General features: G+C 32.0%; 1 protein-coding gene across 1 annotated transcript; it reads left to right on the plus strand.

Moving 5' to 3' along the window:
• The first annotated feature begins 3,361 nt into the window (after positions 1-3,361).
• Positions 3,362-53,395, plus strand: LOC139526889 (VWFA and cache domain-containing protein 1-like). The gene is made up of 24 exons (XM_071322036.1): positions 3,362-3,453; positions 11,582-11,771; positions 14,411-14,473; positions 15,900-16,064; positions 18,789-18,997; positions 20,277-20,442; positions 20,876-21,089; positions 22,778-22,903; positions 24,378-24,457; positions 28,484-28,616; positions 30,807-31,080; positions 35,114-35,225; positions 36,452-36,632; positions 37,266-37,402; positions 39,852-40,018; positions 43,110-43,220; positions 44,164-44,262; positions 45,612-45,714; positions 47,940-48,035; positions 48,658-48,792; positions 49,650-49,747; positions 50,281-50,400; positions 51,367-51,503; positions 52,853-53,395. Exons 2-24 carry the CDS (start codon positions 11,646-11,648, stop codon positions 53,203-53,205), a joined length of 3,405 nt encoding a protein of 1,134 aa, XP_071178137.1. The 5' UTR covers positions 3,362-3,453; positions 11,582-11,645; the 3' UTR covers positions 53,206-53,395.
• The last annotated feature ends 1,082 nt before the right edge of the window (positions 53,396-54,477 follow it).

The following is a 54,477-nucleotide window of genomic DNA, read 5'->3' on the forward strand; positions in this document are numbered from 1 at the left end:
TCTGACATTGGAAAGAGAGAAAATACCGTGTTCTTGAAAAAAGAATCGCGTTGTTGCCTTTAATCAATGAATTGGATAAGCAAATATAAACTCTCTTTCATCTTGTAACAGTATTAAAACATTTGACTTTTCTACTCTTTACACAAGTATTCCACATTCCAAACTAAGAAACAAATTGAAAGAGTTGGCATTGCTTTGCTTAATCAAAAAGAATGGCCAACGTAGATACAAGTATCTTGTCTTAGGGAGGGATAAATCTTACTTTGTAAAGGATCACTCTGATTCAAAAAAAAAATTCTCTGAAACTGATATTATCAAGATGCTTGATTTCTTGATTGACAACATATTTGTTACGTTCGGAGGACGTGTTTTTCAACAGACTGTCGGCATTCCAATGGGAACAAACTGTGCCCCTCTACTTGCCGACTTGTTTCTTTATTATTATGAGGCTGACTTCATGCAGGAACTTCTTAGGAAGAAAGATAAGAAGTTAGCAATATCCTTTGACTCTACTTTTCGCTATATAGATGATGTTCTTTCACTAAATAATTCAAAATTTTGTGACTATGTGGAACACATCTATTCCATCGAGCTAGAGATAAAGGATACTACAGATACAGTTAAGTCGGCCTCATATCTTGACGTACATCTAGAAATTGATAATTAAGGTCGGTTGAATACAAAACTTTACGACAAAAGAGATGATTTCAGCTTTCCAATTGTGAACTTTCCATTTCAATTTCTAAGTAGCAATATTCCAGCAGGACCTGCATACGGGGTATATATCGCCCAATTGATACGATATTCCCGTGCTTGCATTTTCTATTATGATTTTCTGTTGCTGCTCACAAGGAAGCTATTAAACCAAGAGTTCCAAATGGTGAAGTTGAAATCTTCCCTTCGTAAATTTTACGGACGCCATCACAAGTTGGTTGACCGTTATGGAATAACCGTTTCACAAATGATATTGGATATGTTCCTTACGTCGTAACTACAATCCCCTTTCCTTTCATGAATGTGGGTGCTATAAACAGTTTCGTATAAAAAAAACTAGGGGTTATTCCCCAACTAAAAATAGACATGGAGGGAAGTCCCTTTTTATCAACATAATTGGTGAAAAAAGTATCATGTTTTTTGTATTTGGTTGTAAAAATATGTTGATTAACTTCAATTAAAGCAGGTTGAATGATTAAAATAATTTAAAAAAAATAGATTAAATATACATGTTTTGAGGGGAGACAACACTGCAAAGTGCAAACAGTCTGTTTTTTGGGCAGTGAAAATTGAAAACTTATTTGCAGCCACTGAAGCTCTTTTCGGAGCAGGCGAACGTACCCTGAAGCATGAATATTTTGAAAGACCAGGTAAAAATCTATGAAATTCATACAATTTTGATAATGCAAAATATGCAGGTATCATGTCTTCAGGGGTGTGCACATGACCTGATTTCAGGTTTTTTAAGCTTAAATTAGGCAATGTTTTCCCAGTTTCTCTGGATAAAACTTTTTTATACTATTAAAAGTACACCTTTTTTATTCCATTATAAACTCTGAACACTCTGATTCCAGTGATATCTAGTTTTATACAAGTATCTTTATTAATCAGTCCACCACTAAGGGTCACTTATACATGGTGCCTCAAAATATGACTTCATAGAAAAAAAACTGTTGATTGCACCCTGTGACCTACCGAATTAGACTATTTATCGGATTTGTTATCACATAAGCAACACGATGGATGCCACATGTGGAGCAGGATCTGCTTACCCTTCCGGAGCACCTGAGATCACCCCTAGGTTTTTTGTTGGGTTCGTGTTGTTTATTCTTTAGTTTTCTATGTTATGTCATGTGTGCTGTTGTTTGTTTGTCTTTTTTTCATTTTTACCAATGGCGTTGTCAGTTTGTTTTATATTTATGAGTTTGACTGTCCCTTTGGTACCTTCCGTCCCTCTCTTCTAGTATTATCCCCAGTTTTGATTCAATGAGTAAAGACAACAAATTTGATTTTGTATTTTCTTGTGAAGAATGTGATATTTTACTTATCAATGTTATCAATTCAAATATTTATTGTCATATAAACTCTGAACAATAAGTTTGTGACAAATAATATAAACAAACACAAAATACATTTAACAAACAAAACCATAAAAAACAAAAAAAGCGAAAAAACAATGATCTATCTATATGACGTATACAATTATTTTATAATATAATTAAATGTATAATGAGAGAACCAATTATAATGCTAATATGTGAATTTTGTGTGATTGCTGGTTTAAAGGGGCACTAGCTACAAGATATATAAAAAATCTAAAGTTTGGTTTTTGTTTTGTTCAATCAATAATGAAAGTGAAATAGTGCAATAACAATTCGCTTTTTGCAGCCAAAAAGGTTCAATTTTGTCAAATTACGCTACATTGTAAGAAACATTGATAATTAGTTATTCACTTGCAAGTGAATGAGTCGACCTCTTTAAATCCGTATTCATGTGAACTTCAATTTAACCCCTAGCTAGAGATTGACAACGCATGCATTGTACGTGTACTGGTTATTTAAAGAAAAAGTATGTCAACAATGAAAGTGAAACTACGGTAAACATGGTAAATCATTTGATTACTAAATTGATGCACATAAAATCATTCTTATACGGTTAAAAATAATGAGAAACATCTATTTTTTATCTATAAAATAAAATCAAACAGACCTATAAAAATCCAATTGCACGTGTTGGTTTAATCTATTTATCTATTTAGTTATGTTTACATCGCTTATATGGTCATCTAAGGTCAAATCGATAGTTAATGAGATGGCGTCTGAACTAAAATACGCACGAAACGAACCTCTATATTATCTACCTCATGCTCTGTTATACGCTGTTTATTTTATACTTCTGATAGTTTGGATAAATGTTTTACATTGCTATAAATCATATATGAGAATTTGAGTCAAATCGATGACCATGAATTTGACAGCTAGTGCCCCTTTAAAAGAATATTAAGCTTCTCAATGTTCAACATTAGTAGTTATCAAACTGCTAGATATCCAAAGAATTTTTCAAAGAAAGTGACTGTGTGGTTCACATTTTTTGAAATTTTTATATTTTTGTCAAAGGGTCGGATTAAATATTTTGTAAAAATTTTATGAAAATTAATGAGCCAAATTAAGTTTAGTCAAGGTGTTTGGTATCACCTTAATATTAGTAGTTTTTAATTTTTTAGTTTAGTTAAATGCGATTTATTTTAAATTTACTAATGGATAGGATAATTAAGTACTTGAAAAAAAATACCCCTAAAGCAGTGCAGACGTGTATGATTTTAAATATACTTTATATATATTTACTTAAATGTATTTTCCGATTGAATGCATTGAATTCAACGACCTCGGAATAATACGTATCCTGTTACTGAACAAAAACGGTCACGCATACAATGGAAACTTTATTATAAAAATACAGGTATGATGTTACAATTTTTATAATTAGTAATACATATTTTATCAAAAACCATACGATTATTAAAAGGTTTTTTTTTTTTATCATAGTAAAAAACGTGTATCTAACTACAAAATTAAATTTTTCTATCAGCAAGCTGTGAAATTGTTTGGCTACTTTCGCTTTTGAACTTAAGACAGGGGCACTTGAGGTCAATTGTTATGTCGTGTGTTCAATAATGTCATAATTATATTGTTGCTACATCTACATGTAAATGTAAAGCTTGTTGTTACATGTACATGTAATAATGTAATACTTATTGCTATATGTAAAGTAATAATGTAATACTTATTGTTATATGTACATGTAATATTGTAATACTTATTGTTATATGTACATGTAATAATGTAATGCTTACTGTTATATGTACATGTAATGATGTAATAGTTATTGTTATATGTACACGTAATAATGTAATACTTATTGTTATATGTACATGTAATAATGTAATGCTTACTGTTATATGTACATGTAATAATGTAATAGTTATTGTTATATGTACATGTAATAATGTAATACTTATTGTTATATGTACATGTAATAATGTAATACTTATTGTTCTATGTACATGTAATAATGTAATACTTATTGTTACATGTACATGTAATAATGTAATACTTATTGTTATATGTACATGAAATTATGTAATACTTATTGTTATATTTACATGTAATAATGTAATACTTATTGTTATATGTACATGTAATAATGTAATGCTTACTGTTATATGTACATGTAATAATGTAATACTTATTGCTATATGTACATGTAAGAATGTAATACTTATTGTTATATGTACATGTAATAATGTAATACTTATTGTTATATGTACATGTAATAATGTAATGGTTACTGTTATATGTACATGTAATAATTCAATACTTATTACTTATTGTTATATGTACATTTATATGTACATGTAATAATGTAATGCTTGTTGTGATATGTACATGTAATAATTCAATACTTATTACTTATTGTTATATGTACATGTAATAATGTAATACTTCTTGTTATATGTACATGTAATAATGTAATGCTTACTGTTATATGTACATGTAATAATGTAATAGTTATTGTTATATGTACATGTAATAATGTAATACTTATTGTTATATGTACATGTAATAATGTAATACTTATTGTTCTATGTACATGTAATAATGTAATACTTATTGTTACATGTACATGTAATAATGTAATACTTATTGTTATATGTACATGAAATTATGTAATACTTATTGTTATATTTACATGTAATAATGTGATACTTATTGTTATATGTACATGTAATAATGTAATGCTTACTGTTATATGTACATGTAATAATGTAATACTTATTGCTATATGTACATGTAAGAATGTAATACTTATTGTTATATGTACATGTAATAATGTAATACTTATTGTTATATGTACATGTAATAATGTAATGGTTACTGTTATATGTACATGTAATAATTCAATACTTATTACTTATTGTTATATGTACATTTATATGTACATGTAATAATGTAATGCTTGTTGTGATATGTACATGTAATAATTCAATACTTATTACTTATTGTTATATGCACATGTAATAATGTAATACTTCTTGTTATATGTACATGTAATAATGTAATGCTTACTGTTATATGTACATGTAATAATGTAATTATACTTATTGCTATATGTAAAGTAATAATGAAATACTTATTGTTATATGTACATGTAATAATGTAATACTTATTGTTATATGTACATGTAATAATGTAATGCTTACTGTTATATGTACATGTAATAATGTAATACTTATTGCTATATGTACATGTAAGAATGTAATACTTATTGTTATATGTACATGTAATAATGTAATACTTATTTTTATATGTACATGTAATAATGTAATGGTTACTGTTATATGTACATGTAATAATGTAATACTAATTGTTATATGTACATTTATATGTACATGTAATAATGTAATGCTTGTTGTTATATGTACATGTAATAATTCAATACTTATTACTTATTGTTATATGTACATGTAATAATGTAATACTTCTTGTTATATGTACATGTAATAATGTAATACTTCTTGTTATATGTACATGTAATAATGTAATGCTTGTTGAAATATGTACATGTAATAATGTAATACTAATTGTTATATGTACATGTAATAATGTAATGCTTGTTGTAACGTGTACATGTAATAATGTAATGCTTGTTGTAACGTGTACATGTAATAATGTAATACTAATTGTTATATGTACATGTAATAATGTAATGCTTGTTGTTATATGTGTATCTACAATGTACATGTGATTGTAATGCTAGTTGTTACATGTACATGTAATAATGTAATGCTTTTAGTTACATGTACAAATGTACGTGTATTTGTAATTGCTATCATGCATTTCATTCTCTTTGTGTTTAGTAGAGTATGTCATTCTAAAATTTCAATGCAGAATAAGTGATAGATTGATTGATTGTTGTTTATTAAAGTTCATTGGTAAATATAACATGCATATTCAGACGAAACAAGTGAACAATAATTATACAAAATAAGGTCAATTTCAGAAAAAAATATAAACTTTTTGTATAAGGCTGAGAAACTTGGGAAAGGCGAGGTTCTACTATGCACTTTCCCAGTTTTGTGCCGAATACTGCAACTCAATTTATTATATTGATAGCTTTTTAAATCGTAACACAAATGTCAAACTAATTTTCATCCCTTAATGAACCCCTAATTGTGGAGAAAGTGTTCCACGATAAAATTGACATTGCACAAAATATAGCTGTGTTACTATATTGATGAAATAAACACAACTAGTTGCAGTATAAATAAAATATGTCGGTTATGTAATAGAAACAGTCCTTGAGAAAGGTAGCAGGAACCCTTAATATAAAATAATGTTACATGGGAAAGGGACATCACATGTTTTTTACAATATCCACATTAAATTTGTCTTACAACGAGCCACTGTTGGAATTGAATGTCCACATTAAATTTGTCTTACAACGAGCCATCGTTGGACTTTAATGTCCACATTAAATTTGTCTAACAACGAGCTACCATTGGACTTTAATGTCCACATTAAATTTGTCTTGCAACGAGCCACCATTGGACCTTTATGTCCGAATTCTGATTGGACGTGGCTGATTACTTGTACATCCCACACAGCAAAACGGACAGCCTTCTTTTGGGCAGCGCCGGCGGGATACTGAAACCTGCGACATCAAAATATCAAAGTTAACAGTAGTAAAACATGTCATTAGACGGATACAAATATTTAAATGTCTAATAACTACATTGACGCTTAAATATCATAATGCAATAGTGCTCTCATAAAAGTACTTTGCTATATCAAGTTCATATTTATATAGTTTACGAAACCTGTTAGTCATTAATTATAGGAGACATAAAATTAAACTCAAACTTAAAAAAAAAAAACTTATACAAATTTTTGCACGCAGTTTATGAGATTATTTTGAAAGTTTACCATTTGTAAGAGACAACGGACACCTGTTATGACATCGGAAAGGGGCGCGAATCGCCCTTACTAAGTCATGATTATGTGAAAATAATTACATTAGATGTATGTTTCATTATAATACTTTATTCTGATTGGCTAACTGCACATCACGTGTTATTCCGTAAGCAGTTGCATTGCTCAATACAACTTTTCATTCATGATAACACGTTGTCCAACAATAAAGTGCACAGGTGAATTAAATAAAAAAATATATAAAATTCGTGTTTTCATGAACATAGCTAAAAAATGTAATTATAAGTATTGAATGCTTCTTTTTGTAACTTTATAGGGTTGTAAAAGCGTTGACCGTGCGCACATTTTTAGAATGAAGCGCTTCCGCGCTTCATACAAAATGTACTTCGGTCAACGCTTTTACACCCCAATAAATTTACAAAAAGAAGCATTCAATTCTTAAATACTAAGCCGATCGATGTGCTAAGACGGCTGTGATCAGTAACTTAAAATGGCGGACTATATACCCTTGTGTATATAGTTGATATAAAATCTACTTTTGAGAAGTTTTTCATGTTATATGTAAATATTTATAGTATTCTTTTAACATATATCTTTTTTGCATTTTTAAGTTCACTTTAGAGCAAAGGCTCGCTTTTAAAATGCATACGATACGATATTCGTCCGTAACTGCTAGGTCAAAACTAATCAAACTGTCCGTAACTTTATATTCAAACTTGTGAGATTCAATTGGTAACGACAATTTAAGAACAATAAACACTATTATATTAACATTTTTCCTACTGTATACAATAAACATCTGTGTTGAAAATAACCACGAGAAAAGAGAACAAAGCTATCAATAATCAGACTAGTGTTTCCCGTTTGAATGGGTTTACACTAGTAATATTTTCGGGCCCTTTAAAGTGTTAGCCAAGGCTCCGTGTTAAAGATCGTACTTTAACCGATTTTTGTTTACTATTTTAGATTGTTAATTGGATGGGGAGTTGTCTCATTGGCACTCATACCACATCTCCCTATATCTAGAGTTTTACGGATTAACCAGTAAATGTTATTTAAATCAAATTTGACATAACATGGCATTGTATTTCTTATTTTCAGATACATTATGTACTATACATTGCATATTGATAAAAAAAAATCCTGTAAACCTGGTTTAGCAGCATCAACAGTTTGTTATACATAGTGTTCACATTAAGCAGGATCTGATGGTACCGCGGCGCCAAATCTATCTTATAATAATATATATTTTTCTGGCTTTATAGATTGTTCAATGTAGAGTCGTGTCCCATACAAATACATACACTAGCAATTTACCTTTTCGCTATTTGTCCACCATTACTTGACATTACAAAGTTTCCCATAAAATGTGGAGGTTACAATGAAACTATTTTACGCCACAATGTAAAAGTAGTTGTTGTATTACGTCAAAAAAATCAAGAGGTACCAGGTCCGAGACCACAATTATTTCGTAGTGTATTTCTTTCAGAACATAAATGAAAATAAAAAAAAATCCAACCTACGCTTTCTCACAGAAACTTTTACAGTGTATTGTACTACTTTTGGGACAAATTATATCAAAATTATAGAAAAATTCATCGGCTCTAACTCAAAATATAGACAATTGTATGTTTAGGGCGTCTTGAAATCTTTTGACAGCTTCCGAAGTGCTAATTTCAAACCTTTTTCAGCTGGACCAAATCACTACTTTCCTTTAAATTTTGGACTAATTTTGTTTACAGTGTAATTTCATCCCCCTACTTGCAATTTGAGGCATAACACATGGAGAAATAAATTTGGAAGGGGTATAAAAATTAATGACAAATAACCCACTGTCAACACTAGGGACTATATTTGTCAAAGGACGACAATTGTGGTCTCGGACCACCATTTATCCAGGCGGCTCCATTTGAGCTATCACTCTCGTTGAAGCATAGTGCTAAGAGTCAAATGGGAGGGGAGAATTCTGGAACTTTTTTTTTTAATTCCCTGTCTTTATAAATGACTGCTGACATATACTTTAATTCGATGTTGCATAATCTAATGCAGTGTGGGTAATATATTCGAAAGTTTAGACTAAATCGTCATTAACAACGGAAATTCAACGATGACGACACGTTATTTTAGTTTTGTGGTACCAACAATAAAATTACCTATATTCCATTAAATTCTGATACGGCTAATTGAATAAACTTATATCAAATCTTCTTAAATGAGACTTATTTCCTTTTTTAGCTCACCTGGTCAGAAGGGCCACGTGAGCTTTTCTTATCACTTTGCGTCCGTCGTTCGTCGTCGTCTGTTAACTTTTACAAAAATCTTCTCCTCTGAAACTACTTGGCTAAATTTAACCAAATTTGGCCACAATCATCATTGGGATATCTAGTTAAAAAAATGTGTCCGGTGACCCGGCCAGCTAACCAAGATGGCCACCATGGCTAAAAATAGAACATATGGGTAAAATGTAGATTTTGGCTTATAACTCTGAAACCAAAGCATTGAGACCAAATCTGACAAAGGGGTTAACTTGTGTATCAAGTCAAGATCTATCTGCCTTGAAATTTGCAGATGAATCTGACAACCAGAATTGGGTTGCTGACCCTGAATTGGTAATTTTCAGGAAATTTTATAAAAAAGAAGATGTGGTATGATTGCCAATGAGACAACTGTCCACAGGAGACCAAAATGACACAGACATTAACAACTATAGGTCACCGTACGGCCTTTAACAATGAGCAAAGCCCATACCGCATAGTCAGCTATAAAAGGCCCCGATAAGACAATGTAAAACAATTCAAACGAGATACCTAACGGCCTTATTTATATATAAAAAAAAGAAACATAGGGGTAAAATGTAGATTTTGGCTTTTAACTCTACCCAAAGCATTTAGAGCAAATCTGACATGGGGTAAAATTGATAATCTAGTTAAGATCTATCTGTCCTGAAATTTTCAGATGAATCGGACAACTGGTTGTTTGCTTGCTGCCCCTAAATTGGTAATTTTAGGAAATTTTTCCGTTTTTGGTTATTAGCTTAAATTTTATTATAGATAGAGATAAACTGTAATCAGCAATACTATACAGCAAAGTAACACCTACAAATAAGTTATGATGAGCAAAATGGTCAATTGACCCCTTAAGGAGTTATTGTCCTTTATAGTCAATTTTTAATAATTTTTAATAATTTTGTAAATTTTGGTAAATGTTTACAAAATGTTTTTCACTGTAAATACTGGACAAAGTGCATTGTAGATAGATAAATTGTTAACAGCAAGAGTGTCCAGTAAAATAATATCTACAATCACATCAACATCACCAAAACACAATTTTGTCATGAATCCATCTGTGTCTTTTGTTTAATATGCACATAGACCAAGATGAGCGACACAGGCTCTTTAGAGCCTCTAGTTTTTAATTTCCGCAAATACCCTTTTCTAAAAATTTTAAAATCGTCAAAAAAAAAAATTTCAAATCTATCAACGGAATAACACAATAATTAGTTCAAGCCTTTTTCAAAAAGCAGACACCATAATCTATGTTTTGTTTATTATTCTTTTATATCTAAAGACCGCACCCTGCACTACTTGGATATCAATTATTTTAGTTGATGCGTTTAATCTTTCAAATAGCATTGTAATTTTAAAGTCCTCATCTGTTACAAACTATTTTTGGTTTTTATGATTAAACAAGTCGTGAATCTTTACTTTTCCTTCGCGTTGATAATAAATCTAGAATAATCATATTTAATGATTACACGATATCTGTATGTATACAAACGGTAGGTGTTGAGATGTCAAAAATCAAATTGCCTAGCTAGGAATAGAATCAAACAAATATTCCGTCCAGAAACCCTTCCACCCCCCCCCCCCCCCCCCACCCCCCAAAAAAATGAATTGATCGCCAATGCAGCACTTAGGCATGCGTTGTACTTAGCAACCATAGTTTCATTATTTGGATACAATTTTTCAGAATGATGTCCAGAACATTTTGTTTAAAAACTATACACAAACTTAAAATAATAAATGTAGAAAATAACGAGAATGTAATTCGTATAAGATTTTAGATTTGTTTGAAATAATGATAATGATGAATATCGTATAGCATGAACGATTGTTCACTTTTAAATGTTTTCTTCAGCTGAATGTATGAACAAGGAAAAAATATACCTTACTACGCATTATGTAAAATAATGTATTACATTAGGTCAATTACAATGTATATTATGTTTTATATTCTAAAGGAAAACTTTATTTTTTTATACTTAAGTTTTCATATTTACAAACAAATCCCTTGCAGTGCAACGTTAAACTGCAAATCTCATTTCTACAGAAAGAAATCATTTTGAAGAATCGACGTGGAAAATACGTATTATGTAAAATAATATGTTACATTAGGTAAATTACATTGACTTTATGTATATTATGTTTCATATAAGGAAAACTTATTTTTTTCATACTTAAGTTTTTATATTTACAAACAAATTCCTTGCAGTGCAACTTTAAACTCATTTCTAAAGAAAGGAAATATTTGAAGAATCGGCGTGGAAAAAACATGAAATATTTCTAATAATACTGAACAAAAAAATATTTTGATTTTAGGACGGGTTCAAGATTCACATAATGTGAAGACAATAGTAAAATTCGATTTAACATTGGCGCCAAAATGAAGTTTTTAGTGTTGATGACCTTTTTTCACACCGCCATTGGCGTAGATGAAATTTTGAATGGACAACAGTTATCAAACAGATTAAAAGAGATAAAGAGAGGCGTTGGCGTCGATCATATGCAGGTAGTATAATTGAATGTACTTCATATGCACGACGTAAATTTCTACATGTAAATAAACTTTTCCCTTTTTACGGATAAGTTGTTTACCGTGCCTATAAATTAAGAAATGATCCTGGTAAACTTATTGATCCTTTCAATAAACTTATTCAGAATGGTAACTAATTCAATACTGTAATTGAAACTGAATATTCTTCTAATTTGTATTATTAATGATTTTGTTATCAGTTAATTAAAATCAAAATAAATATAATTGAATAATACATATATGTATATGCTTGGCTCTACAATTGATCACAATTGGTAAATACTTGTTTCTTGACACTGCAAATGGTCATGTTTTTGTTATTGATTCTTTGATCCAATATGTTAATAACTCAGTCTTAAATGCATGATTTTTTTATTAACTGTTATTGACTTTTTGTCAATCTTGAGTTAATAAAAAAAGAAGATGTGGTATGATTGCCATGAGATAACTCTCCACAAGAGACCAAATGACACAAAACTTAATAAATATAGGCTACAATAAGTTTAGAACAATGAGCAAAGCCCATACCACATTGTCAGCTATAAAAGGCCTCGAAAGCCTTTATCAACTGATTTGTATAGTTTGTTCGTTATAAGTTGTACTGTTACACCAATGTCCCAGGTTAAGCAATAATTGAGCGCCAACTAACTTTTTGTACCCCACCATATTCGATTTATTGTAAGACAAGAGCTTGTAACTCAGTGGTTGTCGTTTGTACATATGTAGCTGTGTTGCATATTTTCTTTTTTTTCATTATTTGTACATGCATTAGGCCATTACTATTTTCGTTTGAATTTTATAACTCACTGTGAGGTATGTAATTTCTCATAGTTGAAGGCCATATGGTGACATAAACTTGTTTATTTGTGTGTCGTTTGGCTTCTTGTGAAGATTTGTCTCATTGGAAATCATACCACCCTGTCATAATAATATACAAACACACAGTATAATGGGAATTATAAACCTACTATTCGTGTCTTCACGAAATTAAATAAGGATCAGGACAAAAGATGAAATACTTTGACATATAAATTCAACTTTCATTCCTATGAAAATTTTCCTTGTGTCAACACAGTTTCAAAAGATCCTTTCATCAGGTATAATTATCGGAGACACATATTTAAAGTTTTAATTTCTTTTGTCGTGAACGATTTGTTTAATATAATATAGTCAAAATAACATGCAAACTTTAATTGTTAGTTTAATTATATAGCAGGAAAAAAATTTGGGACAAAAGCAAATTTAACCACAACATTTTTTCGACCTAAAAGTATGTGTCACTTTTGTTGTGCCGACTACAACCTAATCACTACATAGTAAAATTCAATTTGGCAAATTAAAATGTTATATCTTAGACAGTAACTATATTAAAGATCGGCGAAAGATACATGTGTAGCAGAGGGTGATTCAAACTCATAAGTCGAAAATAAACTAATAACGTAATGGCTAAAACAAAACAAAAAAGAAAAACATAAAGTACACAAAATACGACATAGAAAACTAAAAACTGAGCAATAGGTACCACAACAAAAAAATTAGATGATTTCAGGTACCAATTCATGATAAAACTAAATTAGAAAATGGACTACTTAAATAACAATGCAAAAAGTCCATACAGATTGTTCGAAATAGTTTCAACAGCATAGATTACAGAGTCGGGAAATATCAACTAATTCATTTAAAAAAAGTACTACTAATTGAGACGATTATGAGATGCCGGCGTCACACATTGACGTATAGACCGGGGTGCACCAAACGTACAGTGTAAACTGACAAAGTCGGTATAGTTACGTTAGTTGCACACCAGAGGAACGCTAAGCAATCGTTAAACGCGCGTTGTATAAGTTTGAAGTACGTCGAAATACAAAGGTATACGCTTAGTGACCGCTACAACTCGAGGAAATTTTTATGCAGCTTAAACCATTTCATCCAGCTTACGCACGTGTCTGTACGCGACACGCACGTTATACATACGCTTCAAGCGCGTTTAACGAGCTACAGATAAATGTGAGACAAGTTTAGGGCACGTTGTATATGCTTCGAGATCGTTCGACTAAAACGTATACGGGTGTGTTTGTTACCGGATGTGTTTGTAACAAACACCCCATAATAGAACGTTCAAGATACGACCGGAACGCGTCTCAAATACGTTCAAGAAACTTTTTTCCTTCGTAGCGTACATTCCATCTACGTTAGACAAACGCCAGGCATACGCAACCATACGTTTCTTGAACGCCCGATAAACGCTTAGGTATGCTTCTCTTACGCCCAATACACAATTAAAGCTCGTTGTGCACACGTTACAGATATGATTGACAGGATGAATGCATCCACAATTACTAGCGAATTGGCAGCGTACATGGTTTTTTTAACACGCTCGGGCTACGTCATGAGACACATTTTTCAATGTGAGACAGATAATGTGAGACATTTTTTTTTAAATTATTAGCTGCTTTCTAATGTATACTGCCGTTTGTGTGTGGTCTTCTAATTTGTATCCCAAAACAGTCGGCGGGGATTGGGATTGACATTTGCTGCCTAACATCGCAGCTCCTACGATTCCAATCATTTAATTTTAAAGTTTATCCTACACTTTGTCACGTCATTTCTTGTAGGAAGTTTACAATAACATTACTTTTAACCCGAAGACAGACGACGGAAATATATTACTTCAAAAAGTAAGTATAACTATAATATATGTATTATCATTTCTCTTTTAGTTCTACGTCTCTATTCAGCTATAATCAATTCCTTATGATAAAATTAAGAATGAAAATGGGGAATGTGTCAAAGAGACAATAACCCGACTAAAGAACAGACAACTGCCGAAGGCCATCAAAAATGGCTCTTCAATGCAGCGAGAACTATAGTTCTGAAAATGTTAACACACACGTATTTTCCATTCCCAAACGAACATTGACGAAAGGTGACGCGAAATGAAATCAACGCTGCACGAAGTATATATACCTTAGTGACTTTATTATGCAGAAGAAAACAAAAGGAAATATCCGTGATGCAGTACAAACACATATTTTATTATAATACAGTAATACAGTGTAATCTGGCTAAACCGAATCCTGCATAAACCGAAAACCTGTCTAAACCAAACAGGTTCGTAAGCACCGTCATAACAAATTATGTGCGTTGTGAACCTGATAAAACCGAACAAAATCCTAAGTCCCGATGAGGTTCGGTCGAAATAGGTTTCAATGTATATGTTTTTATCACCTTGATCAAGGACATATTTGTGTTTTTTTTAGTATAATGGTTAAATACACTGCAGCACTCTATGATATTATTTTCTATTATTTGTCTATTAAACCTACACGCACTATTTAAGATGGTTTGGATAAGGGGGTATTTCATTTCTGTATTCTGAACGTTTTTCGCTTGTCATTCTTTGTCTTTAAAAACAATTACTGTTCTGTTTTTAAAAAGTAAAATCACAAAAATACTGAACTCCAAGGAAAATTCAAAAAGGAAAGTCCCCAATCAAATGGCAAAATCAAAAGTTCAAACACATCAAAAGAATGAATAACAACTGTCATATTCCTGACTTGGTACAGACATTTTCTAATGTAGAAAATGGTGGATTGAACCTGGTTTTATAGCTAGCTAAACGTCTCACTTGTATGACAGTCTCAATCAAATTCTAATGTAGAAAATGGTGGATTGAACCTGGTTTTATAGCTAGCTAAACCTCTCACTTGTATGACAGTCGCATCAAATTCCATTATATTTTCACCTATGCGTGGACAAAACAAACAGACACAATAGGTAAAAATGTCAAAATAGGGGTACAGCAGTCAACATTGTGTTATCATATTAATCACAATAAAAACAACTATAATTGATAACTGTATCTGCACAAATTGTTTGTTTTCTGTAATCGGTACATCCCATTATTCTCTTTTCTTTTGCTTTTTCTGTCAATTGGTCTTAATCCTTTAATTTGTTTACCCATCATTCTCTATTTTATTTTGGTCAATTATTCCCTTTTCTTTATTTTGTTTACCCATTATTTTTTATATTTTTCGTATTATCTGCAAGTGAAATTGAAAATCATTTTGGTTTAAACAAAGTACTATTTACATTTATATTTAGATACGTTCAAGTATATCCTCGAGTTTGAGTGAACTAAAAAAAAGCTTGGACATAGTCGCTGAAAAGGTCCTTGATAAGGAACATTCGTTCTTCAAAACATCGTCTTTACCTCCATGTTGTCGGAGCAGTCCTTCCTATCAATATGATCCAAAGTTCAGAAAGGAGGTATTTATATACTTTAAACTTTACAGACAGTCAATGACCTAATATGGTATATATACGGTCAGTAAACAGAGACCGACTTGGGAAAACAGGAGGCCATGGCCTTAAATAATTTAGTTACAAATACGGTATAATCATGCTTCTACAGTATCAAAGACCTTTCGTTGGATTTTTTATGGCGCATGTTTTTTTCAAAATCCTGGATCCTCATTTGGTGAAGAGAGACGAAAGATATCAAATAGACATTCACTCACGAATTGAAAACAGACTGACAATGCCATGTAAACAAAATCATGAAAAGACCATCAGACACACAACAGTACCAAAAATGTCCAACGTTGATTAATGTTATATTGTGGATTAACATTCATTTTGTCCCAATAAGTTGAGTTTATTGATTGTTGTGTGCTTAACAACCATTTGCAATATTTCATGCATTGTCAGAAGGAGAATTTGTAGGGGTTGAAAAAAATGTAAAATCACAAAAATACTGAACCCCGAAGATAATTCAATCGTAAAATCCCTAATCAAATGGTAAAATAAAATGACAAAGCACATCAAACTAATGGACAACAACTGTCATATTCCTGACTTGGTACAGGCATTTTCAAATGTAGAAACTGGTTTTATAGCGCTAAACCTCTCACTTATATGACAGTCGCATTACCTTCCGTTATATTTATAACGATGCGTGAACAAAACAGACATAATAATTAAAAGTTAAAATATGGGTACAGCAGTCATCACTGTGTTACAATCTCAAAACAAACAATCATTTACAAAAAAGCACAAAAGCATCTATAAAATTGAAAAGAAAAACACATTCATTGACCGGGATTATGGCCTGGAAATTTAAAATACAGTTAAAGGATGAGGGCATATTTGAAAAGGACAGAAATAGTCGCCTTTTAGCAGTATAAAACCCTGTAAAAGTGGTTGCAGTTAATGTACAGCGCGCACTCTTTCTATATAAGATTGAACATCCCCAGGAAGTTCCAATCGGACGTATACGTAGCTACTTGTTTATAATCAAACTCGTCAATTCAACTTTGAAATACTCTAAGCGGTATATTTTTGGTAACAAAAATGCACAATTGAGGTCTAGTTGGTATTTTATATTCAGTATACATTCTTTAGTAAAACTAGTTACTTATGCCTCGTTCACACGTACCTTCAATTCGAATTGAATTCAAATCGAATGCGAATCGAATTCGATAATCGCGTTCACACACTCTTCTTTTTTAATTCGAATTGATTCGAATTGGCTAATTCGAATTACATAATTCGTATTAGAAATACGTTTTCGTTAATCCGAATTAAAAGTTAACGTCGTAAGGACAATAAAGCGAATTTGACGCGCATACCAATTCGAATTGGAATTGACGTTAGGACGTTAAAGGTTTCGAATGCGAATTAAACTAATTCGAATTAGTTAATTTGAATCGAATTCGAATTACATGTGAACTCAGCAATAAATATAACACTACGTGGAAAACTAAATAAAAATTGCATTAAACTACTGAATGTTTTAAGTGAAGATCCGGGTAGCTTAAAATATAATACACTCAGGTAATAAAGTTAAGTCGTTAACTTTAATCTGATATAACATTTGAGTTTCAAATATACATAAGAAATGAGATTGAGACTTTCTTTTTATAACACTGATTTTGAATGTGATTTAAAGTATCACGGGAATCCCTTTAATTTTTTTTTAATTCAGATAAATGTTAAATAACAGGTTAAACGTTAAGACGCAAATTATTTCTTTAATTTCTAAAGTTTAATAATATTTACTGAACTATGTTAATAAAGCAACACAATTGAGAGCTGTTTTTCATATAGACCTTTAACTATCATCGAAATGGAAACATCTGAACTTTGTGAAATGATAATTGCCGTTTACACTGTAAGGAATTGAATGTACTATTATGAGCGATAATCATTTAATTAAAAATAAACAGTTCAAGGATAGCAAATACTTATTTTATTGAGAAATGATTTTTGGGGGGTGTAAAAGCGACCAAAGGATATTTCTTCCGCGCGTCATACTAAAAATGATTCACGATCAAAACTTTTATATCCCGATAAAATTACAAACAAACTTTTTTTGTCCATCTGATGAGTTAAGCCTTTTTCAACTGATTTTTATAGATCGTTCTTATGTTGTACTGTTATACCACTGTCCCAGGTTAGGGGAAGGGTTGGGATCCCGCTAACATGTTTAACCCCGCCACATTATTTATGTATGTGCCTGTCCCAAGTCATGAGCCTGTAATTCAGTGGTTGTCGTTTGTTTATGTGTTACATATTTGTTTTTCGTTCATTTATTTTACATAAATAAGGCGGTTAGTTTTCTTGTTTGAATTGTTTTACATTGTCTTATCGGGGCCTATTATAGCTGACTATGCGGTATTGGCTTTGCTCATTGTTGAAGGCCGTACGGTGACCTATAGTTGTTAATGTCTGTGTCATTTTGGTTTTTTGTGGATAGTTGTCTCATTGGCAATCATACCACATCTTCTTTTTTATATCATTCATTTCTTAATCCATAAATTGGGCATAAAAAGAACTTGAATATAAAATACTTTGAATTCCATTGAAACCTATATGATAATGTTGATTTTGATTTTACACAATTCAACGCATATGATTGTTAACTAACTAAGATAAAATACTATAACTATATTTTATATCATATCATACATTTTTTCTTCTCATTGTTCATAGGTGGATTTTAATACAGCATGCGTTATAAAGTCTTCCCTTGCTGATAATGAGGCATTATTCCCACCAGCCGACATTGGTGTGACGATGAAAAACAAATACGAAAATAACAAAAACATTCTATGGCAACATTACAGTACAACTGAGGGGACTTCAATAATATACCCCGCCACAAACTGGACCAGATGTAGCGATTTTGATCCCAGATGGAGGTACAGAAATACTAATCCCAAAAAAGCAGTTAGAATATCCTACAACTTCCTAAGTTCAGTGAGAAAGTTTAACTTAATACCGTCTTAGTTTTAAGGGTACATGTAAAAACTCGTCGCCATTTTGCATTGGGGGTTCGCCAATTGTTTTTATTTCACATTGTATGTGGCTAGTAAAGAAGTTGCTAGACAAAAAATGTCAAGGTTGGACCTTATTGCAATACATTTCATGGCCTACTTCGATTCGTGCAACTCGGATTGACTCGAGTTAAAAGGTCAATGCTAATGCACATGTACACAACCTTTCCGAATCGAAATCAGGACTCTTTCTTCGAATTGACTAACATGAGGGGAATAAAGAATAAATGTGTCAGCTGAGCAAAAAAAAATAAAATAAAAAAAATAAAAAAAACAAACATCATGTTTCAAATATCTAATATTTAATAAGATAAACCATATATCCCTGTAAAATTGGGCGGCAGATATATAGTATGTATTGAAAACTAAAGTAGGTAAATTGAAGAAAAGATTACAACGTCATGGAAAAAAACCACATAAACCAACTATGCCTGATGTTCATATGATGAAATCATAATCTTTCAGTCAGTTTAATTGAAGTCTGGAGCTGGCATGTCAGTTAACTGCTAGTAGTCTGTTGTTATTTATGTAATATTGTCATTTTGTTTTTTTTCTTTGGTTACATCTTCTGACATCAGACTCGGACTTCTCTTGAACTGAATTTTAATGTGCGTATTGTTATGCGTTTACTTTTCTACATTGGCTAGAGGTATAGGAGGAGGGTTGAGATCTCACAAACATGTTTAACCCCGCCGCATTTTTGCGCCTGTCCTAAGTCAGGAGCCTCTGGCCTTTGTTAGTCTTGTATTATTTTAATTTTAGTTTCTTGTGTACAATTTGGAATTTAGTATGGCGTTCATTATCACTGAACTAGTATATATTTGTTTAAGGGCCAGCTGAAGGACGCCTCCGGGTGCGGGAATTTTTCTTACATTGAAGACCTGTTGGTGACCTTCTGCTGTTGTTGTTTTCTATGCTCGGGTTGTTGTCTCTTTGGCACATTCCCCATTTCCATTCTCAATTTTAAAACACAAAAAATAACTAGAAACAGTACAAGACGAACCAAACCTTTATATCATCATGGTTTAATGTTATTTTTCAATTACTGCATCGAAGACATATGCAACACATTTTAATGAGTTAAAACAAACAAAGTATTGTACTTGTAGGTTGTTGAAATTGTTTTTCATTTTATGTTTTCCAGGCCAGAATTTTCTGCAACAGCATCACCGAGACCTAAAGACATTGTCATAGTAATTGCATCAACTCTGTCTATGAAGGCCCCGTCTGTTATTCCAAACAAACACAAGTTAGTTGTTGCTAAAGAAGCTGCACATGCAGTCATTAACACATTAAATCCTAATGATCGGGTACGTGTATTATGTACTATGTATTGTGTGTGTGAAAAATTTATAAGAATAACACTTCATAAATTGATGTGTATGAAACGCTGATGTTACATGTCTTAGCAAATAATTGTGACTTGGATGGAGAGTTGTATCAGATGCACTCATACCACATTTCTACTTCTATTAACAACACGAATAACTTAAATAAAAAAACAGAAAACAATGACCATAAAAAGCAAACTGAGTAAAAAAAGACAATATCACGGCAGAGCAATGCATAACGCATCATACACTGTATTGGTATGTTTGTGTTCCCAAAGGAGAGTAAGCTTTTACACTTTTAAGTTACACAAGTCTGTGCTTAGCGTAATTTCTGGGATGTAAGCATGGCTATTTTAGCCAAATGTTATAAGTAACATATAACAAGCTAGTAAATATCAATTATTTTTTCAAGGTTACGGCTATTTCCTTCAATTCGGATGTCAGGCGTGAACCCGGTTGCTATAGTGATATGTTGGCCTTTGCAACAAAGCAAAATATGAAGACAGTAAAGGAATTCGTTAGTCTTATACCAGATTCTATTATAAATGATCAGAATTTTGAAAAAGCACTTACGGTCGCTTTTTCATATTTCAAATCCTCAAGCAACGACAGTGTCTCAGAGAGAGGTAAATGTAGAAAAGTGTATGTTCACTCGTGCTATCCCTTTTAAGGAAGCTGGCTTGTCATGGTTTGGATTTTTTTGTCAGATTTCCGGAATCCTCTGGTTTTATCCATTTGAACATTGTTGAATGCCTTGAAAAAAATTGCCCAGTGACCCCCATTTTTCTTTTAATGAATCTTAAACATGTATTATGATAAGCCATCTGTTGAAGTCTTATAAAATAAAATTTTAATTACATTTTAACAATTTTTGAGAACTTCAACTTTTCAATGATAAAGCTATGAAAAGTCAAGAGAGAATTTTTTCCCGCCAAAATTTCAATGGCTCATATCTCGAAAACAAGCACGGTGACCTATATATTTCTTTTGATCTTTGGATTCTTTTATCAATTCCCTATCAATATAAACTAGTGCTTTGAAAAGTTAATAAATCTGAAACTGAGAAGCGAACTCCCTTAATATGTCTTTTTATAGAGTTAATTCATATCAATTAATGTCTTATAGTGTGTATTTCTTTGTTGTGATATTATGCTATTGTTACTGCAGGTTACAGTGAGGGTTGGCGCTTAATAAAACGTTTAAACCTACTGCATTTGTATGCACCTGTTCTAAGTCAGGAACTTGCTGTTCAGTGGTTGTCGTTTGGTGATGTGGTTTTATTGTATTTCTCGTTTTAGTTTTTAATATAGATAAAGTAGTTGGCTTTCCTGTTTGGATGGTATTACAAATTATAGTAATTTTGGAGCCCTTTATAGCTTGATTTTAGGTGTGAGCCAGGGATCCGTAGTGTAAACCGTACTTTGACCTATAAAGGTTTACTTTTACAAATTGTAACTAGGATGTAGAGTTGTCTCATGGCACTCATGCCACATCTTTGTTATCTAATGACATGGTTTCATTTATGATCATTTTCTACTTGTACGTTTTACAAATGGATGGTTTTATTAACACCAAGCAGTATATGTATGTATAAAAACCCAACAAGGATGTTGATATAATACGATTAAGACACTTACTATGTACAACAGTCAAACAAGTGAAAGGTTCCTTTGACAGGAAACAGAGTATATTCGTCGAGAAAAATCTGTAAACACTATGTTTGTAATAACATTCAACATATCTGTTAATATTTAGTTTTCCGAAGCCATTGCTCTATTTTTTAGGTTTAATTTTGATTGAGATCTGTACAGATTTGTCGCAAAAATCTGAACTTGTGTCAATTTTGGAAGTGAAAGATGTACCGCTTGTGAATAAAACTTTGACAAAAATAGTTTAATTTGACTTTATAACGTAACTTTTCATCGTTTAAAAACTTTGTGAAAAATTTAATTTAATAAATGTGACCAAATAAATAACTCTTACAGACACGAAATATCTTGCTTTTGATATTATATCATTATACACATCCTTAGATTGTGTAAATGTTTATTAACATGCGCTCAGTCGTTTATGAATAAAATGCAATTACGTATTCCATTGACAGACAAAGGGATAAAAAATATGGAATGTTTCATGATGTGGAAATAATGCCATTTGTTTTTAAGACACAAAGCTTCGTAGCTCAACATATTTACATTATATGGCAATTAACCGATTTTAATTTAAATTTAATCATCGAATCATTTAGTTCATTTACTGATCCACATCTAGAAAAAAATGTTCCTTTTTCATTTATAAGTTTTTCTAATCTTAGATCAGATAATTTTATTCGTTACTGCTGGTGAAAAAACTGAGGGCAAGGATCCAGTGGAAGTTATTAGAGATGAAAATATGAAACTTCAGAATAGAGTTGTTGTGTTTACCTATCTTCTTGGTCCCGGTATGTACCTTTTTTATATTGATTGAATTAAAGATTATCGTTTGTTATCTCAACGAGATTGATTTTCTCGCGTGAACCGGTTAATCGAAAGTGAGAAAAGCAATCGAGTTAAGATGACAAATGATAAATGATAATGTTTCAGTCGTTGTTTTACTTAAGCCGAAGTTATTAATTCCATTGACAACGGACACGTGCACCCTTAGTTTCTAGCGATAATTTTGTATTCACTCAATTCAGCTAAGAAAAAAAATTATTAGTCAACAAGATCTAAGGAAATTGTCGTAAAATAGCGATAATCAACAATACTAAAACATTTTAATTGTATAAAAAACAAATTTAAGCTTAACAACTATTGATGTGTTTTGTATTATCTTTTTGAAAGTCATATACAAATGTAACTTGTATTTTTTAATAAATTTATCTCCATAAAATATTGCAAAGGACAAAAGGTATAGTTGCGGTTGTTTAACTTATCACACGATCACTCCTTATTTTGTTTTGGGTTCGTGTTTCACAGTTTTTTTCAGTTCTATTATACTAACTAATGTTTATCTTTCATCATATTAATCGTTTGTCGTTTTAATTCTTAAATGGAATTGTTACGTATCTTACGCCTTTTTTTATTATTTTGAGGGAATAATCACTTCGCTGGAGTTAAAGTTGGCTCGTTTCATAAATTCATAAAACATATATAAACATATTTGAAATACGACCTAAATGATACGTGTATACTGATATATATTATCATAAGAACTCAAGCTGGTGTTTCAGGACAAACATATGTATATTTTTTTTTACCTTTGAACACTCAGCAGTAATATGCAAACGTGTCTTGTAATTTTTAGATATTTACTTTTATTCTCATTTTGGCAGGAAACTAAATTAAAAAGAAAAACAATCTCCGTTTGGCCTACAAAAGATAAATCAGCTATGCTCGAACGAAATGATAAAACAGAATCTAAATAAAGGCAACAGTAGTATACCGCTGTTCAAAACTCCGTGGACAAAAACAAAATCGGGGTAACAAACTGAAACTGAGGGAAACGCATTAAACATAAGAGAACAACGACACAACATTAAAATGTAACACACACACACACACACACACACACACAGAGAAACGGACTAAGCATGAGACAAAATCCTTTGAGAATAACAAATATAACATCAAAATCAAATACATGAATTTGGGATAGACAAGTACCGTGACACGTCTTACAGTAATGTGAATTCACACTAAAAAAATAAGAGAAAACAAACGACACAACGGAAACACAACGTGAAAATGTAACTCACACAGAAACGAACTATAATGTAACAATGGCCACATTCCATCTTGATATAAAAGATTCCATTTTGAGAGTTGAAAATTCGAGTTTGTTCGAAAAAAATTTAAATTTAAAAGCAGGCATATCAATTATAATTCATGTCAACACAGTCAAATCTTTTTTTTTACTTGACATAATTCTTTCAGGGTCCAAAGATAATCCAAAGAAACAGTTACGTGAAATGGCTGAACAAATACAGTCCAATACGTCATACGGGTCCGTTCGGGTATGTCAGAATTCTATATTTTTGTAAACAAAATAGTACAGTAAACACATTATATTTGCATCTAACAGTCAAACCTGATGATTCTTAAACATTTACGTTTTCAATGACGTCGGTATATATTGTACATACAATTAATTCTTTATTCACACATCATAATCAGTCAATATAAAGAAATTGTATCCTATAGTCAAACAAGTGAGAGGTTAAGCTAGATATTAAACCAGTTTTAATCCATCATTTTCTGCATAAGGAAATGCCTGTACCAAGTCAGGAATATGACAATTGTTATGTATTCGCTTGAAGTGTTTAAACTTTTGACTTTGCCATTTTATAACTGACTTTCTGTTTTGAATTTTCTTCGGAGTTTGGTATTTTAGTTTTTTTTACTTCTCAATTTTTTTTTATATAGTTCGTTCTTATGTTGTACTGTTATACCACTGTCCCAAGTTAGGGGAGGGTTGGGATCCCGCTAACATGTTTAACCCCGCCACATTATTTATGTATGTACCTGTCCCAAGTCAGAAGCCTGTAATTCAGTGGTTGTCGTTTGTTTATGTGTTACATATTTGTGTTCCATTCATTTTTTGCACATAAACAAGGCCGTTATTTTTCTCTTGAATTGTTATACATTGTCGGGGCCTTTTATCGCTGACTATGCGGTATGGGCTTTGCTCATTGTTGTGGCCGCACGGTAACCTATAGTTGTTAATGTCTGTTTCATGTTGGTCGTTTGTGGATAGTTGTCTCTTTGGCAATCGTACCACATTTTCTTTTCTATATTGTGGTATTTATGAATATATGATTTAAAATGCATGTATATTTGACGATTCTGATTGAATAACATACACAGTATCTTTTTGGGGCACTAGATTCAGTTTCATATTACAATCATGTAGTCACGATATCTTAAGTGGATTTGTATACTAATTACATCAACAGTGACGATCGCTAACACGAGTTATAATTAAGATTTCGCGACGTTAGTAACAGTTTCGAAAATGAAACGTATAATCAAATTAAAGCACGAACGAAAAATAAATCAATGGACAAAAAACAAAATCGGGGTAACAGACTAAAACTGACGGAAACGCATAAATATAAGAGGAGAACAACGACACAACACTACAATGTAACTAACACACACAGAACGGACCAAACATCAGACAAAATCCCACGAAAATAACGCGAAACATAGATGATCCGAAATTCAATACTTGTACGATGTACAAATTGTGGTGGGAACATGAATCAGTACGAACAGATAAAACAATTAAGTCAACACTCACCGTTGATATAATAAGTATGTACTCATATACAGTCTAAAAAGGGTTGTAAATGCCCTTTGAGGATTTTTGTGGTAAATCAATTACTCTAAAGATTAAAATGTTAATATCGAAGAAATCTCATCAACTTTTAAAGAACATTAAAATCTAATCCGACAACAATATCTCTGATGCATGATTTTTTATTATTCATTGGTTTTGGCTTTTAACTAGCTTTCAGTAACTGCGAGTACTCTCAAATGGTATTTTCTTGTTAATTCGACCTGTTGATACTGTTTATAATGCTTTTTTGTTATTTTTTATTTATATGGATCTTGTCTGTACACCAGCTTTGATTATTTGTAATATCTTCAATTTTTCACTTATTCTTACAACATTTGTATAAACTTCAAGATTATAAAAAAACCGGTTTTTTTCTAAAGTTAACATTGATTGGTTAAATATTTCTCAGTCATGTCCTGTGTTTGAATTTGTTTGTTAGCTTTTTGGTCATGAATGTTTGTCTCTAATATTTAATTAACTGTGCATTTGTATTCAGATATCGCAGATCAAATTTATTCGTTCATTGTTTAATCATACGTTTTTTGATTGAGTTAAGTCTGCCAATTGATATTTTATCGTATGTTTTTCTTTGTTGTGATGTTATGCTATTGTTTCAGAAAAAGGGAGAAGGTTTGGATCCATTAAAACGTTTAATCCCGCTGCAAATGTTTGCACCTGTCCTAAGTCAGGAATCTGATGTACAGTAGTTGTCGTTTGTTTATGTAATATATACGTGTTTCTTGTTTCTCGTTTTGTTTATATAGATTAGACCGTTGGTTTTCCCGTTTAAATGGTTTTACACTAGTAATTTGGGGGCCCTTTATAGCTTGTTGTTCGGTGTGAGCCAAGGCTCCGTGTTGAAGGCCGTACTTTAACCTATATTGGTTTACTTTTTAGATTGTTATTTGTATGGAGAGTTGTCTCATTGGCACTCACACCACATCTTCCTATATCTACTAAAAGAATTGCTTAAACACAAAAGGTTATTCAACCCGAGTTAGGTGTATCGGACTATTCAACTTCGCATAATTTCACGCATGGATTACCATACGCACGAAAAGTTTATGTCGTTAATTTATTATCATATTTTTTAATATTTTGATTGATTTATAATGTTTAATTATTGTTCTTTTGTCAATTAACAAATTATTATCGTTATTATGTGTATCTTCGAAAGACTCAAAATGACATTTCACCCAATTTGCTCATTTTCCAGCCAAAATCTGAGGTTTAAGGCCAAATATGTTTTTTTTCCTTTATCGGTGACCTATGTTTCTTATTTGCTCATTATTTGAAGCAATATTTCAACTTTTTTATATTACAGTTTTGGACCAAGTGTCATATAAGATTTTTTATGTTCCGTTAAAAATATGCCGACACCTCTATAATCATTCTACCATTTCATTGAAAAACGACCCCTTTTACATACTTCTTTAAAAGTAATATTTTAAGATTAAATTAAGAAATAATTCGTGGAAGCCATAGAATGTTGGAAATTTACACATGACATGGGCCGTGATATTCGAATTTTATCCAGAGCGTAAGCGTTAGGATAAAATCAACAAATATCACGGCCCAGGCCATATGTTAATTTCCAACAATCTATGGCTTCCATGAATTATTTTGATTCTAATAGGACAAATACGATCCTTAAACAAACTGAAGCGAAGGTGGTTATGCTGTATATGTGGCTGTACTTTTGTACTCCCTGTAAGTTAAAGCTCAAACATTCTAATAAATCTGTAGCTTTCATTGAATATTTCGTGAACAACTATTAGAAAAAAATGTGTTTCATTCTTTTAATTCTCAAAACCAACAATTCCCATTTTATTATACATTTTTTCTCGTAAGCTACCGTAAAATCCACAGTTGACCTTTCGTTACTAAGGAACCGCCATGTTGACTTGCTGAAATCAGTAAATATGCATGAGAATAGAAAATTAAACAAAACCTACCTTGAAAATCAATTTCAATACAAGTTTACGACATGTCGATGGTTCACGTATAAACAAAAAAACTTTCAGCTCTAGCGTTTTCATTTGTATGAAGTTCATATTTTGAAATGACTTACCAGCGCAAAAACATTAAATTTCATTCTATTTTATTTTGTTGGTTTCTCCGAATACTTGTGCATATTTTTTTATGCATCTGAATAAGAATTGAAGTTATTTTGTCTTCTTTTAATTGCATTTGTAAAACAATAAAATCGGCAAAGGGTTCGCAAATGTAAATCTCTGAGTCTGCGCTAAGTATAGATATATCGAGAATTTTATCACAGTGCTGTTTACAAAGGGAAAGAAGCACGTCATATTAGAATGGCTATTTTATTTACCAATTTGATTCACTATCTATAAAGATTAAAATAACAAAAAAATATGGCACTCTGATAGAAATTTCGAAAAGGCCATAGCCACCTTAAGTGTTCATGCTATGGATGCCCGAATTGTTAATTCTTATGACCCTATTAATGATTTGTCGAGTCAATCCGGACACCAATACAAGATATACTTTGATAATACGACGTTATACGACTGTGGCATCTACTTAAAATGTCTCACAAAATCACGATATATATATCAAGCAAATACACTTTTTGTACTTCTATACACTATTATGCATTAGGACAATTCCATTCAGTTGGAAAATATTAATTGTATGTTACATTGAAACAAAAGCTCTTCACCTGTATATTATTTTGTAGAAAGGACAATACAAAAATTTGGATAATCTGCAAACACTTGCTATTGACATGTCCACATTTTACCTTCATCTTCGGAAACCTTCAGTTGATCCGATTTATACCGTTCCATATGTAGATCCATTTTCCGGAATAGGTAAGTTATGGATTATTTTGCTTCTTATCAATCTATATGAGGATCCTTTCTCTGGAAAAATGTCTATGATTTGCCCCTGTTATTTTTCCCATAGCTACATATGTGGTGCAATCACCTTGTCATAGCAGGAAGCATATTGACGAAAAATTCAAAATAAAATAGAACCGGTACCATTATTAAACTTCTCTGAATTTCTTAAAAGTACATTACCAATAATATTCTTACAGTAGGTTAGGTTAAAGGGGCACTAGCTACGAGATATATAAAAAATGTAAAGTTTGATTTTTTTCTGTTCAATCAATAATGAAAGTAAAATAGTGAAAAAAACAATTCTCTTTTTGCAGTTCAATTTTGTCAAATTACGCTAAGAAACATTGATAATTAGTAATTCACTTGCAAGTGAATGAGTCCACCTTTTTAAATCCGTATTCATGTGAACTTCAATTTAACCCCTAGCTAGAGATTGACAACGCATGCATTGTACGTGTACTGGTTATTTAAAGAAAAAGAATGTCAACAATGAAAGTGAAACTACGGTATATCATTTGATTACTAATTCGATGCACATAGAATCATTCTTATACGCTCAAACACAATGAGAAACATCTATTTTTAATCTATAAAATAAATCAAACAGCCCTATAAAAATCCAATTGCACGTATTGGTTTAATCTATTCATATCTTTATTTATGTTTACATCACATACATGGTCATCTGAGGTCAGTCGATAGGTAATTAGATGGCGTCTGGACTAAAATACACACGAAACGAATCTTTATATTATCTACTCCATGCTCTGTAAACTGTTTATGTTAGACTTTTGATAGTTTGGATAAATGTTTTACATTTTTATAAATCGAATATGAGAATTTGAGTCAAATCGGTGACTATAAATTTGACAGCTAGTGCCCCTTTAATGACGTATTTGATTGTCTTTCCATTTGATTAAACATAGCCGTTATGATGTTGATGATGTATATATTTTGCTAAAATATTCTACTCCTAGTGTAAACAATGATGAGTGTTTATTTTAAATTAATTGATGCATTTCGTTCTGATTTTAAAAACATTTCATCTGATTTTTTTGCGTTTTTTATCTTTCTTTTCATCTTAATGCCATATTACATACATTTTTTTTTTCTATTCTTGAATTTTGTTTTAATCTATGATATAATTACTAGCCAGTGAAATTGATTTTCACGAGCTACAAACTTTTTTATTTCACCCCTTTTTTAAAGTCAAGCTTTTTGGTATATACTCACCTTTGGTTTTGTTATCAAAGACAATCTCATTAATATATTCAACCCATTACTTATTGTGTTGTTCAAAGACAATCCCCTTAGAACAAGATATGTTCTTACCTTTGATCTCAAAATCCCCGTGATATATTCTTACAACGTATCTGATTATCGAAAACAAGTCACTTGATATATATATATATATATATATATATATATATTTTATTTCGTTATCAAAGCTTGATAGGTATATTTTTATCTTTTAAATAAATCATTTGAAATCTTGACGGCATCATAAAGTCCTCACCAATTGACCTACAAAGCATCAAAAATATCTTTATCATGCTTTTTTAATAAATTCGTATCTTTAATCTCGTTTTCATAGACAAGCCCATTACACATTCTCATCACCTTTCATCAATTATCAATGCCAGGCCCATTGTTATGTATTACCTTTTATATTCGTTATAAAAGACCATCAATTTGATATATTTTATTTTCTTATTGCTATCAAAGACAATCACATTGTGATATTATTGCATACATATCTCGTTATACTTTTGTATAATATAATCTCTTTTTATTGTGTTATCAAAGACAAATCCATTGTTAAATTTTCGTAAACATTTTAAATACAAGCCACTTAAATATCATATATGGGAGTAGGATTTTATCATCATGTTTTTGACTTATATTGTATTATTGTAAACCAACTTTTTTTCGCGGATACTTTATTTCGCGTTCTACCCTTTCTTGGCCACTTCGCGGCTATTTTATTTCGCGCTTTTCTTATTTACTTGAAGGAACGATCTAAGTTTTAAATGTTCGCGACGATTTATATTCGCGTTATTTTTCTACTCGCGAAAGTCACGAAAATAAATAGCTCGCGAAAATAAGTTGGTTTACAGTATTCTATTACTCCCGAACGTTTGGATTTATTATTTAAACTAGGGTTAATGACGTCAATGTGTCGACAAGTCAGCATTACACAAGGATTTAACGGTGTTGCATGTACGGATGTTAAAGTCAGTGAACTTTTAAAGGATGTTGAATATTTTGAAGAAGGAAATTCGTCATATGCTTTCATGATTGATAAGACAGGTCGGACAATTGTTCATCCTTTACTGCCGGACCCTACATATTTGCAAACTGACCCTGTACTAGTTGACATCACAACATTGGAGAGGTCTCCTGGATCAGACAATATAATGTCTAGTATTAAAAGGTAGATGTTACAGCACACTTATGTAACAATCATATGTAGGTAATATAATAGTATACTAGTAAGAGTTGTTTGATGAAGAAAGTCCAATAATATAATTTATCAATGAGAAACAAATAGTTCCTCAATAAACAGATACAAAATGTGCTACTTCGGATATAAATCGACCGTATGCAATTATTTATCAAAGGTACCAGGATTATAATTTAGTTCCGAACACACACGTTTCGTCTACGTAAGACTCGTAAAACTCGATCAGTGACGGTCATGTCAAAATAGTTATAACGTCAAACAAGTACAAATGAATATCAAAACATGTCTTAGCCTATTTAGAGTATAAAAAAATCACAATACAAAGTCTGTATCTGTTTTAAAATTGAGTTGGTATAAGAACACTACATATTGGAAATGAATCCATCTTTTGATGTGTTTGTGAATGTCCCAAAATCAATCAAAGTATTATACATGTATAAGTTATATCGAGTCACAAATTTTATAGTTTTATTGTTAATATTCATCCCTGTAACAAGTTTGAGAATAGATTGATTGATATACAAGAAATGTCTTGGTATTCCTAAACGGAGGATTATATAGACAGAAGAAGAAGTATACTAAACAACAAAATCATTTTTATTTACCAGTGTATAAAATGACGTAATTTGTTTCTCACGTTGATGCTTTCTGAAATTGTTTAGCATTTCACAGCGGTATAATATACTTTACTTTAATAATTCATCCCTTATTTTTATTACCTTTGTATTAACATTTTTGATTGAGTTAAGCCATTCCAATTGATAAGTTATAGTGTGCCGTTCTATATTTTTGATGTAACACTATTTTTTCAGATAAAGAAGAATATTTGGTACCATTAAAACGTTTAATCCCGCTGCAATTGTTTGCACCTGTCCTAAGTCAGGAATCTGATGTTCAGTAGTTGTTGATGTGGTTTATAAATGTTTCTCGTTTCTCGTTTTGTTATATAGATTAGACCGTTGTTTTTCCCGGTTGGAATGGTTTTACACCAGTAATTGTTTAAGGCTCTTTATAGCTTGCTGTTCGTTGTGAGCCAAGGCTCCATGTTGAAGACGTACCTTTACCTATAATGTTTTACTTTTTTAATAAATGTGACTTAGAGAGAGACTGGTCTCATTTGCGGTCATACCACATCTTTCTATATCTAACAACTTTATTTGCATTCGAATAAGGTCGATTTTTATCCGACGCAACTCAAAATACAGCTAGAATTACCTTTGCAAGCTACAGCTGATGTCACCCGTCCCTAAACATGCTAAAGCCGCTAAGCGGAAGCCTTTAAAAAAATACAATCAGTGAATGCACATATATGCTTGGCTAAATATTTTTCAGTAAATTTACAGAACAATTGCAGCATTTTGAAATTTTACACATACATGCCATATATGCTGTTTCAATAGCAACGACGGCCACTCCGGAATTTTTCAAAGTCAAAAGTGCCATCTACATTTGCCAGTCAACATACTTTTCAGTAGCTTTGGAGCATTTTGAAATTTTTGACATTTTTGCTCTCTTTATAGAAACGCTAACCAATTTCAAAATTGTAATGACAGGTACTCAATAGCTACATGGAATAGAGCATACCATCAAAGTTTCAATGAATTTTACTTGCCATGATTAGAGGGGAAAAAGTAAAATAACAAAAACTACTGAACTCAGAGGAAAATCTAATCGGAAAGTCCATAATCACATGGCAAAATCAAATGACAAAACACATCAAAAACAAATAGACAAGAACTGTCATATTCCTGACTTGGTACAGGCATTTTCAAATGTAGGAAATGTTGGATTAAACCTGAGTTTAAAGCGCTAAACATATCACGTTGATGACAGTCTCCTTAAATTCCGTTATATTTACAATGATGCGTGAATTAAACAAACATAATAAATAAAATAGTCAAAATATGGGTACAGCAGTCATCATCGTGTAACAATTTCTAAAGGAACAATTTAAAAGAACACAAAAAACATCCATCTACAAACACATTCATTGATTCGTTAAAGCTACTTTAAGGTTTTTGGCGTATTTTTACATGTTTTGCTTTGTTAACATGGCAACGGCAGTCAGTTTTGAAATTCCAACCCCAAAATGCCACATCTACAATTGTTGCTCATCATGACTGAACTATTTTCAAGTTTGAAGCTTTTTTAATTTTTTGCTGCAGTTTTCATGGCAACATAGTAGTTGAAATGATTGTCAAAATCATCCAAAACCTGTATATAGTGGACACCTACATTACATTTAAATTGAATGATTTTTAGTTAAAGCATAGCCAAAAGAAATGTTTTGATGTAGAACTTGCTTCCGAATTGATATTTCCAATATCTGATAGGAAGGCTCACTTGCATTAGACATTCAAACTATTTTAAATTATTGTTTCTAATACTGTGATCTTTTATTTAGGTCTACGTAGTATCTTTGTTTTAACAATGGAAATGTTTGTAATCATGGTAATGAACAGCTTTGCATTTACGTGTTTTACCATATAGACAGAACGCAGGTCCTACATACCAAATTATCATAAAAAAGGAGTTAAAAGTATGATTTCGAGTGGGATAACTATCCACAATAAACAAATTCTAGTAAATTTCCTGTTGTTAAAACCTTTAATTTTTAGTAAAACGAAGGATTTTCTTATCCCAGGAATATATCACCTTGGGCCCCAGTCCCACTAGACCACGATCGCACCACGCTCACCGCGATCTAAAATAAATTCAGGTCGTGGTGAGGTCGTGGTATGAGCGCATAAAAATGTAAATTGTCGGTTCAACCACGTTGCTACTACGTCCTCATAACGCTTCTACAACAATCCCGCTACGATTATACCACGGTCTTACCACGCTTATTCTACGACCATACAACGATTTATCCGATGGCAACACGATCTAATGACGCCTCTACTGCAATTATAGCACGCTCTTACCACGACCAAACTTCGATCAAAACACGTTCATACCGCGATCTTACTACGCTTCCAGCAATAACGTCAAAATCGTGTTCCATATAAATACTGTATCATTCCTTCTTTTTTTCATTGAAATGTAGAGTTTCTCGGAAACAACGCAGTCATGCTACCACAATCTAAGTGATAGTAAGGGTAAAGGAAGAGGTAGACGGAGATCTGATAGTAAAGAATCTTGATCCAGAAGAAATATGTCAGACCGACCAATCCAACCTAAATCAAAACTTATTGCTGGTCCATCAAGATCAAATGACGATGCGTTAGTGTAGGATTGTAGGGATGTTATAGAAGTGTCAAAAATGATTGAGCTGTTGGCAATAAAGGACAAGAGGTCCAAATTACATACAGACAAACAAAAGCTGGAGAGCTTTTATAAATTTTAAATGACAATGACAATAGGCATGATGATCGTAGTATGAACGTAAGAACATCGTGATGAGGACGGCATGGAAGTACTAAAATCGTACTATGGTCTTGAACATCGTGGTATAAGTGTGGTGTAAACTTGATATAGTCGTCGTGGAAGCGTGTTTGGGTTGCGGTAAGAACGTAATGATCGTAGTGAGGTAGTAGTGAAGTCGCTGTGAGATCGTAGCACAGTCTCCCAGACTAGAATATCACTTTCGCTACGCTGTTGCTGCAATGGTATAGCTTAGCGCTCTCACTATGCTTCTACTACGACCTGATGTCGCCACGACTGCACAACGATTGTTTTGAACATGTTCAAAGTTGGCCACGCTCATCACGATCATTAAGACCTCAACACGACCATACTACGACATTACTGCAATCGTCAAAAACTTTTTTTCACAGATCGTAGTTCGATCGTGGCCTACTGGGATTGCGGTATTAGCCGTATTTGGCACAATTCCTTGGAATTTTGGGTCCTCAATGGTCTTCAACTTTGTACTTGTTTGGCTTTATAACTATTTAGATCTAACCGTCACTAATGAGTCTTATGAAGACGTTATGCGCGTCTTGCGTATTTAATTATAATACTGGTACCTTTGATAATTATTGAATGCGTTCTTTTGTTGTAGTGGACTGTCCGGTAATAAGACACTTCTTACCTATTTTACAATACCACGAGGTAATTTGATAAATGATGGTACCAGTTTCCGGATTGTAAATGCAACGTTTTATTGGAGTCCGGTAAGTGTAAGAATGTCATGCCTTTTTTTAACCATTTGAACACGTTGCAATACAATCTATAGTATGTATCAAATCGCAAACACTATTTGTCCTTTAAAATATAAATCAATTGTAAACTTACTATTACAATGATAAATGCAACACTTATGCATTGTGAGATGATATCCTATTGTGATATTATCAAGAAACCTTGTATCTTCAAGAAACAGAATTTACGGAATTTTCATAGCATTCACATGAACATGTCCAAAACAATCGTTTTGCAGTCGTGGCGACATTCAGGTCGTAGTAGACGCGTAGTGAGAGCGCTACGCTGTACCATTGCAGCGACAGCGTAGCGAAAGTGCGGTTCTAGTCGGGGACACTGTGCTACGATCTCAGTGTAACTTTCAAAAGTTAGACATTTTTAATTATGTATCTGATCCAGAGTACCCAAACTAGACTGAAACCGTACAATAAAAACTAAGCATATTGAGACGTATAAAAAATTTGAGAGCATAACATGCTCATCGACAAGTAACATAATTCTGACATGAAAGGCATCGGAAATGTGAAATTTTACTTTTATTACACATACTTACATGTTGGCAATAATGTAAAGCTAATTTAAAGGAATTCAATACGGTTTCAAAATGTCATACCGAATTGCAATATTGAAACAGTAACAATTTAAACATTCATGGGTAAAGTAAACCGTAAAAGTGTCAAACATTTTACACAAGATGAACAGTTTTTAAATTATTGAGAAACATTGTGTTAATGGTTCACTTATTCTTGTTAAAATTATATGGTAGCATTATATCATAAAGCTTTATGAAATAAAAATATTTGATAAATGTTGTATTAAACCGTACGGAATCATACTTCTTAATTACTGTGTCACTTTGTGGAGAGTTGTCTCTTTGGCAATCATACATAATCTGATTATTTTATAGGTAATAGGTATGCTAAATCTTATTAAAAATAATTGGAAACTGTATGTATTTACGCATTAACAATGTAATTTGTATCGGAAAGAAACACATTTATTCTGATGTAGTACACAGTTTGTTTTGATGCTACCTGAAGCCCGCTTCCGGGTGCGGGATTAACTTTCTGTTTTCTGCTCTTTTGTCGGGTTGTTGTCTCTTTGACATATTCCCGATTTCCATTCTCAATTTCATGAATTAACAGGTTTCATTCCCTACATTTGTGACAACTCTATCAGGTAATATACTCATTTTCAGGTAGAGAATACAGACTTCTCCATATGCATTGTACTTGGGAATGAAATACATTCTGAAATTTCTGAAAGTAATTTTCCAATATCAAGTGAGGACTTAAAGAATTGTTTTATGTACCACAATAGAAGTCTTTCAGTGGACAATTTTCGTGACTGTAGGTTCAACTCAAGGAGGGTAACATTAGGTTTGTAACTTAAATGTTTTCTCTGCGTTCATATTCAGAGCAATGAATTTATGATCAAAGCATGTGCACTATAGTGATAAGTCATGATATTGAGACAGTTAAGTAATGACGATGACAATCTATTAGGACAAGTATTGACTAAGTACAAGTACATGTAACATGTGTAACCAGTTGGTTTTTTTTGGAATATTGACATGAAGTAGTTGTATTGTATGCATTATTGCGACAATAATCTGACAATACAAACATATTCCTTTATATGTAATTCATATGAAAATGATAATCAAAGAAAACTTTTCTTATATATATTTATAATATATTTATAGATATTGGATTATTGTTTAAATATAATCTGTTTTTAGGATTATGATTTTGCTCGAATTCTCAGACAAAACTTACTAGTGCAGTTTCATCCTGTATAGTATTGGTAAACGTCAAATCCAATAGTTTCTATTTGAAATATCACATCCGGTATATTATTATTAAAAAGACGTATAGCATATGTAAACAAGACAAATAACCTACAAGAACATTTGAAAATGAATTAAAAAAAATACAGAGAGGTCCGAAACATAAACAAGCAATCAGGTTTATACGCGAGAAATTGACTTTCAACATATATATACTTTTTAGACAGAACCAGCATCAAGTTTACCCCATCGGCATTCGTGTATCCGTTTCAGTACACTGATAAAGAAGAAACAGCTGTAGATATAGGAAACTATAAACGATTCTTCACCTCAAATTCCGGAGACAATCCAGGATTCCAGGTAAGTTTGTAATACAGTACGTTATGCAATAATCCTCTAACGATATTGCAAACAACATTGCGCTCATAAATCAGAACCATTTTGATGTCAGTCCAATAATATTCTGAAAATGTCCTTTCTTTTAATCGGATCGGTAGAAGAATCGAAGTGCAAAACTGACATTTGGGATTGAGATTCTGTATAGGTATATATATAAGGAATCTTGTCGTTGTGATCTATATAATTGTTATATCTGGCATTCAAATTAAAACAAATCTCTTACAATTGAAAGAGAATTAACAACAACATAAAACATCAAATCATGCCGTATATGGCATATGCGATATACATGTAAGACTTCGGGTTTATAAACATCAGTGCTTCGAATATTTCTGCATTCAATTAAAAAAGGAACCTACAGAAAATACCGTACTCTTGATACTTTATGTCAAAAGTGCTGACTAGTTATGCAAGTAGGCCGGTGTCACAATGTTTACAGTCAATTGCTTGTAACATTGCCTGCAATAAGTACATACTCCTTGGGAAGTTTACTATATAAAGGCACCAGTAGGATACCGCTGTTCGAAATTCCAAAATCGATTGAGAAAATTCAAATCTAAAAATTAAAGAAACACATCAAATATAAGAGGAGAACTACGACACAACAGAAACACAACGCTAAAATGTTACACACACAAAAACGAATTCAATTTAACAATGGCCATTTTCCGGACTTGGTACAGGACATTTTAAGAAAAAAATAATATACATTACTATTTATATACTGTATTTTAAAGATATATTTAAATCGTTTTTAGCAGTTTTAAATAAAAAATGTGAAGTCTAGATAACAATGCAAAATTATCACATTTAAATCATATTAAAAAGCGAAGAAATAAAAATGCTGAATGCTAACAAAAATTAAAAACTAAAAATTCCTTATCAAATGGCAAAACCGAAATCTCAAACACACTAAACGAATGAAAAAGAGGGACGTAAGATACCAGAGGGACAAACTGACAACGCCCTGACTAAGAATGAAAAAGACAAACAGAGAAACAATAGTTTATAGGACACAACAAAACTAAAAAGTAAGCAACACGAACCCCACCAAAAACTAGGGGTGATCTCAGGTGCTCCGGAAGCGTAAGCAGGTCCTGCTCCACACGTGGCACCCGTCGTGTTGCACATTTTATAACAAATCCGGTAAATATTCTTATTCGGTAGGTCACATTCATAAAAGGGAAGGGGATTGTAGTTATGACGTAAGGAATATTTCCGATATCATTTGTGAAACGGTTATTCTATAACGGTCAACCAACTCGTAAAAAACGTAAAATTTACGAAGGGATGATTTCAACTGCACCATTTGGAACTCTTTGTTTAATAGCTTCCTTGTGAGTAGCAACCCTCTATTAAGAAAATCATGATAGGAAATGCAAGCACGGGATTATCGTATGAATTGTGAGAAATATACCCCGTATGCAGGTGCTGCTGGAATTCTTAGCAATGGAAAATTCACAACTGGAAAGCTGAAATCATCTCTTTTGTCGTAAAGTTGTGTTTTCAACCGACCCTCATTGTCAATTTCTAGATGAAACAGCTTCTATATTTCTGAATATTTACAGCATTTGATATAAAGGAGCCTTACTTTCATGAAGGACTTATATTATGTATATTGCACTCGATGATCTGTTGCCTTTTTTATCACTCTGACAGTTTTCCAAGCAGTTAAACACTGAAGAAAAGGGGGTGTTCTCCGTTTGGTAATGTGGGATAATAAAACAAATCAGTCAAGTCCATTTGCAGTGTGGCTAATCTACGGAAAGGTCACTGACACACTTTGTGAGCAGGAGAACTTACCTAGATACAAAAACTTGAAGGGGTCAAAATTTATTCATTATTTAACAGTATCGATTTATATTTTCTCTACCGGTTCAACAATGTTTGCACATACCCTTTAAACATATTGTAAATTTGTTCTTCTCTTGAACATATACGAAAAATTTGCCAGTGAATTAAAGGTGATACAGGTCGATCAATCTTTTAGTTTATATAAACTTTACTGCATAATTTCAATCTCAAAGGCTTAACAATACTGAATTTACCGCATGCATTTTATCTGATACTTATTTTATCATAAATAAATAATACTTTAGATCATTATACAGTCACCGTTATCGTTTCAGGCGTCAATTGGTCTATACTTTGCAGAAATATCAAAATATGTTAAAAATTAAATATTTAATTGGGTCAGATAAATGCTTGATCACATTTTGAACATTTGTGTAAGGTTTTAAATTTTCACAACTTTTGACCGTGAGTATATTCTTGATCATAAAAGAAACCTGCATTGTCAAAATCAGAATCTTGAGCACAGCAATTGGTACCGTAAATGTGATGAAATCAACATTACTTAACAATAATAGTTTTTTTTAGTATTATAAACTTGAATTGCTTTATAATTTAGGAATCAGTTAGACCAGATGTTTGGGCAACGTATGAACTAGACAAATTCTGGAAGCGCACCAAATCATCTCATCTAGCATGGAGATATGTAGGAACTAAATCAGGTGTTATGCGTGCCTATCCAGGTGTATCATTAGAGAAAACATATGATCACAAAAAACGAGCATGGTAAGTGATAATCAGCGAGGACTTTTCTACATAAAAGTGTTTACTAGAAGGACTGCTTCATACCTTGATCTTTTCCTCAATATCGACGCAGATGGACGACTTCACACTAAAATCTATGATAAACGGGACGATTTCAACTTCCCAATTATCAATTTCCCATTTCTCAGCAGTAACATACCCTCTACCCCTTCGTATGGTAAAATTGAGAATGGAAATGGGGAATGTGTCAAAGAGACAACAACCCGACCAAATAAAAAACAACAGCAGAGGGTCACCAACAGGTCTTCAATGTAGCGAGAAATTTCCGCACCCGGAGGCGTCCTTCAGCTGGCCCCTAAACAAATATATACTAGTCCAGTGATAATGAACGCCATACTAATTTCCAAATTGTACACAAGAAACTAAAATTAAAATAATACAAGACTAACAAAGGCCAGAGGCTCCTGACTTGGGACAGGCGCAAAAATGCGGCGGGGTTAAACATGTTTGTGAGATCTCAACCCTCTCCCTATACCTCTAACCAATGTAGTAAAGTAAACGCATAACAATACGCACATTAAAATTCAGTTCAAGAGAAATCCGAGTCTGATGTCAGAAGATGTAACCAAAGAAAATAAACAAAATGACAATAATACATAAATAACAACAGACTACTAGCAGTTAACTGACATGCCAGCTCCAGACTTCAATTAAACTGACTGAAAGATTATGATTTCATCATATGAACATCAGACACAATCCTTCCCGTTAGGGGTTTAATATCATACCATCATAACATATATGAGAAGAACATAACCCGTGTCATGCCAACAACTGTTTTTAAAAAAAAATAATGTGTTTAGTTCCGATGCAAAGACCTTATCAGTGACTCAATATTAACGCCAAAATATGCAATCTTTAATGACTTGACAACAGTATCGTAATTATATCCCTTCTTAATAAGTCTATTCAAAGGTTTTGTAAGTTTCTGAGGTGAATACTGACACCTTTGTGCTTTATAAAGAATATTACCATAAAAAATTGGATGTGAAATACCTGAACGTATTAGAAGTCTGCATGTTGAGCTATATTGACGAATGATGTCTTTATACCGATGATAAAATTTGGTAAATGTTTTGACTAGTTTGTGATATCGAAAACCCTGGTGTAATAATTTTTCAGTAATACATAAATTTCTCTCGTTAAAATCTAAAACATTGTTACATACACGAGCGAATCGTACAAGTTGAGATATATAAACACCGTGTTTACATATCACAATTGATACGTTATTCTCGTGCATGTTCACACTATACGGACTTCATATACAGAAGTGTGCTCCTTACACAGAAACTGCTTCAACAAAGTTATGAGGAGGACAGATTAAAATTGACACTCCGTAAATTTTATGGACACCATCACGAATTAGTTGATCCATACGATGTGTCTTTGACCAAAATAGCTAAGGACATTTTTACCACATGGTAGATTGTGGTTTGTCATTACGTCGTCTAATCTTTTAATTAACGAACGTGATTTATTCCCGATTGTGACTGTTTTGCTGAGTGTGAATTCGCATTACTATAAGACGTGTTACGGTACTTATCTATCCCAAATTCATGTATTTAGTTTGATGTTATATTTGTAATTTTCTTCATGTGTTATGGTAAAGAAAATTAATCACCACCTTCATATATAAGTTTTGAATTTGTTCAACGTAATCTGTACGATATTATGATTGTAGTTAGATTCAAAACAAACCGGACATATATATATATATATATATATAATACAGTTAATTGCTATTAATTAGTATTGCAATTTGCATTGTGTTTAAATGTAATATCAGTATTTAGTTCTATTATAATTTTAAATCAATCCTATTTCTATCTTATTTTTGAGATATAGTTTTTCAAATGTGACGTCATTTTCGTGCTGTTTCAGAAATTCAAATGTCTGCGTGACGTAATTTTTGTGCTTTTTTACTTATTCGTATGTGACGTCATTTTATGAATTTTTGCTTTGAGGCCTGGACCAAGTCGGGTGTGTCTATTTTCTGTGTTGGTCTTCAATGTATTATGTATTCGGGTTTGTTTTCTGTAATTAGTTAAGACGTCAGTGTTATCATGTAAATCTTTTATATTCATTTGATAAAATTTACTGTTTGCAATAGCATAAATTGTTCTAAATAATAAGGATGTTATTATCACAAGCAGAAAACCCTAGCCGTATTTGGCACAACCTTTTTCATGTATTTGGTTTTGATGTTATATTGGTTCTTCTCATCAGATTGTGTCTAATGCTTAGTACGTTGCTATGTGTGTTACATTTGAATGTTGTGTCGTTGTTCTTTCTTATATTTAATGCGTTTCCCACAGTTTTAGTTTGTTTTCCAAGATTTTGTTTTTTGTCCATAGATTTACGAGTTTTGAACAACGCTATACTACTGTTGCCTTTATTTACAACGCAAAATACGAGTATTATAAAAAATAAAGATGTGGTATGATTGCCAATGAGATAACTCTCCACAAGAGACTAAATGACACAGATATTAACAACTATAGGTCACTGTACGGCCTTCAAACCAGTACCGCATAGTCTGCTGTAAAAGGCTCATATTATTAGACCATTTGCTTAACACTAATACTGAGAAAACAGTACGTAGATACTTTTAGCTTGAAACAACCACGTCAATAATGTCCAAATGACCAAATGTTGATCTCCCGTATAAAGCTTTTAGTACATTTAAGAAAATTGATTATTTTTCATTTTGCTTCCTACGTAAACTAGAAAAAACCCACATCTGAATTGGTATTCGCCTGAGTACGCGTCAATCTGAAACAGAATAACAATATCTGTAAGAATAAGACCTAAAATAAGTCTTTTATTTGTAATGTATAGGCAATTACTGGATGCGAAAAAAACATTAGATTATTATTTCTAATTGACGTAGTTTTGTTAAATGTTAAATTGTCACGAGAAAAAAAGAGTAACATGTTGTGTTGAACGATTCATTACGCATTGTTTCTTTTTCTTTTTTTTTACCGTATAATTTTCTTATAGATATCGAGAACTGTCTTTATTTGCCTAATGGTGTGTTTTAAATTTTTAGGTTTAGACAAACCGTTGCACATCCCGAAACAATGTTTGTCACTCCGCCATATGATGACGCTTGGGGTTCAGGGATTTTGATTTCTCTTGAGCATACAATATACAAAAGAAAGTAAGATGTTTCAGTCTGTATACTCCACTACTAAAATTATAGACCTTTTAAAGTTAAAACATACAATTCGTCTGAATTTTATGTACCTAGCTATACATATATGGCATGCTATGCCTGCAACTTTTCCAGATGCACAGGTTTGTCTATACTCATAGTAAATTTTAAGTTTAAAACGCAGCCAATATAGCCAAAAGCTCCACATAAACCAAAAGAATTATATATATATTACTGAAACATTATTTTTATCAGTTAGACAAGGTTCGTTTACTGTATATTTAAAGTGGTACACGTTCAAACTTACGAAGTGAATATTAATCAATGTTTCCAAAAAGAAGAAGACATAAGAAAGAAGAAAAAACTTGTATGTATAAGAAGCACTAGATGCTCATTACGTGACTGTGGTACATAATATGGCGATGCTGTGTTTAACGGCAATGTTGTAAATCGGAAATATCTAACCTAATCAAACATCTAACTTGTATTTTCTTTTTCGAGTCAATGTGGCTTTCATTGTATGATATCACCAAGAATGCATATATTTCTGTCAATATAAAGAAATTTGAAATCCTACTATTATTTCAAGAAAATAACAGGCGAATTGAGAATTCAAAGTTTAAACTTTTCAGGCTTATGGAAATACACAAATAGAAAAAAGTGAATAATATATTTCTGACATGGCATCCAAAAATGTATACTTTATATATATATATATGAAATGAAATATAATTTTGAAAGATTCCACACTTTTTTTATTGTTTGCACTCTGTTAATGTGGGTGTTGCGGCCAAACAGTTTAATTTGGCAATGCTCGTTTGGCTTCTTAACATTTTTTTTTATCTTAGCGTCACTGGGGAATTTTATATATGTAGACGAAAGGCGCGTCTGGCGTATCAAAGAATAAGCCTGGTACCTTTGGTAACTTTTCTTTCTTTCTGTTATCTAGTTCAAAACAAGTAACAGCTGTTGTAGGAACAGATTTTCCACTACAATATTTTAGCTGGTTTATTGAACAGGTATACCCATCGTGTCTTTCACAATACAGGTAATTATTTTTTATGTCCCTTTTATGGGTATTATGTTGTGTTTTTTTTTGGTCTGAGCGTCCGTTTGTTTGGCCATTCGTCTGCCTGTCCCTCTTCAGGTTAACGTTTTTGATCAAGGTATAGTTTTTGATAAAGTTTAAGTCAAATCAACTCTATACTTTGTACACATGTTCCCTATGATATAATCTTTCTAATTTTAATGCCAAATTAGAGTTTTAACATCAATAGCACTGTCCACTGAACATAGAAAATGATATTTCCAATTGGGCATTCGTGTACTGAGACACATTTTTTGTTTCAAAATCTATTGAATGATTAAGTAGATTAACAATATTATGTTTTTGCGTGCTAGTTAGTATTCTTCATGGACAAAGTACATCTATGTATTGATCTTCTAACCTGCAAGTTAATATCCAACAGATATCTATATATTGATCTTCTAACATGCAAGTTAATATCCAACAGATATCTATATATTGATCTTCTAACATGCAAGTTAATATCCAACAGATATCTATATATTGCTCTTCTAACATGCAAGTTAATATCCAACAGATATCTATATATTTGTCTTCTAACATGCAAGTTGATATCCAACAGATATCTATATATTTGTCTTCTAACATGCAAGTTAATATCCAACAGATATCTATATATTTGTCTTCTAACATGCAAGTTAATATCCAACAGATATCTATATATTGCTCTTCTAACATGCAAGTTAATATCCAACAGATATCTATATATTGATCTTCTAACATGCAAGTTAATATCCAACAGATATCTATATATTTGTGTTGCAAAAATGTTATTTCTTCCTTGCCCTTAATAACTTTTATAATTTAATATGCCGTCAATTATCTCCAGGGAAACACATCTGATTATTCGAATACGTTATACGAACGATGAAGAGTTTATTAAACTTAAAAGTACCAAAACCCGTTCAAGGAATCGGAGATATGTATGAAGCAGATGCATACCTAAATTCCTATTTATTTTCAAAAATTTAGAGCTGATTTGAAAAAAAAGTATTCTTATTTTGATTTATAATCCGAATAATGTTTTTTTTAACATGCTGTATGCTGTCATATATGTTATTTGTCGTGTCATAACTGCTATGATTTATTGACAGTTTATCATATATTCAATTTTGCATACAAATCTCATACACCAACAACAATGAAATCACACAGTAAATATCTAAATCTAAATATTATTAAGTTATGATATTGCTTCAGAGAGTTCAACAGAATCTTTTAAATGAAGCGTGTTTAAAGCATTTCTTTCAAAATGCAAACAGTATATCGTGTTAAAAATCTTTAAAATAGCTTTGTTAATGTATGTTTAGATGTATCATTATTGAAGACAGTGGATTTATAGTAATGCATCCAACATTTAAGGAAAGCACAAACAAAGAAAAGTTCCTGAAATTTATTCATATTACAGTTCAGGTATGCTTGATTTTCAAATATCTGAATACTTTGGAACTGAACAGAAAATTTGAGTTTTTAGATATAAGTCCCTTTACAATTGGAAAATAAAAAGCTCAAACACATTGAAATAGAGATGTATTTATTCTTTAAATTAGTTTTTTCGACATCATTTGCAGTTTAAAATTTAGATTTTCTTCCATTCTTTTCTGCGCTCAACAAAAGACCTAATGAAAGAAATTACCATCTATAGGTCACCATACGACCTTCAACATTGAGCAAAATCTATACCGCATAGTCCGCTATTAAATGCTTCGACAATTCAAACAAGAAAACTAACGCCCTCATTTATCTAAAAATCAATGAACAAAAAACAAATTTGTAACACATCAACAAACGACAACCACTGATTTACAGGCTCCTGACTTGGGACAGGCATATACATACATAATGTGGCGGGGTTTAAGCCTCCCCTAACCTAGGACAGTGGTGTAAGAGTACTATGTATGGACGTATTTTCATTTTAATCTGTTTTTTGATAACCAATACAGATAAAACAAATAGTTGTAAAATAAACTAAACAAAACAAGTTTACTACTTGAAATATGTATGAACTCTAAGGAATAAACTATTGTAACAATACAAATGTCTACATCTTTAGACTCTTTAACAGATTTTTGATAAAAAAAAAATATACTGTATATGTATGTCATTGTGTGATGCTAAGACAAATATGTATATTCATAGATAAACCGGATACATTTTCGTCATTTGTTCCGTTAGATTTAAAAACGGTTTCAATAGCCAAAATTAATTAAAAAAATTGAGACAACAGTTTTACGAGTAATTATTGATTATTTAAAACCAATTTGTTATGTGTTTGATCAATGATATAACAGATTTGACTAAACAGCATTTACTAAGAAAATTTAAACGTATAATTACCTGTTTCTATTTTTTTTGTGGAAAACGCAGTAAAACCTTTATTGTCTTCTCCTGCTTTTGTGTCTGTGTTATAATTTGAAATCCATAATCCATCTTTACCTTACAATAGAGAACGAACATGTGTATCACATAAAAACTCATGACATATATAAGAATTGTGGTACGGCAAACACGGGTTTCGTCGAAAGCTGGGTTCAAACCATAACAGTTGGACTGCAAAATAAATAAGAGTTGTAAATAGTTATCAAAGGTACCAGGATTATAATTTAGTACGCCATCCGCGCGTTTCGTCTACACAAGACCCATCAGTGACGCTCATATGAAAATATTTATAAAGCCAAACAAGTACAAAGTTGAAGAGCATTTAGGATCCAAAATTTCAAAAGGTTGTACCAAATGCGGCTAAGGGAATCTATGCCTGGGATAATAAAATCCTAAGTTTTTCGAAAATTCAAAGTTTTGTAAACAGGAAATTTATAAAAATGACCACATTATTGATATTTATGTCAACACCGAAATGTTGACTACTGGGCTGGTGATACCCTCGGGGACGAAACGTCCACCAGCAGTGGCATCGACCCTAAAATAGGGGCGAAGGATACCAGAGAGACAGTCGAACTCATAATTGAAAAAAAAATGACTAAGCCATGGCTAAAAAAAACAAGAAAAAACCCGACAGACAAATAAATAATAGTACACAAGTAACAACATAGAAAAATAAAGAATAAGCAACACGAATCCCACAAAAAACTAGGGGTTACCTCAAGTTCTCCGGAAGGGTAGGGAGATCCTGCTCCTCATGTGGCACCAGTCTTGTTGCCTATGTTATAACGAATCCGGTAGATAATCTATTTCGGTAGGTCACATTGGAAAAAAGGAAGGGTATTGTAGTAACGACAAAAGGAACATATCCGATATCAAATGTGAAATGGTTATTCCATAACGGTCAACCTACTCGTGATTACGTCGGTAAAATTTACGAAGGGATGATTTCAACTTCACCATTTGAAACTTTTGGTTTAATAGCTTTTTTGTTAGCAGCAACCTTTATCCAGGAAATCATGATAAGAAATACAAGCCCAGGAATATCGTATTAATTGGGGGATATATACTTCGTGTTCTAGCGCTGCTGGAATGTTGCTACATAGAATGGAAAGTTCACAATTGGAATTATCGTTTTTGTAAAACACAAACACACAAAAGATTATGTCAAATATATTTAACGCTATCTATGCTTTGAAGTATAAAAACTACATACTCCACCATTATTTTTAATTGCAATTAAATTTATCACCTTTTAGGAACCTGCTCTAACAAAATCTTTGATAAAAGAGGGAGTTTTACATAAACAAGAATGTCAGGATATAGCAGCAAATAAAGAAAGGCGTTCCTTTAGGGTAAGATTTCAAATGAATTTACTAGTTGAATGCATATTGTGTAACCGAATAACAAAGTAGTTTAAAAAAATCATGCGAATATACAAAGCGTTCAATGCGAAACAATTGGCAAATGCTTTTCTTGGATGCATGTGGATTACATTTGTACCTAACTAACATGTAATCAGTATTTCAATGTAAATTGAATATAAAGGACCCTCAACAACGTGGCGTTAAAAAACTTCATATTAAGAGATGAATTATAGTGTAAGTATCAAATATAGAGCTTCTAATTCATTTACTATTTATTAGATATGCAACGTGTATTATTAGATTTGAACTCTCGCATTAATATGCAGTAAAACTATTACCAAATGTTTTGTTTAACTAAAAGACTAATATTTAAGATTTTACAGTGGTTGGTTCAGTTGTTCGTCTTTGAGAATTTTGTACTGCGAATATCAACTTATGTTTGCAAATAAAATTAACTTGAACATATATTCCATACAAAAAACATTCCGTGTTACCGACAAAACGTAACAATTGTTCGCAGAAACTAAATGCTGCTAAAAATTGAAACGTATATATTGTAAATGTATCTTCGTTATCAAACTGTATATAAACTTACTTCCTATTTTAATAGGTGACAATGCCAACAGGGCATCGAGGTGGATTAGGATTTACAGAAACAAACAACGATTTTGAAATTAGACCGATTCCAGAAACGAACATTTTTATTATTCGACAGAAAGAAACTGCAAACACTGATTGTTCCTGCGTATGTATACATTGTCATTTCATTTTCATTGAATTTTCTTTACAAACATTTCACTATGTTTTCATGACTTGAAAATTTGATATATTTTGGTTGACTGCCAACAATGTTTAAATGCCACTTTTATAATTACATGAATTCAAAAAAGAGAAACAAAAATCCAAGGCTATTCGAAAATCAGAATTTAGTAAAGGTAGACAACTCCAACAGAACAGAAAATCAAACAACAACAGAAAATCATTACACAAAAAAACAATCGATTACAGTTTCAAATGCCAGGGAATAAACTTAGATGCTTCGGGAAAGTTTTGAAGTTCTTATTCAACATGTCCAAGGTCAACTTCGGTGTTAAGATCACAATGGAATACTTAATAACCGCGGTTGATAGTTTCTACAATTAGTGTATTTCTGTACTCATCTGTGGCAGTGATATTCAATAACTAGTCAGCAAATCATAATACACATTAGAAGAGATCACTATTTACTTGTTAAAAGAGGAGCAACAGATACCAGAGGCACAGTCAAATTCATAGATTGAAAATTAACTTACAACGCCATGGCTAAAAAATAATAAGACCAACAGACAACTAATAGTAATACAGACGACAACATATAAAACTAAAGACAAAGCAACACTTACAACAGGGTCGATCTCAGGTGCTCCGTCAGGGTTAGCATGTTCTACATTTGGCACAATTCGTGTTGTTTAGGTTATTACAACTTTGGTAATTAATCGATGTCAGTTGTGGTGTATTTATGTTTATATAAATTTGACGGAAATATATATTTCGAGTAGAGTTTTTAACAAAGACGATAAATATAAATATTTCAATTGAATATCTAAATCATTTTAATTACAGGATAAACAGATAGTTCCAAATGCGAGAGAGTGTGGACAATGTGATTGTCTCTGTTATAACACTATATCGTATCAATTTTGTTTAAACGTTTACAATGTGTAAGTTTTAACTTTTGAAGAAAAAAAATCTAGTAATCTGAAATTTATAGTTTGAAATTATACTAGATGTACAGGTGTCATCAGACGCATGTTAGTCAATAAAATGTAAACAAATCTTAATTCTGTGAACTTTAAATGACTGTTGTTGGCTTGTCCTTGTTAATGTTGTTTATTTTGGGAAGATGTTTAGAAATAATTTGATTAGAAACGCTCGGATCCGTACATGGAAACCAATTGAATGAGCTGGAAATTAAAGATAGCTAGCTTAAAAATCTCCAAACCTAAAATGAATTAAAAACACATTTCCTATTTACATTCATTGGGAAGCTCCAAGCCATATTAGGAACATTCAAACCAAAACATTGGAAATATGGGGATGTATAGATTGTAGAAACGATAGGAACTATGGGGCAAAAGGTAAAGAAAGAGATCTTATACAACCGCGGGGTTTTAACAAACAAAAAAGGAATTTTAGAAATTATTGATTAACATCTTGGTAGTAAAGTATTTACCTATGTCTGTTCTTATTTTAGCTTATCTAGTTTCCCATGTAGTGCGTCTATACCAGATACTTCTGGAAAAAGCGAGCCTGACGATTTGACAAGATTAAACACATGCTTCAATCCAAAGTGTCATGAAAAACAGGATATAACGTATGTTACTGTATATGACTTATATTTTAATCCTGGTACTTTTGATAACTATTTACACCACTGGGTCGATGCAACTGCTGGTGGACGTTTCGTCCCCGAGGGTATCACCAGCCCAGTAGTCAGCACCGGTGTTGATATGAATATCAATTATATGGTCATTTTTATAAATTTTCTGTTTACAAAACTTTGAATTTTTCGAATAACTAAGGATTTTCTTACCCCAGGAGTAGATTACCTTAGCCGTATTTGGCACAACTTTTTGGAATTTTGGATCCTCAATGCTCTTCAACTTTGTATTTATTTGGATTTTTGAACTATTTTGATCTGAGCGTCAATGATGAGTCTTATGTAGACGAAACGCGCGTCTGGCGTATAAAATTATAATCCTGGTACTTTTGATAACTATTTACTAACAATTTGGGGTGTTTTCAAATTATTCCCGGTGTACTGAGTAAACGAAAATATGAGGAGAAAAGGAAAACAGTTAAAGGTCGTCAAAAAAGACAGTAAATATTACAGATGTACAATTTTATCTGCGACAAGTCTTTCGCCTGTGTATATCATTATTAATTTTAAACAAAAAAATACAAATGATCTAGAAGGTTAGCTTTTCAATTTTTGGTAAGAGTGTTTGCGTTGCTCAATATGTAGTTTTGTATATTGTATTGTTGAGTTGGTATCTTTTACATATTTTGTTATTCAGTTTGAATCAAACATATGCACGTTACTCATCTTTGCGTCTGTTTTAACAGTAGTAAATTGTGTCCGGCTATTTACATGCTTCATGTACGCTTAGTTGTAGCCTATACAAAACAGTTTAAACGGAGGAAATTCGTATTGGTGGTTTTTTTTTTAATGAATGTTGTAAATGCATTTGTCTTTTGATTGTTTCTGATTAATTTTTAAAGATATTGCATCCATTTTAACCAATTTCTGGACCAATATTTTTATTTCCTTTTGTTTCAGAAAATGTTTCAGTGAAGCCGAGTGTGGATGGTGTGAATTTACTGATGAAGGAAGTGAACTTGATCCTAAATGTTGCCGACTTAAAGAAGATTGTTCTTTTGGGAAAACAAAATCCACAAACAGAGACACATGTAAAGGTAAATGCATATATAAATCTTATTCTCGATCTTTTCACATTTATAACACCTCATGTTCATTTAAATGTTACCTGCAATATTTCAACATTACTACCATTAAAAGGATTTTCGTATGAAAAAAGATAATATCAATCGATAAAACAATTGAAATTAAGAATTTTGCAATAATAAAAATGCATTTAAACTCGTAGATATACTATAATACTAGTACGTCCATGGTAACAAACGTGGCCTGCGTTATCCTTACAAGTACATATAAGGTGATCACTTTAAATCGAGGACAATCATAAGTTTGGAAAAAGAACATAACTAAGCTACGTCAAAGGGAATATATCCAAAACTAGTTATGACACACATATTAAGGTGGTACCTAACACCTAAACTAAAATTAATTTGGCTCGTTTAATTTGGTTTCAATTTTGACAAAGTATTTAGTTTGACCCTTTGACAAAAATATAAAAATTTATTTTGATCATTGAAAAGCTTAATATTCCCTTAACAACACAACTTTATTAAAATGTTCTGCTGATTTTACAGAGTTATATTCCTGTAGTGTTAGGTACAACCAAGGGAAATTTGGTCATGATGCTTTCCTAACTTGTAGTTTAACTTTGCGGATGATTCAGTAGATATATTTGAAAACTGAACCTTAATTGTAATATCGAGGCAATTGAGAAGAAAATTATAGGCATGTACATACTGTTTAAGCTCAAAAGTGTACACTCCATTAACAGGAATTAGTAAAATTTCGTAGCGAACAATAAAAATAAATCACAATAAAAATATTCAAACCCAGCCTATTATTCCTCACCAAAGTCAATTTTGTTTATAACAGTTTGCTTCTTAATCAACGTTCAATGTCCTTACCTATTAAAACGCAAAGTATGAAATAAAAAAAATGTGACTAAATTATTTAATAAACAATCATAAAGATGATGATACCCTTCTTTTCCTTTTTTCTACAGAACGACTGTATGTAAAGGAATTGTTTGCGTTATAATAAATAAACAACTATGAGAGAGTACCTATAGAAATGCATATATAAATAAATGGTGAAAGATAAATCACAAAAAAACATGTTTTTGTTTGTTATGAAAACAGTTAGCCTGCTTTTTTTATGTTCAAAAAGAAAAGTTTTATTGAAGGTTGCTCCTTCATGTTTTGGTTGTTGCTACATGTAAACCTAAATTTAAAAGGTACTTCTTTTTTAAAGCATCTTTTGTTTCAACCAATAAGATAACAAACATGTAGCGTATATGGATGAACAAAATATTATACTTTCAAATTGTTTATGCTTTGTACACTTGATGTCGAATTCAGAATATATGTATTGTCTTGTATTTTTCTAGCACCTGTTTCACCTGGTGCAAACAACAACCCATCTGATTCCCCACCATCAACCGACACAACATCTCTTGTCGGTGGATTAGCTGCCTTAGCAGCTATATTAGTAACATTGATTGGAATTGGTACTGTTTATTGCATCAGAAGAAATAAACTGTGTGATGGGCAATATAAAGACAATGATCCTTACATTGATGCATGTCATGTGGATGATGGTACTGGGTCAGGGGTGTTCGAAAACGACGGTATGTCCTGCTCCAGTAGTAACGATTCGTCAAACTACACGAGGACAAATCCGTGTCAACATCAAGTACCTGAAAATAACTATACGGATACAACGTTTAATCACGTGGGATGATGAAATATGGTGTATATATTTGATATAGAAGAATATTTATTGAAATTGTGATATGTTTTACATATGAGATGAATATTATAATTCAAGGTTCAAATTTGTAAAATGAACAAGACGTATGGTTTTATTTGATTTTAATGTACTAAAAAATTGTTTCTTTATAATCACTGTTAATAATGACTGTTACACTTTCTGTTTGATGAATATTCTCTAAGATATACAGCATAACCTGCCTAATCCAACACCTGAGTATTCCAATATCATATGTTAACGGACACATTTGCATGGTCTCAAAATAGGCTTTTCCTAGCAGAAACAAAACCTAAGTATTCCGACACCTTGAATAATCCGACATTTTGTTCTGGTCCCCGAGTGTGTCGGATTAAGCAAGTTCCACTGTATTGTGCTAGAAAGCAAATAAAAAATGAAATAATATATACACTCTATATAGTACAGCTGTATTCTCTGAAATACAGTTCTTTTGTTTGGCACATATTTTAATTTAGAACAATGTTTAACAAACAAATCGTTTGTTGTATAGTCGCCGTCAGCTGAAATTCGTAGCGGTTATCGGTAAAAATAATCTAAACTATCACTCGCGTTCACTCAAGATATAGTTTTTCACATTCCATTCATAAATCGCAAAAAGAAAAACCACTACTGACCTGCATTTTAAGTGATCGCACTGTAATAATCCTGATCTTCACATTTTCCAGAATGTTTTCCATTGTAATTCCGCCATCTTCGTTTCTATGAGGATCATTTGTTTACATATGACATTCGTCATTTACGCAGTTTCCTGAAATGTTCTTTTCATTGATGTGATAAGGTTTCCCGCGCTTTATGCAAATTTTATGAAATTGAACTCCACGGAAACACTTCCGGTAAAAACAATGGCGGATTCCACCATTCAAAATCGTCTATGAAAATGTGAAGGTCAGGATTATTACAGTGCTATCACTTAAAATGTAGGTCAGTAGTGGTTTTTCTTTTTGCGATTTATGAATGGAATGTTAAAAACTATATCTCGAGTGAACGTGATTGATAGTTTAGATTATTTTTACCGATAACCGCTACGAATTTCAGCTGACGGCGACTATAGTCTTCTAAAACATTATTTGGAATGCATTATATTATAGAATACTGTAGATTCGTTTATTTTCGTGGGTACCTATTTTCGTGGTTTGGAAAAAAACTTACATTTTCGTCGATATTTGAATTTGTCTAAGTCTGCACATAAGACAATGGGAATTTGTTCAAGTTGAAACTCCTTGA

This window comes from Mytilus edulis, chromosome 6 (genome assembly GCF_963676685.1).
Source record: "Mytilus edulis chromosome 6, xbMytEdul2.2, whole genome shotgun sequence".
NCBI lineage: Eukaryota > Metazoa > Mollusca > Bivalvia > Mytilida > Mytilidae > Mytilus > Mytilus edulis.

Excerpts from the sequence above, each read along its gene's own strand:
- LOC139526889 (XM_071322036.1), top strand. The coding sequence starts at position 11,646 with ATGAAGTTTTTAGTGTTGATGACCTTTTTTCACACCGCCATTGGCGTA. Across the intron at positions 20,443-20,875 it reads CATTAAATCCTAATGATCGG|GTTACGGCTATTTCCTTCAA; the intron begins GTACGTGTATTA and ends TATTTTTTCAAG. Across the intron at positions 28,617-30,806 it reads AGATCCATTTTCCGGAATAG|GGTTAATGACGTCAATGTGT; the intron begins GTAAGTTATGGA and ends TATTTAAACTAG.